Source organism: Triticum aestivum, chromosome 6B, assembly GCF_018294505.1.
Source record: "Triticum aestivum cultivar Chinese Spring chromosome 6B, IWGSC CS RefSeq v2.1, whole genome shotgun sequence".
NCBI lineage: Eukaryota > Viridiplantae > Streptophyta > Magnoliopsida > Poales > Poaceae > Triticum > Triticum aestivum.
In genome coordinates, this window is record NC_057810.1 from 191,163,612 (window position 1) to 191,235,700 (window position 72,089).

At 44.3% G+C, this 72,089-nt stretch overlaps 2 protein-coding genes and 1 long non-coding RNA gene across 5 annotated transcripts; 2 read left to right on the forward strand and 1 right to left on the reverse strand.

Annotated features, from left to right (window-relative positions):
- Positions 1-25,752: 25,752 nt before the first annotated feature.
- Positions 25,753-27,609, forward strand: LOC123133940 (uncharacterized). The gene is made up of 2 exons (XR_006465438.1): positions 25,753-26,151; positions 27,345-27,609. It is a non-coding gene; the product is annotated as an uncharacterized lncRNA (long non-coding RNA).
- Positions 27,610-31,589: 3,980 nt separating this feature from the next.
- Positions 31,590-36,450, forward strand: LOC123136519 (pentatricopeptide repeat-containing protein At4g14850). Of its 3 annotated transcripts, none has more exons than XM_044555913.1 (3): positions 31,591-33,365; positions 34,206-34,704; positions 35,447-36,450. In XM_044555913.1, the coding sequence occupies exons 1-2, from the start codon at positions 31,759-31,761 to the stop codon at positions 34,669-34,671; spliced, it is 2,073 nt and encodes a 690-aa protein (XP_044411848.1). In that variant the 5' UTR covers positions 31,591-31,758; the 3' UTR covers positions 34,672-34,704; positions 35,447-36,450. The 3 variants fall into 3 exon arrangements, with proteins under 3 accessions (XP_044411851.1, XP_044411848.1, XP_044411849.1); XM_044555914.1 differs by having other exon boundaries at positions 35,450-36,450; XM_044555916.1 differs by lacking the exon at positions 35,447-36,450 and having other exon boundaries at positions 31,590-33,365; positions 34,206-34,705.
- LOC123136520 (protein SINE1) lies at positions 36,445-39,272 on the reverse strand. The gene is made up of 3 exons (XM_044555917.1): positions 39,082-39,272; positions 37,281-38,715; positions 36,445-37,172 (listed from the first exon to the last, which is right to left on the reverse strand). Exons 2-3 carry the CDS (start codon positions 38,646-38,648, stop codon positions 36,612-36,614), a joined length of 1,929 nt encoding a protein of 642 aa, XP_044411852.1. The 5' UTR covers positions 38,649-38,715; positions 39,082-39,272; the 3' UTR covers positions 36,445-36,611.
- Positions 39,273-72,089: the final 32,817 nt, after the last annotated feature.

Sequence of the window (72,089 nt, forward strand, 5' to 3'; positions counted from 1 at the left end):
GAGGGAGAAGGAGAGAAATACCAGGCAGCTAATTTGAAATAAATAAAAAAGGGACAGAGGAAGGAGACGAACACAGAGTCCGGCACTATGCGTAGAATCTTCGTAGGCATGTTGCGTTCCATGGGTTCGGCTCGAGTCGGTTGTCCGATGCATTTCGTAGACGGTACGCTCCACCAGTCAGGACTTGGTCGATTATGAAGGGACCCTCCCATTCGGGCTTTAGTTTGTCCTTTTTCTTGTCCGGCAGGCATAGAACTAGTTCGCCAACGTTATAAGTTTTGGCCCGTACTTCTCTGCTTTGATATCTTCGAGCCCGCTGTTGATAGAATGCGGAATGGGCTTTTGCCATGTCGCGCTCCTCCTCCAATGCGTCCAAGCTGTCCTACCGATCGAGCTCGGCTTCTCTTTCTTCGTACATGCGCACGCGAGGTGAGTCATGAATTATGTCGCAGGGCAGGACTGCCTCTGCGCCGTATACCATAAAAAATGGTGTGAATCCGGTAGTGCGATTTGGCGTGGTCCGCAGCCCCCAGAGTACGGAGTCAAGCTCCTCTACCCAGTGCGTGTTAGATTCCTTGAGGGATCGCACTAGTCTGGGTTTGATGCCGCTCATGATGAGACCGTTGGCTCGCTCGACTTGACCGTTAGTTTGTGGGTGATAGACTGAAGCGTAGTCGAGCTTGATGCCCATGTTTTTGCACCAGAGTTTAACTTCGTCGGCCGTGAAGTTTGTGCCATTGTTAGTTATGATGTTGTGGGGGACGCCGTAACGGTGTACAACCCCGTATATGAAGTCTATCACTGGTCCGGATTCGGCTGTCTTTACAGGCTTGGCCTCTATCCATTTGGTGAATTTGTCCACCATGACCAGTAGATATTTTTGCTTGTGGGTTCCTCCTTTAAGGGGTCCAACCATGTCAAGCCCCCAGACCGCAAAAGGCCAGGTAATGGGTATGGTTTGTAGGGCGGTAGGCGGCATGTGTCTTTGATTAGCGAATAATTGGCAACCGACGCATCGCTGCGCTAAGTCCTGAGCGTCTGCCTGGGCCATCGACCAATAAAATCCGGTACAGAAGGCCTTGCTTACAAGTGCGCGGGCTGCGGCGTGGTGTCCGCCGAGTCCGGTGTGAATTTCTGCCAGAAGGTTCCTCCCTTCTTCTTTGGAGATACACCTTTGAAGGACTCCGGTGGTGCTTTTCTTATAAAGCTCTCCTTCATAAACTTTATAGGCTTTAGATCGCTGCACTATGCAGCGTGACTCATTTTGGTCTTCGGGGAGTTCCTGCCTAGTTAAGTAGGCTAAGAATGGTTCTGTCCACGAGGCAATTACTGCCATTATTACGTGGGCTGAGGGTGTGACTTCATTGACGGAGTCTTCCGTTGTGTCATGGTGTTCGGGGTCAGGTAATGCAGCCTGGTCCGGTTTGTTCATTCCGGATTCCCCTTCCCACTGTACGGATGGCTTGAATAACCTTTCCAGGAAAATGTGGGGGGGGGGGGGACTGCATCGCGCTTTGCGCCGATGCGTGCCAGGACGTCTGCTTCCTGATTATTTTCCCGGGCTATATGGTGGAATTCCAGCCCTTCGAACCGAGCAAACATATTTAGGACGGCGTTGCGGTAAGCTGCCATTTTCGGATCTTTGGTGTCAAAGTCTCCGTTTATTTGGGATATCACGAGGTTCGAATCCCCACGCACCTCTAGGCGTTGAATGCCCATGGAGACTGCCATCCGGAGGCCATGTAGGAGGGCCTCGTATTCGGCTGCATTGTTGGAGTCTGTATACATTATCTGGAGTACATATTGGACTGTATCTCCTGTTGGGGATGTCAGGACGACGCCAGCCCCCAGACCTGCCAGCATTTTGGAGCCGTCGAAGTGCATGGTCCAGTTGGAATATGTGCCGTACTCTTTAGGGAGTTCGGCTTCAGTCCATTCCGTGACAAAGTCGGCCAAGGCTTGCGACTTGATAGCTCGCCGTGGCTTATATGTTATGTCGAACAGGAGGAGCTCAATGGCCCATTTGGCAATCCGGCAAGTTGCGTCGCGGTTGTTTATGATATCGTTAAGAGGTACTTCGGAGGTTACTATTGGTGTACTGTTTCCCCGGGCTCTTGCCGTATTTGGGATAGATCCCTTATATTTGGGTGGGCAGGTGGATTTAAATCCGGAACCTCGCCCGATCTAAGACTCAAGGGCCAAGAAATTTCCGAATTCGGAAGCTTGTTTTCTTGGACGTTATTCAATGAATCAGGCCTGCTGCCTGACTTTAGGTTTAGGGCTTGGGCGACGTCCTCCCCTTCACGGATGTCCGGCTTGCAAGGGTCGGGAATCCAGACACATCTGGTCCTTAGGATGGGCGAAGATTCGCTGCATTGTTCTTCCACCACTTCAACATGGTGGGTGACCTGGGGAGAGTCGATCTCTCTCTGATCGGGTTTAAGCCCAATCTGGCCGTAATCTATAGCGACTCCCAGGGCGGCGATGTGATCCAAGAGCTCGTTTAGGGAAGAGAGCTCCATCAAATCTAACTGCTCGGCAAGTTCCGAGCTGATCTGGAGGTTGCTTTCGATGACCCGGGAGGTCATCGCCGGCGCGGCGGCCGAACAAGCGGTCATCAAAAAACTACCTAGCCGGATTGTTTGGCCGACAGCCAAAGCTCCTTTAGCAACAGCGCCGTCTTTAAAGACGGGGTGCGGCATCCTTCCTGTCGGTGACGACATAGAGGAACTCTCAATGAAAGAACCAATGTCGGTGTCAAAACCGGCGGATCTCGGGTAGGGGGTCCCGAACTGTGCGTCTAGGCGGATGGTAACAGGAGACAAGGGACACGATGTTTTTACCCAGGTTCGGGCCCTCTTGATGGAGGTAAAACCCTACTCTTGCTTGATTAATATTGATGATATGGGTAATACAAGAGTTGATCTACCACGAGATCAGAGAGGCTAAACCCTAGAAGCTAGCCTATGGTATGATTGTTGTTCATCCTACGGACTAAAACTCTCCGGCTTATATAGACACCGGAGAGGGCAAGAGTTACATAGAGTCGGTTACAATGGGAGGAGATCTTCATATCATATCGCCAAGCTTGCCTTCCACGCCAAGGAAAGTCCCACCCGGACACGGGACGAAGTCTTCAATCTTGTATCTTCATAGTCCGGGAGTCCGGCCAAAGGTCATAGTCCGGCCATCCGGACACCCCCTAATCCAGGACTCCCTCAGGGGGGACTTGCCCCCCAAGTCAAGTGGGGCGCCCCCCCACCCCTAGGGTTTCCAACCCTAGGCACAGGGGAGGCCCAAGGGGGGCGCACCAGCCCACCAGGGGCTCGTTCCCTTCCCCACTTCAGCCCATGGGGCCCTCCGGGATAGGTGGCCCCACCCGGTGGACCCCCGGGACCCTTCCGGTGGTCCCGGTACAATACCGGTGACCCCCGAAACTTTCCCGACGACCGAAATTGGACTTCCTATATATAATTCTTCACCTGCGGACCATTCCGGAACTTCTCGTGACGTCCGGGATCTCATCCGGGACTCCGAACAACTTTCTGGTTACCGCATACTAGTATCTCTACAACCCTAGCGTCACCGAACCTTAAGTGTGTAGACCCTACGGGTTCGGGAGACACGCAGACATGACCGGGACGACTCTCCGGCCAATAACCAACAGCAGGATCTGGATACCCATGTTGGCTCCCACATGCTCCTCGATGATCTCATCGGATGAACCACGATGTCGAGGATTCAAGTAATCCCGTATACAATTCCCTTTGTCAATCGGTACGTTACTTGCCCAAGATTCGATCGTCGGTATCCCAATACCTCGTTCAATCTCATTAACGGCAAGTCACTTTACTCGTACCATAATGCATGATCCCATGACCAAACACTTGGTCACATTGAGCTCATTACGATGATGCATTACCGAGTGGGCCCAGAGATACCTCTCCGTCATACGGAGTGACAAATCCCAGTCTCGATCCGTGTCAACCCAACAGACACTTTCGGAGATACCTGTAGTATACCTTTATAGCTACCCAGTTAGTTGTGACGTTTGGTACACCCAAAGCACTCCTACAGCATCCGGGAGTTACATGATCTCATGGTATAAGGAAATGATACTTGACATTGGAAAAGCTCTAGCAAACGAACTACACGATCTTGTGTTATGCTTAGGATTGGGTCTCGTCCATCACATCATTCTCCCAATGATGTGATCCCGTTATCAATGACATCCAATGTCCATGGTCAGGAAACCGTGACCATCTATTGATAAACGAGCTAGTCAACTAGAGGCTCACTAGGGACATGTTGTGGTCTATGTATTCACACATGCATTACGATTTCCGGATAACACAATTATAGCATGAATAAAAGACAATTACCATGAACAAGGAAATATAGTAATAACCATTTAGTTATTGCCTCTAGGGCATATTTCCAACATTAGGGTCCAAAACAAGAGGAAAAGCGTTAGGAAAAGTAGATACGTTGGAGACATATCATCGTGTCAGGGCGACGACACCTCGGAGTGGCACCCTTCGAGGTACCACGTCACCTGGGGCCCGAGAAGCTCCTCCCACGTCATCTTTTTCTTTCTCATCATGATGGGACGACAACCTAACGCGGTGGGGTGGGCGATGGCTACGGTTTTTGGAGGGGAGTTGTGGAGTGAGTGATAGTGAGGGATTGATACGTCTATTTTGCATCACTATTTCTTATCATAACTTCCTTTTAATTATCGATATTTTGCACATTTTAGTTCAATGCTAATGTATTTTTCCTCTAAAATTACGTGATTTAATGGAGGAGAGGAATTACCGAAAATCTGCAGTACAAGAGCAAAATAAGGGGGTGCTGAGGGCACCTGTGGGGGACGGGGGCGCGTGCAACTGGCTCGAACCGAGGAGAAGAGAGACCGCCACCACCTGACGGCGCCCACAACCAGCACTGCACCAACCCAAAGGCACCACAGGCCCGCACACCCTACCGCCGCGCGAAAGTGCTCCTAATCTCTTTGGTGGTTTTGGAAATTCATTCCAACATACATGGCTTTGAACTAATATTTTCTTTGAGTATATTTCAGGAATTGCTCATTTTAAGTACAACATGGGAAGTGAGGGTGAACCCCTCCAGAACTAAAGACAAGTGTTGGATCAAGCCTCAAGACTCTTCGTTTTGTATTTAAGTGATCAAAGATCACATTAAGTCCATAGATATGCTAATAATATCAAAAAGGGGTGAGGTTGAGAAGATGAGTTCATTGCTCAAAGTGCTTAGAGATCAAACTCCAAAGACCTTAGCTACTTCACAAGTTCCCACTATATCGAACTGTAAATGCAACTCCGACACACCGAACTGATTTCTATCAGAGTCACCGAATCACACGGATATAGCCATTTTCTTAAACCCTAGTTGCATCGGTCGCACCAAGAAACCCATCCCGACTCATTGAAGCACATGTGCAAACATTCTATAACCGTCTACGTTCGTAATTTCGAACGGTTTCACTCTGTGACACTGAAGCATGTAAAATGCTTAGGTCAACCACTTCTTAGAGCCACTAATTAGTTTCCCACAGTGTGACCAAGCAATCCAATTGTTGCCTTTTGTACATATCGATCTGACTGGGCCATTCCACTCGGTCTCACTTATGTGTTCAAAAGTGTGTGTAACTGTTAGATTTTTTGTCCACCCTATATATACCCCCACCCACTCCATCAGTGTCTCTCGAAGCAAACACAAGTCCTATCCATTTTTCTGGGAGAGAGCTCCCACTCCTTGTGCTGATTTCAAAGGATTCCATTTCAACTATTGATCCTCTAATCTCTAGTAACCTTATTGCTTTCTATCCAAACTACTCCAACCAAAAGCCCAAAAATATGTGAGCCGACCATTGCGAGGGCCGCGACTGTGGTCCTCGTCATGCACCGTCTGGAGGATGAGTGTGATAACCCACAAGTATAGGGGATCGCAACAGTTTTCGAGGGTAGAGTATTCAACCCAAATTTGTTGATTCGACACAAGGGGAGCCAAAGAATATTCTCAAGTATTAGCAGCTGAGTTGTCAATTCAACCACACCTGGAAACTTAGTATCTGCAGCAAAGTGTTTAGTAGCAAAGTAATATGATAGTGATGGTAACGGTAACAATAGTAAAGACAGCAAAAGTAATGTTTTTGGTATTTTGTAGTGATTGTAACAGTAGCAACGGAAAAGTAAATAAGCGAGAACCAGCATATGGAAAACTCGTAGGCACCGGATTAGCGATGGATAATTATGCCGGATGCGGTTCGTCATGTAACGGTCATAACATAGGGTGACACAGAACTAGCTCCAGTTCATCAATGTAATGTAGGCATGTATTTCGTATATAGTCATATGTGCTTATGGAAAAGAACTTGCATGACATCTTTTGTCCTGCCCTCCCGTGGCAGCGGGGTCCTATTGGAAACTAAGGGATATTAAGGCCTCCTTTTAATAGAGAACCGGAATAAAGCATTAGCACATAGTGAATACATGAAATCCTCAAACTATGGTCATCATCGGGAGTGGTCCCGATTATTTTCACTTCGGGGTTGCCGGATCATAGAACATAGTAGGTGACTATAGACTTGCAAGATAGGATCTAAAACTCACATATATTCATGAAAACATAATAGGTTCAGATCTGAAATCATGGCACTTGGGCCCTAGTGACAAGCATTAAGCATAGCAAAGTCATAGCAACATCAATCTCAGAACATAATGGATACTAGGGATCAAACTCTAACAAAACTAACTTGATTACATGATAAATCTCATCCAATCCATCACCATCCAGCAAGCCTACGATGCAATTACTCACGCACGATGGTGAGCATCATGAAATTGGTGATGGAGGATGGTTGATGATGACGACGGCGACGAATCCCCCTCTCCGGAGCCCCGAACGGACTCCAGACCAACCCTCCCGAGAGAGATTAGGGCTTGGCGGCGGCTCCGTATCGTAAAACGCGATGATTTCTTCTCTTTGATTTTTTCTCCCCGAAAGCCAATATATGGAGTTGGAGTTGGCGTTGGAGGGCCACCAGGGGGCCCACGAGGTAGGGGGGCATGCCCAGGGGTTTTTCTTTTTACACGGGAAAGCTCCCAACAAGCAAAAGAAGAACGGGAAATATTTTTGGGTTTTTCTTTTTAATTCTACTACAAGCATGGAAAGTAAACTAACTAATTTTTTTTCTTAAAGTTTATCAAACACACAAGAAGAAAGCAGAAAAAGAAATTTAAACTAGCATGGATATTACAGTGAAAAAGTATGAGCACCGACATCTAGCAGTGAGTGTGTGTGTGAACATGAATGTATTGTCAGTGGGAAATACGTACTCCCCCAAGCTTAGGATTTTGGCCTAAGTTGGTCTAGTGCCAGGGGTAGCCTGGCGGATATCCGTAGGTGAAGCTGGGGTCATACTGTGACGAAGAAGGCTCTGAATGCCACTGGCTGGCAGCCTCCTCCGAATCCCAAGAATAAACAGATAGTCGTGGAGGCTCATCTTGTGGCTCCGACTCCGGGGCTGGTGCAGGGTTCCGATTGGCTTGAACAGCCGACCACGGAACGATGTGAGGTTCTGCAGACAAGTTAAACAAATAAGGAGCAGGCAAAGTAATAGTCTCAGGGTGATGTTTGTCAAAGTATAATTTATATTTGAGCTCCCCATCGCGACTCTTAACAAGAAAATCATGCGCTATCATACTCTTATAATCTAAATAAGCACGGGGCAGCGTTGTTTCTTCTTTCTCCTCGTTCCTAATAGGTATTTCAAAATGTTCAGCAAGGCGTGAAGCATAAATGCCTCCAAAGATGGGGCCCTTAGTACGGTTCAGACTTAACCGTCTAGCAACAATTCCACCCATACTAACAGAGTTATTGTGGTATAAACCATGGAGCAAAATAATAATATCAGGAATACTAAGGTTCCCATAGTTTCCGCGAGCAATCAAGCAATGACTAGCAAATAAGGCAAAGTAGCATAAAACAGGAAAATGTATGCTAGTGATCCTTGCATCAGAAACCTTCCTGGTTTCTCCCACAGTGATAGTGTTAATAAAAGCTTCTACTTCATTATGGTGGGGTTCATCTAAGGTGCCCTCAAAGGGTATTCTGCAAACCTTGCAGAATTCAGCTAATGTCATCTCTTTAACAACGTCATATAAATGAAACTCTACTGTTGGAGGTGATTTCTTAGGGAAAAAGTAGAAGTTTTGCACAAAAGTATTTGTGAGTAAGAGATACTGATGACGTTGGTCGTGGAGGAAGTCGGTGAGGCCAGCATTCTCAATCAATAGATAGAAATCTTCATAAATCCCAGCTCTCCTCAAGAAGTCATCGGAAGGCCATTCACACGGCCGGACCTCCGCCGTGCGAGGCAAATTAAATTTGGGCTTCTCCTCTTCTTCCTTTTCTTTTTCCTTAGAGCTTCGACTCGACGAGCCCCTCAAAAGTCTCTTCATTATTTCTGAAACAATCTGAAATTTTTAGTAACTTCAAATAAAAGTGAACCAACTTCAATAAAATTGATAGTAACAACTCCCACAAGTGCCTAGAGCCTATATAAAGCATTGGAACTACTTGGAACCATATAAATTTGACATGCAAGCTCAAGAACATGGTCACCTATGCAGCACAAATTTGCAATGAATAAAGCACTAGAACAAAAACTAATTGGACCAATGGAGGAGTCACATACCAAGGAACAATCTCCCCAAGCAGTTTTGCGAGGGGTGCTTTGAGCAAGGAGATCGAAAATCACAGCAACGGGGGCTGGAACTCGTGCTTGAGTTGGTTTTTCGTGTTTGTGTGAGGCAGAGGAAGAAGATGGGTGCAGGAATAAGTGGAGGAGGGCCACCGTGGGCCCACGAGGCAGGGGGGCGCGCCCAGGGGGGTAGGGCGCGCCCTCCACCCTCGTGGCCAGGTGGCAGCTCCCCCCGTGGTAATTTTTGCACAGTAAATTCTCAAATATTCCCGAAAAAATCATATTAAATTGGCATGGCATTCTGAGGACTTTTATTTTCGGGGTATTTTTATATTGCATGGATAAGTCAGGAAACATACAGAAAAATACTATTTTACTTTATTTCTACTAAATAACAGAAAATATAAAGAGGGTACAGAAGGTTGTGCTTCTAGTTTCATCCATCTCGCGATCATCAAAATGAACCCACTAACAAGGTTGATCAAGTCTTGTTAACAAACTCATTCCGAATAATCACGAAATCGGAGAAATTTCGAATAACACTAAGTTACCTCAACGGGGATATGAAAATCTCCAACAATAAGAATATCATACTTTTTCGTGATAGTAGGGAGAGGAAATTCAAAACCTCCAAATATAATCGATGGAATTTTTTCAATAGAGTTGATACTATAAACTTGAGGTTGTTTCCTCGGAAAATGTACCGTGTGCTCATTGCCATTAACATGAAAAGTGACATTGCCTTTGGTGCAATCAATAACAGCCCCTGCAGAATTAAGGAAAGGTCTTCCAAGAATAATAGACATACTATCATCCTCGGGAATATCAAGAATAACAAAGTCCGTTAAAATAGTAACGTTTGCAACCACAACAGGCACATCCTCACAAATACCGACAGGTATAGCAGTTGATTTATCAGCCATTTGCAAAGATATTTCAGTAGGTGTCAACTTATTCAAGTCAAGTCTACGATATAAAGAGAGAGGCATAACACTGACATCAGCTCCAAGATCACATAAAGCAGTTTTAACATAATTTCTCTTAATGGAGCATGGTATAGTAGGTACTCTGGGATCTCCAAGTTTCTTTGGTATTCCACCCTTAAAAGTATAATTAGCAAGCATGGTGGAAATTTCAGCTTCAGGTATTTTTCTTTTATTAGTAATGATATCTTTCATATACTTAGCATAAGGATTTGTTTTGAGCACATCGGTTAATCGCATACGCAAAAAGATGGGTCTAATCATTTTAGCAAAGCGCTCAAAATCCTCATCATCCTTTTTCTTGGATGGTTTCGGAGGAAAAGGCATGGGTTTCTGAACCCATGGTTCCCTTTCTTTACCATGTTTCCTAGCAACGAAGTCTCTTTTATCATAACGTTGATTCTTTGATTGTGGGTTATCAAGATCAACAGCAGGTTCAACTTCTACATCATTATCATTACTAGGTTGAGCATCAACATGAACATTATCATTAACATTATCACTAGGTTCATGTTCATCACCTGATTGTGTTTCAGCATCAGAAACAGAGATATCATTTGGATTCTCAGGTGGTTCAGCAATAGGTTCACTAGAAGTTTGCAAAGTCCTATCATTTTTCTTTTTCTTCCTCTTAGAAGAACTAGGTACATCTATATTATTTCTTTGAGAATCTTGCTCAATTCTCTTAGGGTGGCCTTCAGGATTCAAAGGTTGAAGGAAATATTCCCTAGAGGCAATAATAAAGTTATTATTTATTTCCTCATATCATGATAAATGTTTATTATTCATGCTAGAATTGTATTAACCGGAAACATAATACATGTGTGAATACATAGACAAACATATAGTCACTAGTATGCCTCTACTTGACTAGCTCATTAATCAAAGATGGTTATGTTTCCTAACCATAGACATGTGTTGTCATTTGATTAATGGGATCACATCATTGAAGAATGATGTGATTGACATGACCCATTCCGTTAGCCTAGCACTTGATCGTTTAGTATACTGCTATTGCTTTCTTCATGACTTATACATGTTCCTGTAACTATGAGAAATATGCAACTCCCGTTTACCGGAGGAACACTTTGGGTACTACCAAACGTCACAACGTAACTGGGTGATTATAAAGGAGTACTACAAGTGTCTCCGAAGGTACATGTTGAGTTGGCGTATTTCGAGATTAGGTTTTGTCACTCCGATTGTCGGAGAGGTATCTCTGGCCCTCTCGGTAATGCACATCATTATAAGCCTTGCAAGCAATGTGACCAAATGAGTTGGTTACGGGATGATGCATTACGGAACGAGTAAAGAGACTTGCCAGTAACGAGATTGAACTAGGTATTGGATACCAACGATCAAATCTCGGGCAAGTAACATACCGATGACAAAGGGAACAACGTATGTTGTTATGCGGTTTGACCGATAAAGATCTTCGTAGAATATGTAGGAACCAATATGGGCATCCAGGTCCCGCTATTGGTTATTGACCAAGAATGGTTTTAGGTCATGTCTACATAGTTCTCGAACCCGTAGGGTCCGCACGCTTAACGTTACGATGACAGTTTTATTATGAGTTTATAAGTTTTGATGTACCGAAGTTTGTTCGGAGTCCCGGATGTGATCACGGACATGAAGAGGAGTCTTGAAATGGTCGATACATAAAGATTGATATATTGGAAGCCTATGTTTGGACATCGGAAAGGTTCCGGGTGAAATCGGGATTTTACCGGAACACCGGGGGGTTACCGGAACCCTCCCGGGGGTTAATGGGCCTTAGTGGGCCATGAGGGAGAAGAGGAGGGCCGGCCAGGGCAGGCCGCGCGCCCCCTCCCCCTAGTCCGAATAGGACAAGGAAGGGGGGGGCGGCGCCCCCCTTTCCTCTTTCCCCTCCCCCCTTTCCTTCTCCACCAAGGCAAGAGGGGGGAGTCCTACTCCCGGTGGGAGTAGGACTCCTCTAGGCGCACCCCAAGGGGGCCGGCCGCACCTCCCCCTCCCTCCTTTATATACGGGGGCAGGGGGCACCCCATAACACACAAGTTGATCTACGGATCGTTCCTTAGCCGTGTGCGGTGCCACCCTCCACCATATTCCACCTCGGTCATATCGTCGCAGAGTTTAGGCGAAGCCCTGTGCCGGTAGAGCATCATCATCGTCACCACGCCATCGTGCTGGCGGAAGTCATCCCCGAAGCTTTGCTGGATCGGAGCCCGAGGATCATCATCGAGCTGAACGTGTGCTGAACTCGGAGGTGCCGTACGTTCGGTGCTTGGATCGGTCGGATCGTGAAGACGTACGACTACATCAACCGCGTTGTCATAACGCTTCCGCTTACGGTCTACGAGGGTATGTAGCCGGACACTCTCCCCTCTCGTTGCTATGCCATCACTATGATCCTGCGTGTACGTAGGAATTTTTTTGAAATTACTACGTTCCCCAACAGTGGCATCCGAGCCTAGGTTTTATGCGTTGATGTTATATGCACGAGTAGAACACAAGTGAGTTGTGGGCGATATAAGTCATACTCCTTACCAGCATGTCATACTTTGGTTCAGCGGCATTGTGAGATGAAGCGGCCCGGACCGACATTACGCGTATGCTTACGTGAGACTGGTTTCACCGCTACGAGCACTTGTTGCTTAAAGGTGACCGGCGGGTGTCTGTCTCTTTCACTTTAGTTGAACCGAGTGTGGCTACGCCCGGTCCTTGTGAAGGTTAAAACAGCACCAACTTGACAAACTATCGTTGTGGTTTTGATGCGTAGGTAAGAACGGTTCTTGCTAAGCCCGTAGCAGCCACGTAAAAATTGCAACAACAAAGTAGAGGACGTCTAACTTGTTTTTGCAGGGCATGTTGTGATGTGATATGGTCAAGACGTGATGCTATATTTTATTGTATGAGATGATCATGTTTTGTAACCGAAGTTATCGGCAACTGGCAGGAGCCATATGGTTGTCGCTTTATTGTATGAAATGCAAACGCCCTGTAATTGCTTTACTTTATCACTAAGCGGTAGCAATAGTCGTAGAAGCAATAGATGGTGTAACGACAACGATGCTACGACGGAGATCAAGGTGTCGCGCCGGTGACGATGGTGATCACGACGGTGCTTCGAAGATGGAGATCACAAGCACAAGATGATGATGGCCATATCATATCACTTATATTGATTGCATGTGATGTTTATCCTTTATGCATCTTATCTTGCTTTGATTGACGGTAGCATTTTAAGATGATCTCTCACTTAATAATCAAGAAGTGTTCTCCCTGAGTATGCACCATTGTGAAAGTTCTTCGTGCTGAGACACCACGTGATGATCGGGTGTGATAGGCTCTATGTTCAAATACAACGGGTGCAAAACAGTTGCACACGCGGAATACGCAGGTCATACTTGACGAGCCTAGCATATACAGATATGGCCTCGGAACACGGAGACCGAAAGGTCGAACATGAATCATATAGTAGATATGATCAACATAGTGATGTTCACCATTGAAACTACTCCATCTCACGTGATGATCGGACATGGTTTAGTTGATTTGGATCACGTGATCACTTAGATGACTAGAGAGATGTCTGTCTAAGTGGGATTCTTAAGTAATATGATTAATTGAACTTAAATTTATCATGAACTTAGTACCTGATAGTATTTTGCTTGTCTATGTTTGTTTGTAGATAGATGGCTCGTGCTGTTGTTCCGTTAAATTTTAATGCGTTCCTTGAGAAAGCAAAGTTGAAAGATGATGGTAGCAATTACACAGACTGGGTCCGTAACCTGAGGATTATCCTCATTGCTGCACAGAAAAGTTACGTCCTAGAAGCACCACTGGGTGCCAGGCCTGCTGTTGATGCAACTGACGACGTTAAGAACGTCTGGCAGAGCAAAGCTGATGACTACTCGATAGTTCAGTGTGCCATGCTTTACGGCTTAGAACCGGGTCTTCAACGACGTTTTGAACATCATGGAGCATATGAGATGTTTCAGGAGTTGAAGTTAATATTTCAAGCAAATGCCCGGATTGAGAGATATGAAGTCTCCAATAAGTTCTATAGCTGCAAGATGGAGGAGAATAGTTCTGTCAGTGAACACATACTCAAAATGTCTGGGTATAATAATCACTTGATTCAACTGGGAGTTAATCTTCCTGATGATAGTTTCATTGACAGAATTCTCCAATCACTGCCACCAAGCTACAAGAGCTTCGTGATGAACTATAATATGCAAGGGATGAACAAAACTATTCCCGAGCTCTTCGCAATGCTAAAAGCTGCGGAGGTAGAAATCAAAAAGGAGCATCAAGTGTTGATGGTTAACAAGACCACCAGTTTCAAGAAAAAGGTCAAAGGGAAGAAGAAGGGGAACTTTAAAAAGAACAGTAAGCAAGTTGCTGCTCAACAGAAGAAACCCAAGTCTGGACCTAAGCCTGAAACTGAGTGCTTCTACTGCAAGCAGACTGGACACTGGAAGCGGAACTGCCCCAAGTATTTGGCGGATAAGAAGGATGGCAAAGTGAACAAAGGTATATGTGATATACATGTTATTGATGTGTACCTTACTAATGCTCGCAGTAGCACCTGGGTATTTGATACTGGTTCTGTTGCTAATATTTGCAACTCGAAACAAGGACTACGAATTAAGCGAAGATTGGCTAAGGACGAGGTGACGATGCGTGTGGGAAATGGTTCCAAAGTCGATGTGATCGCGGTCGGCACGCTACCTCTACATCTACCATCGGGATTAGTTTTAGACCTAAATAATTGTTATTTGGTGCCAGCATTGAGCATGAACATTATATCTGGATCTTGTTTGATGCGAGACGGTTATTCATTTAATCAGAGAATAATGGTTGTTCTATTTATATGAGTAATATCTTTTATGGTCATGCACCCTTGAAGAGTGGTCTATTTTTATTGAATCTCGATAGTAGTGATACACATATTCATAGTGTTGAAACCAAAAGATGCAGAGTTGATAACGACAGTGCAACTTATTTGTGGCACTGCCGTTTAGGTCATATCGGTGTAAAGCGCATGAAGAAACTCCATACTGATGGGCTTTTGGAATCACTTGATTATGAATCACTTGGTACTTGCGAACCGTGCCTCATGGGCAAGATGACTAAAACGCCGTTCTCCGGAACTATGGAGCGAGCAACTGATTTGTTGGAGATCATACATACTGATGTTTGTGGTCCAATGAATGTTGAGGCTCGCGGCGGGTATCGTTATTTTCTCACCTTCACAGATGATTTGAGCAGATATGGGTATATCTACTTAATGAAACACAAGTCTGAAAATTTGAAAAGTTCAAAGAATTTCAGAGTGAAGTGGAAAATCATGATAACAAGAAAATAAAGTTTCTATGATCTGATCGTGGAGGAGAATATTTGAGTTACGAGTTTGGTCTACACTTGAAACAATACAGAATAGTTTCGCAACTCACGCCACCCGGAACACCACAACGAAATGGTGTGTCCAAATGTCGTAATCGTACTTTACTAGATATGGTGCGATCTATGATGTCTCTTACTGATTTACCGCTATTGTTTTGGGGTTATGCTTTAGAGACAGCCGCATTCACGTTAAATAGGGCACCATCAAAATCCGTTGAGACAACACCTTATGAATTGTGGTTTGGCAAGAAACCAAAGTTGTCGTTTCTTAAAGTTTGGGGTTGTGATGCTTATGTGAAGAAACTTCAACCAGATAAGCTCAAACCCAAATCGGAGAAATGTGTCTTCATAGGATACCCAAAAGAGACTATTGGGTACACCTTCTATCACAGATCTGAGGGCAAGATTTTCGTTGCTAAAATCGGATCCTTTCTAGAGAAGGAGTTTCTCTCGAAAGAAGTGAGTGGGAGGAAAGTAGAACTTGATGAGATAACTGTATCTACTCCCTTGTTGGAAAGTAGTTCATCACAAGAACCGGTTCCTGTGACAACTACACCAACTAGTGAGGAAGCTGATGATATTGATCATGAAACTTCAGATCAAGTTTCTACTGAACCTCGTAGGTCTACCAGAGTAAGATCCGCACCAGAGTGGTACGGTAATCCTATTCTGGAAGTCATGTTACTTGACCATGATGAACCTACGAACTATGAGGAAGCGATGATGAGCCCAGATTCCGCAAAATGGCTAGAGGCCATGAAATCTGAGATGGGATCCATGTACGAAAACAAAGTATGGACTTTGGTTGACTTGCCCGATGATCGGCAAGCCATTGAGAATAAATGGATCTTTAAGAAGAAGACTGACACTGATGGTAATATAACTGTCTATAAAGCTCGACTTGTTGTGAAAGGTTTTCGACAAGTTCAAGGGGTTGACTACGATGAGACTTTCTCACCCGTAGTGATGCTTAAGTCTGTCCGAATCATGTTAGCTATTGCTGCATTTCATGATTATGAAATTTGGCAAATGGATGTCAAAACTGCATTCTTGAATGGATTTCTGGAAGAAGAGTTGTATATGATGCAACCAGAAGGTTTTGTTGATCCAAAAGGTGCTAACAAAGTGTGCAAGCTCCGACGATCCATTTATGGACTGGTGCAAGCATCTCGGAGTTGGAATAAACGTTTTGATAGTGTGATCAAAGCATATGGTTTTATACAGACTTTTGGAGAAGCCTATATTTACAAGAAAGTGAGTGGGAGCTCTGTTGCATTTCTGATTTTATATGTAGATGACATATTATTAATTGGAAATGATATAGAATTTCTGGATAGCATAAAGGGATACTTGAATAAAAGTTTTTCAATGAAAGACCTCGGTGAAGCTGCTTACATATTGGGCATCAAGATCTATAGAGATAGATCAAGACGCTTAATAGGACTTTCACAAAGCACATACCTTGATAAAATTTTGAAAAAGTTCAAAATGGATCAGGCAAAGAAAGGTTTCTTGCCTGTGCTACAAGGTGTGAAGTTGAGTCAAACTCAATGCCCGACCACAGCAGAAGATAGAGAGAAAATGAAAGATGTTCCCTATGCTTCAGCCATAGGCTCAATCATGTATGCAATGCTGTGTACTAGACCTGATGTATGCTTAGCAATAAGCTTGGCAGGAAGGTACCAAAGTAATCCAGGAGTGGATCACTGGACAGCGGTCAAGAACATCCTGAAATACCTGAAAAGGACTAAGGATATGTTTCTCGTGTATGGAGGTGACAAAGAGCTAGTCGTAAATGGTTACGTTGATGCAAGCTTTGACACTGATCCGGACGATTCTAAATCGCAAACCGGATATGTGGTTTTATTAAACGGTGGAGCTGTAAGTTGGTGCAGTTCTAAACAAAGCGTCGTGGCGGGATCTACATGTGAAGCGGAGTACATAGCTGCTTCTGAAACAGCAAATGAAGGAGTCTGGATGAAGGGGTTCATTACCGATCTAGGTGTCATACCTAGTGCATCGGGACCAATGAAGATCTTCTGTGACAATACTGGTGCAATTGCTTTGGCAAAGGAATCCAGATTTCACAAGAGGACCAAGCACATCAAGAGACGCTTCAATTCCATTCGGGACCAAGTCCAAGTGGGAGACATAGAGATTTGCAAAATACATACGGATCTGAATGTTGCAGACCCGTTGACTAAGCCTCTCTCACGAGCAAAACATGATCAACACCAAGACTCCATGAGTGTTAGAATCATTACTATGTAATCTAGATTATTGACTCTAGTGCAAGTGGGAGACTGAAGGAAATATGCCCTAGAGGCAATAATAAAGTTATTATTTATTTCCTCATATCATGATAAATGTTTATTATTCATGCTAGAATTGTATTAACCGGAAACATGATACATGTGTGAATACATAGACAAACATATAGTCACTAGTATGCCTCTACTTGACTAGCTCATTAATCAAGATGGTTATGTTTCCTAACCATAGAGATGTGTTGTCATTTGATTAATGGGATCACATCATTAGAAGAATGATGTGATTGACATGACCCATTCCGTTAGCCTAGCACTTGATCGTTTAGTATACTGCTATTGCTTTCTTCATGACTTATACATGTTCCTGTAACTATGAGAAATATGCAACTCCCGTTTACCGGAGGAACACTTTGGGTACTACCAAACGTCACAATGTAACTGGGTGATTATAAAGGAGTACAACAGGTGTCTCCGAAGGTACATGTTGAGTTGGCGTATTTCGAGATTAGGTTTTGTCACTCCGATTGTCGGAGAGGTATCTCTGGGCCCTCTCGGTAATGCACATCATTATAAGCCTTGCAAGCAATGTGACCAAATGAGTTGGTTACGGGATGATGCATTACGGAATGAGTAAAGAGACTTGCCGGTAACGAGATTGAACTAGGTATTGGATACCGACGATCAAATCTCGGGCAAGTAACATACCGATGACAAAGGGAACAACGTATGTTGTTATGCGGTTTGACTGATAAAGATCTTTGTAGAATATGTAGGAACCAATATGGGCATCCAGGTCCCGCTATTGGTTATTGACCGAGAATGGTTTTAGGTCATGTCTACATAGTTCTCGAACCCGTAGGGTCCGCACGCTTAACGTTACGATGACAGTTTTATTATGAGTTTATAAGTTTTGATGTACCGAAGTTTGTTCGGAGTCCCGGATGTGATCACGTACATGACGAGGAGTCTCGAAATGGTCGAGACATAAAGATTGATATATTGGAAGCCTATGTTTGGACATCGGAAAGGTTCCGGGTGAAATCGGGATTTTACCGGAACACTGGGGGGTTACCGAAACCCTCCCGGGGGTTAATGGGCCTTAGTGGGCCATGAGGGAGAAGAGGAGGGCCGGCCAGGGCAGGCCGCACGCCCCCTCCCCCCCTAGTCCGAATAGGACAAGGAAGGGGGGGGGCACCCCCCGTGTGCGGTGCCCCCCTCCACCATATTCCACCTCGGTCATATCGTCGCGGAGTTTAGGCGAAGCCCTGCACCGGTAGAGCATCATCATCATCACCACGCCATCGTGCTGATGGAATTCATCCCCGAAGCTTTGCTGGATCGGAGCCCGGGGATCGTCATCGAGCTGAACGTGTGCTGAACTCGGAGGTGTCGTACGTTTGGTGCTTGGATCGGTCGGATCGTGAAGACGTACAACTACATCAACCGCATTGTCATAACGCTTCCGCTTACGGTCTACGAGGGTACGTAGACGGACACTCTCCCCTCTCGTTGCTATGCCATCACTATGATCCTGCGTGTACGTAGGAATTTTTTTGAAATTACTACGTTCCCCAACAAAGGTTCCCAAGTCATTCTACCAGTTCTTGTAGCCACTCTAACAGCATAATCATTTTTCTTACTATTCATTTCATCAAGCGCTTCTTTCTGAGCTTTAAGTACTTGTTCTACTTGAGTTGTAATCATAGAAGCATGTTTGCTAACAAGTTTAAGTTCACCTCTAATATCAGCCATATAATCACCCAAGCGTTTAATCATAAAGGTATTCTGTTTTAGTTGTCTACCAAAATAAGAATTAAAGTCATCTTGCTTAAACATAAAGTCATCAAACTCATCCAAGCACTGACTAGCAATTTTAGTAGGAGGGACTTCAGCTTTATCATATCTATAGAGAGAATTTACCTTTACTACCCGTGTCGGGATATCGGGAGGTTCTTCATTAAATAAGTAGTTGAGATCATATACTTCTTCAACAGGCGGTAAATTAAGACCATGTATTTCTTCAATAGGAGGTAAATTCTTAACATCTTCAGCTTTAATACCTTTTTCTTTCATAGATTTCTTTGCCTCTTGCATATCTTCGAGACTGAGAAATAGAACACCTCTCTTCTTTGGAGTTGGTTTAGGAATAGGCTCAGTAATTGGCTCAGGAACTGGCTCAGGAGGTAGCTCGGGAGGTGCCCAATTATTTTCATTTGCCAACATATTATTCAATAGAATTTCAGCGTCATCCGGTGTTCTTTCCCTGAAAAGAGAACCAACACAACTATCCAGGTAATCTCTGGAAGCATCAGTTAGTCCATTATAAAAGATATCAAATATTTCGGGTTTCTTAAGAGGATGATCAGGCAAAGCATTAAGTAACTTGAGAAGCCCCCCCCCCAAGCTTGTGGGAGACTCTCTTCTTCAATTTGCACAAAATTGTATATTTCCCTCAAGGCAGCTTGTTTCTTATGAGCAGGGAAATATTTAGCAGAGAAGTAATAAATCATATCCTGGGGACTTTGCACACAACCAGGATCAAGAGAATTATACCATATCTTAGCATCACCCTTTAATGAGAACAGAAATATTTTGAGTAAATAAAGGTAGCATGATCTCTCATTATTAGTAAACAGGGCAGCTATATCATTTAACTTAGTAAGATGTGCCACAACAGTTTCAGATTCATAGCCATAAAAAGGATCAGATTCAACCAAAGTAATTATGTCTGGATCAACAGAAAAATCATAATAATCCTGATCAGGAACACAGATAGGTGAAGTAGCAAAAGCAGGGTCGGGTTTCATTCTATCTCTAAAAAATTCTTTACTCCATTTAACTAGCAACCTCTTAAGTTCACGTCTATCCTGGCAAGAAAGAATAGCTACAGAAGATTCAGCATCAAAAAGATAACCCTCAGGAATAGCAGGCATAGGTTCATCATCACTAACATCATCTTGTTCAGGTTCAATAATTTCTCTTTCTCTAGACCTAGCAATTTGCTCATCAAGAGATTCACCAAGTGGCACAGTAGTACCAAGCATAGAAGTAGTTTCATCATAAGTATCGTGCATAGCAGAAGTGACATCATCAATAACATGCGACATATCAGAATTCATAGCAGTAGTAGGTTTAGGTGTCGCAAACTTATCATAACAGAAGGAGAATCTAGTGCAAGGCTAGATGGCAGTCCCTTACCTCCCCTCGTAGTTGAGGGCAAAATAGTAGTTTGATCATCTTTCAAGTTCTTCATAGTGTCCAGCAGATATAAATCCCAAGTGACTCAAAGAATAGAGCTATGCTCCCCGGCAACGGCGCCAGAAAAAGGTCTTGATAACCCACAAGTATAGGGGATCGCAACAGTTTTCGAGGGTAGAGTATTCAACCCAAATTTGTTGATTCGACACAATGGGAGCCAAAGAATATTCTCAAGTATTAGCAGCTGAGTTGTCAATTCAACCACACCTGGAAACTTAGTATCTACAGCAAAGTGTTTAGTAGCAAAGTAATATGATAGTGATGGTAACGGTAACAAAAGTAAAGACATCAAAAGTAATGTTTTTGGTATTTTGTAGTGATTGTAACAGTAGCAATGGAAAAGTAAATAAGCGAGAATCAGTATATGAAAAACTCGTAGGCACCGGATTAGCGATGGATAATTATGCCGGATGCGGTTCATCATGTAACAGTCACAACATAGGGTGACACAGAACTAGCTCCAGTTCATCAATGTAATGTAGGCATGTATTCCATATATAGTCATACGTGCTTATGGAAAAGAACTTGCATGACATCTTTTGTCCTACCCTGGCAGCGGGGTCCTATTGGAAACTAAGGGATATTAAGGCCTCCTTTTAATAGAGAACTGGAACAAAGCATTAGCACATAGTGAATACATGAACTCCTCAAACTATGGTCATCACCGGGAGTGGTCCCGATTATTGTCACTTCGGGGTTGCCGGATCATAACACATAGTAGGTGACTATAGACTTGCAAGATAGGATCTAAAACTCACATATTTAAAACAAAAAAGAGGCTAGCCAACTCACCTCCGGGAGGCTCCCCCGATTGGCCCTTCGTTGGCCGTCGGATCTGTCTTTCTGGCTTGTCTGGCCCGTTGGATCTTCACCTCGCGGTTAAACTATTTTCACCTCGCAGTCGTTTTTACTGGCCAATGACGAGTGGGCTCGTCTCGCACGCTCGTTGGCTGGGTTGGCCGCGCCCGCGTGCAGGAGGTTTTCCCCAATCCGCACCCCACGTTCCCCATCCAATCCATCCTCGCCTCGTCCCACTCCCACACCAGCCACCACCCAAACCCTAGCCCCCTTTCCCCTCGATCCCCACAGCCTCTCCCGCCTCCTCCATCCCTCCTCCTTGCCTCGCCATGGCCTCTGCCCTGGAGCCTCGCCGCCGCCTAATATTCCTCGCCGCCCCTGCGAGCTCAGTGGCGGGATGAACAGACAGGGGAGGTGGGCGATGAGGGCTACTCCATCCACCAGATCTACGCCGCTCCTGCCCAAATCCTCTCCGCGTTCACCGTACCCAATCCCGTCCTCGCTCATCTCGTCCCATGGCCAGCTCCCCATCCTCCCGCGGTTCCCCTCCCTTTCTTCCTTCTCCTCCCTCACGACACGCCGCCTGTGTCCATCCCACGTCCTCGCTGCCGCCACAGCTTCTCTAGGAGGCTCGCCCTCCGTGCTGCAAAGCAGCAGGCCCAGACCTGGATGAGGAAGAGGAGATCCCGGGGTCCAGGCGGTGGCTCGGTCGATGCGAGGTGACGGCGAGCCAATGAGCGTGGGTGTGTCCATCCCGCGTCCTCGCTGCCGCCACAGCTTCTCCAGGAGGCTCGCCCTCCGTGCTGCAAAGCAGCAGGCCCGGACCTGGAGGAGGAAGAGGAGATCCCGGGGTCCAGGCAGTGGCTCGGTCGATGCAAGGTGACGACGAGCCGATGAGCGTGGGCGGTCAAGACTACAGTTGTAGCTTTGGTGGTTGCGCACATGTCAGCGAGCGCATTTGATGTCACACACCGAGGTGAGCTTCTCTCTCTCTCTCTCTCTCTCTCTCTCTCTCTATCTGAACTTGTACTACACTACATAAAATAGCTTCTCTTTGGCCATGTGTTATTTGGAGATTGTTGCTCCATGTTGTTTCGCTTGATTAGGTTCAGAAGATGATTGTAGCAGTTAGTCCAATTAGTATTTTTTTTCATATGCTTTGAACAAAACTGTGTATAGAGATCATGTTGTATACGCTTAGGATGCATACAATCATTTTTGCAGGTTCAAACAGGAGAAGAAGAACTATCTTGCCTGCCTGAAATTGATAGGAGCTCAGCCTGAATGTCGGATGTTCTTGAAGAAATACCTGGAATGTAGGATGGAGAGGTTAGCATGCTTACTCCATGTGTAATAATTTCAGAACTACTGTGTTGTAGTAATGTGTTTAGCTAAACCTCTTATTTGGCACATCCATAATTCAAACCAGTTTATGCGTGATGATTTAGGGTGTGTTTTGCTTTTTTGCTACTTTAAATTTAAATGCTCAAGAAATTTGATAAGCGTAGATTGCAGTTGCAGAGAGTATGGGCATAAAAGTTTTGAAGAAATTTGTGAAGGTTGTCATTAAGATCTTTGAAGAGAGATATCTCACCAGGTAATTTGCCTCATGATATTGTCACTAAAATTTGTATTTGACAATAGCCTTAACAGTTAGAATGAGTAAACATTCTGATTGGGGAAGTCTTCTCTGGTTTATGAGAGCCTATGAGAAACTACAAAAGCAAAAAAAGGGCATGCTTTGATATTTCTTTATGTGATTGCCACATTCAAACAGGAGAAGAAGTACTATCTTGCCTGCCTGAAATTGATAGGAGCTCAGCATGAATGTCGGATGTTCTTGAAGAAATACCTGGAATGTAGGGGGGAGAGGTTAGCATGCTTACTCCATGTGTAATAATTTCAGAACTGCCGTGTTGTAGTAATGTGTTTAGCTAAACCTCTTATTTTCTACATCCATAATTCAAACCAGTTTATGCGTGATGATTTAGGGTGTGTTTTGCTTTTTTTCTACTTTAAATTTAAATGCTCAAGAAATTTGATAAGTGTAGATTGCAGTTGCAAAGAGTATGGGCATAAAAGTTTTAAAGAAATTTGTGAAGGTTGTCATTAAGATCTTTGAAGAGAGATATCTCCTTGTACCAAATGAAGCGGACGCTACAAGGCTTCTGCAGATGGGTGCATCAAATGGCTTCCCTGGTATTTGCGGAAGCATAAAATGTATGCATTGGAGGTGGTAGTGTTGCTAAAGATCTACATATTGTAGCAGTAGTTTTTACTGTGAAACATAAGCACTTTTTACAGTGCAATTATTAAATTGTAGTAGTTTTTTTTCTTGCAGCTTGTAGTAGTAGTTTTTCTTGTCAAAATCAGTCCTTTCTCTGTACTTGTTGATCTTTTTAGTCTGAATTTTCCAGCCAATTCAGGATTTTTGTTTTGCAACATTATGGACGATGCATGTCTTTTATATTGGGCTCGGATTGCAAGCTCTTCTTTACATTGGTGACACATATGACCTACAGCATTGAATCAGTTGTATTTTGGTTGAATTTCAAATCAAATTTCTTGAATTACAGTTTTAATTCTTTCTACTTAGCTTGGCAATTAGTTAACTATCCAAGTACAGCTCACTGAATGACATGTGTTGTCATGAATGAAAGCTGGTCTAGTCCAACCTGTCTTTTTTATTGGGTCTAAAATTTGACTGAACCTGAACTGAAGTTTAGCTCAGCCTCATTTGACAAATAGATACCTTGGTGGGTTTGTATTCAGAAAATTAATTTGCCTATTTTTGCTTTTTAATCTGTGTTGGGAGAAAGATGTTCCTCTTTGTTGAGAAAATGTTTATTGTATGGAAATACTCACCATACAAAGTTCTTTCTCCAGATGCAACTATGATCTGTTTTCCTTGTGCAGAGGCTGCGACGAGGCAGACAGGTGGCGGGCGGCAACAATAGGGGCTGGCAGATGCTCCGAGACCAATAGCCTACTTAGTGGTATGCCTCCCTGTTCGTTTTTTGGTGTTTCCTCCAGATTGGTGTCGTGCAGTTCTGAGTTGTTTTGTATGCGTGTGTTGTGTGATGCAGATGGGAAGGAGGATCCGACAAGTTAGCCCCCACAATTGTGTTGTTGGAGAACTTCTGCGAGCTTAGTAAAATAATGAATCTTCATCTCCCATGTTTTCTCTCGAAAATGGAGCGCGGATCGCAGGAGCAAGGAGCTGGTACCTCCTCTCTCTCCGGCTTCTCTCTTGTTTTGGTTGTTTCTTGACCTGCTGTTTCCATTGGTGATCCTTCTTGTTCATATAAACACGCCCACACTTCGAATGATTAGAAATGTTTCTTTTATTGTAGTAGTTTTTTCATTGTCAAGGTTTCTTCAATTAGTCTCCTCTGTGGTTATTTTTCTTTTACAGTGTGCTACGGGCTTCTTGCCAATGGACATCCTATTGCTTATATCCTATCAGTAGCACCATGCCTCCTTGTCGCCCTATTTGTCAAAAGCCTGGTACAACGAGTAGCAAGGTGCCTCCCTATCATGTTGTTCATCGAAAGCTCTCTTAATAGGAAGGCATATAATGCTCACAACGAGTAGCAAGGTGCCTCCCTGTCATGTTGTTCATCGAAAGCTCTCTTAATAGGAAGGCATATAATGCTCAGTAAATACAATCTTAAGTTGATGACAACTTGATATGTAGTTCTCCTGTTACACTGCTTCGATTAGTTAATACTCCCTCTGCTATGAAGGTTATGTGCAGTGTGTCTGTGCCATTAAAGAATTTAATATTTCTTTGAACTTCTAGCGCAAAGATTTATTTCATTTGGTCCAACTGGTTCTGGTCATAGCAAGCTACTACATAAAAGGTACGACATATTTTTGTTGACAGAGCTTGCTGGAAATATCGGTTCTCATGTAATCTAACCGTTACACCTCTTGAGTCCAATTAGGAACTCTTCATTATTGGTTCTAAAGTGTTTGCTTTGCTCAGTTAATACTCCCTTTGTTCATAAATACAAAACATTTTAGAGACAAGCTGCATGTTTAATGAAGCATCCACTTGCTGTAGAAAGCATGTTTTATGGTTCTGTACCAGGTAAGGTCTTCAGATGGCATAAATATAACATCGTGTCTAGGTTATTATCATTTTAAATATTTATCCATTTGTTCCCCAGTTTGAGTAAAATATTGTATTTGCGAAGCACAAGTTTTGTTCTGGCTACTATTTTTATTGCCAGCCAACCTATATCTTCAACCTTCTCTTGCATAGGGCAGGCAGTGGTTCTTGGTTGCCTTCAAAATACTCGAGACCTCTTTAGGCCTTGTTTGGTAGAAGTGGATTGGGGAGGGTTTGAGTGGATTTTCCACGCGTGGCCCAGAACCCCCTGCGATCATCTTCGGTCCATTTGGTGCACGAGGTTTCGCTGGCCCAGTCCACCCGATTCCCCTCCAATTCACCCCGACCCACGTGGCTCAGAAGGCACGCCTAGGCCCTCGTGGAACTGGATCCACGCCGAAGACCGCAACCTCCTCCTTGCGTGGCCGCCTCCTCGATGCGCCGGCGCCGGCCACAGCCCCTCCTCGCGCTGCCGCCCGTAGCCTCCTCGCGACGCCGTCTGCAGCCTCCTCGCGATGCCGTCTGCAGCCTCCTCGACGTGCTGCCACCGGCCGCAGCCTCTTGACGCGTAGCCGCCGCCTGAAAAGCTGGATTTAACCCCGGCAGGTACCTCTGTGTTGCGCTACCCGTTCCCCTCCGCGTCGCCCCCTCACGTTCCCATCCGCGCGTCGATTCTAGGATCTCGGCCATGGAGTGCTCCTCCTCCATGGATGGATGTAGTGGATGATGTTTTGCTCTTGATAATATTTTGTTGTTCTAGAACTTTAAATATATCGTATCTTGAATTCCTTTTTGAAATAATAAGTTTGATTGCCATGGTCTGCTCAGGATCGACTAATTTCAATGTTTGATGTGCACTTGTTGGCAAGAGCAGATGATTCTGTGCTTTTGGGTGCATTTGTGTATATTAGTATGTGTTAATTCATTGAGAGAACTGGAGTACTATAACATAGGTTGGCCTATGTAGGTTTATTAGTCACATGAAAATAATCTGACTCCAAAGCTCCACGATCCTACAGCATACTGAACTTTTCAGTATGTAAGCATGGCTTTATAATCCTGGACGATTGTTACATATTTAACAGTCAAAGAAACTATTGGTATGAAATTCGACAGAGACTTCTGATGAGTTCTATAGTAGCAATCATGAGCTCAGTGTTTTTCGTTTATCAATTTTTGAAATTGGAGTTCTGTAGCAAGCAAACTGATTGTATGCGATGATAGATAGGTTACGTAGTATGTGGACACGGTCACACGGAAGTGTCGAGACCTAGCCGACCCAGTCAAGATAGACTTTTACCTAGATCTTCAGTGTATGGATAATCAATCTAAATTGCAATACCATATTTCAGTAAATCTCATGATTTATGTCTGTATATAACAGGTGATTCTTTAGTAAATATGCATACCATACTGAATCTTATTTTTGTGAATTGCCACAGCAGTATTATCTGTAGTTTTGGGATGGCAGTACCAAACTGAAACTGTGTACCTAAACCATCATCACTTCAGAAGTACTAGCACTCATGTTAACTGTGGCAAAAAAAATTGAACATGTTTTTCTTATGATAATTGTGCTAAAATATCACATTCCATGATCTCTTTTTAGTATGGGTAGCAAGAATTTACACTTAACGCCGAGCAGTTCATCTATGCTTCAATGATGTTTGTGTGCCGGGCCATATCTATCACCTCTCTAAGGTTCAAAAGCAACTCCTTTGCAAATTCATGGAACTTCTATTGTTATATCACCTTGTTTTCTTCAGTATCATCATCTTTTTTTGGTCTCACTGAATCAGGTTAAGAAGTGGAACGAGCAGAGGGAGAATGGGAGATTTGCAGGGCCCCTCTAAATCATCCATTTGAGATTCTCCTCAGTTGCTTTTGTGTCAGTGTTATTGCTGTCTTATGTTTGAATTTGTGCTCCTGTAATGTACTCTTTTCCAGCAATCGTTGGAGAACATATGTGATGTTTTTCTGTTGCACAAATAACTCGGCATGCTTATGTATTTTGTTATCCAGTATACTTAAATGTACGCTTTCCCGGGACTTGCGAATGCACAATTATGTTGTTGTGATGTGACTGCACAATCATGTGATGATATATTGATTCCAAGTCAAGGAAATTATGTTGTTGATGTGAAGAATTGTTGGAAGATTCGATTTTTAACTGTTCTATATACCATTTTAATGCAATATGACAATCCCTCCTTATCAAACAATGCTCTGCATGGAGGGGGTGTGTGGCTAGAGGGGGATTTGAGATTTCAAAGGGATTGGGTGGAAGAGGGGGATTCACCAAATCCCCTGAAATCCCCTCCTTCCAAAACCTCCATAATCCCTTCCTATCAAACGAGGCCTTAGGAGTCCGGACAATATTGCCAATGCATACAGTCTGTGCTTTTATCTTTAGGAATTTGCATCAGTATCTTGTTTAAACATCTACTCACTCCGTCCCATAATGTAAGACGCTTTTTGACACTAATGTAGTGTGAAAAAGCGTCTTACATTATGGGACGAAGGGAGTAGAATATATATCTTCAGTAACCTATTTAACAATGCTTTTCAACTTTTTTCCATATTGTAACATACTTCCTGTGTTGTGTAATAATCTACTGATAGCCAGTTACAACACCATTTTACTATGGACATAGCATATGATGTTCTTTATTCTCAGCAAAGCAAACATCTCATTTGTTTCACATACTATTCTCTACAAAAAACTAAGCGTTGCTGAAGTTGGAGTTATAATGGCGTTAGTAACCTTTGTGATGCTTCTTACACGGCAAACCAACTTGTTCTTGATTATCTATGGGTTATTTATCCAGATGTTGCACATAGGAGTATTGTGGAGCTAATAATATTTGAATCTGAGCTAGCCTACTATTTCAATTTGAGGTCAAAAATTACAAATCTCGGTGTTTGTTTTCAGTTGTCAATCTTCTTCCCTTCTCCTTTTTTGGGTCACTTTTGATAGCTTCTTTCATTCTGTACATATTAGTTGCCGCCTCAAGCCTTGGCTCTCAATTTACTGGAAAATGCAATCTTCATTTACTGAGTTATATTTTTGTCTTGCTTTCTTCCAGGTCCCTCATACAGTGGTTCAGAAAAAAAAAACCTATCCAATGGAGATGATGCACGAGGAGCAACAAAGACATGATCCATGAAGCCTATGTTGTTCTTTTTCTCGTTCGTTAGTTTACTTATTTATGGTTGGATGCCAAGTAGCCAATTAGACGCTTTTTTGTAGATTAGTTGCTTAGTTTCATATGTTAAACTGCGTTGTCGAGTGTAGTGAACAAGCAATCAACGCGGCACATGTGGAAGTTGTGAGAGCTGTGAATGGCACCGGTCTTGTCATACTTATGAGCAGGAGCACCGACCACATTACTCTTCATGCCACTCTGAGCAGTCGGCTGCTGCTTGAGATTGATTTTCATGTTGAAGGAAAGGGAGACCTAATTGAGTTCCTATATATGCAAGGATAAAGAAGAAGGGGCATTGTCGTGGTTGTTGTTGAAGGTGTTGGTCAGGAGCTGATTACTCGGACTGATGATAAGAACGGAGAGTAGGATGAGTATGTCAACATGTTGTTCCTTGACGTTGGCCTTCTTCTATAAAGTTCACATGCAACTCTCCTCCATGGTTAGAAAAAACTAATTTAAACGTTTTGTTTCTTTGGTGGTTACTCGTTTCTCTTACCGTTGTTATATCAAAACAATTGCATTTTCGTTGATGGCCGCTTGGGCTCATTTTCAAGGAGAATGAGATGTGGAATAAACTACTTTGAAATGGTTGGTTCCCTTCAAACAATTTATTAGCTAACTAATTTTGGCTGCTGTTACACATGATACAATTGTGCTCTGTTGTTGCCATCTTGCATTTTATGTGAGCTTCAGACAATCAATTAAATTTTTACTAAGTTCTTACCGTATGTATTTTCTCAAATAGTTACTGAAAAAATACAAATATTTTTAGCAAGTACATGGTTTTAAATGGGACTCGGTGCCGTTTAGGGCAATGAGCAGTGTTATATAAATATAATTTTTTGGTGCAATGGTTATACATTTTTTTCTCAAACTTGGATTTCATAATGTGATAGACATTTTCAAAAGAGTATGGTTTAATATATGGGCTTTCTACAACGAGTATTGAAGTCCTTGCAAAATGAAACTATTTTCATCGACAACATGACTTTAGTGGGCCTCTGCGCCATTTGGCGCAACGGATAAGAAATTGCACCGGTCGGTGGCTGAGGAAACGCCTCTGTCACCCAGCTAAGGAACCGCTGGATCCTCCCCCCGCCGCTTCATATTCAGCTCCTCACGGGCCACAGGCATCGCTCTACGTGGGCTGGGCTAAATAACATGTGGGCTATCCTAATACCTCTTTATCCCTATGTCTCTGTATATGCACAATAAAGACATGTTCTTTTTCTTAGGTTTCTTATATTTTCCCTCTTTTTTGCAGGAAAAAGATGCACAGCCAGGTTTCTCATCATGATAATCATGTTTTTAAACTTGCTAAAAAAATACAACCATCCATCTTTACTCTCTCATCATAGTGGCCGTATTTTCAAACTGAACATATTTATATTATGCAAAGTTTCCCTTTTCCCGGACTATTATTTAACAATGTAATAAACATGTTTAAAAAATTGCATGATTTAGTTGAAGGTTCTTGTAGCATGAAACTATTTTCATCGACATCATGTCTTCAGCAGGTCTCTGCGCCATTTGGCGCAACAGGTCAACTAGTATTCATGAAAACATAATAGGTTCAGATCTGAAATCATGGCACTCGGACCCTAGTGACAAGCATTAAGCATAACAAAGTCATAGCAACATCAATCTCAGAACATAATGGATACTAGGGATCAAATTCCAACAAAACTAACTCGATTACATGATAAATCTCATCCAACCCATCACCGTCCAGCAGGCCTACGATGCAATTACTCACGCACGACGGTGAGCATCATGAAATTGATGATGGAGGATGGTTGATGATGACGACGACGACGAATCCCCCTCTCCGGAGCCCCGAACGGACTCCAAATCAGCCCTCACGAGAGAGATTAGGGTTTGGCGGCGGCTCCGTATCGTAAAACGCGATGATTTCTTCTATCTGGTTTTTTTCTCCCCGAAAGCCAATATATGGAGTTGGAATTGGCGTCGGAGGGCCACCAGGGGGCCCACGAGGTAGGGGGGCGCGCCCAGGGGGAGCGTCCCCCACCCTTGTGAGCAGAATGTGGCCCCCCTGATCTTCATCTTTTGCGAGGATTTTTTATTGTTTTTTCTAAGGTGTTCCGTGGAGTTTCAGGACATTCCGAGAACTTTTATTTTCTGCACAAAAAACAACACCATGACAATTCTGCTGAAAACAACGTCAGTCCGGGTTAGTTCCATTCAAATCATACAAGTTAGAGTCCAAAACAAGGGCAAAAGTGTTTGGAAAAGTAGATACGACGGAGACGTATTAGAGTGCGCCGTCCTCAAGCTCCCTCCTTGCACCGGACACAGGGGAGAAAACTCTCGAATGGGGGTAAAATACCCCTATAAGTCGAGCCTACCAAAGTCGCATGCGGTGGGGTTTGTAACCCCGCCATCGTTGAGCCAAGATGAGGAGGCCCGACACCGGTGACGGAGCCGGAGTGCACGGCGGCGGTGTTGCATTGGCCCGTGGCAGCGACATGGTGCAGAAACGGGACGACGTCCGAAGAACCGCAACGAGATCCTGGCCGGGAGAGGGGAGGCCGACAATCCACCTCTGCCGGATGGGGTTGCTGCCGGCGATGATGGAAGTAGGGGGAGGGGGGTGTGGCTCTGCCATCGGAGACATCGAAGGGACGGTAAGGGAAGAGGGAGCGAGTGTGTGTGAACTGACGTGAAAGGTGATTGAAGAGAGGGTGGGGAGTTATGAGACGTCACATCGTCTTTGGTGCTTCCCCACGCGTGGCTCGAGCGAGCCTGGCTCGGAAAAAAGACCGATGCGGCCGTTTCACTGAATGCAGCTGCTTCGAGTTTCATGCGTGAACAGATATAGCCCACGCAACCAAATAGGCAGATTTTATTTCGCGCGGGCCTGTGTGAGCGTAATGCAGCGTACCAAGCCCGACCGCTCGTTCGGGGCTGGTACGGGTCCGTTTGTAGATGTTCTTACAGTTCTCCCCGCGCGCGCGCGCGAAAAGAAGCCCAATTCATCAACAAGCAAATGCGCGCGGGCGCGGCCATGTCGGCGGACCCCCAGCTCCTTGCGGCGGCGGTGGAGGCCGCGATCGCGTCGCGCTCCCCGCGGCTCGGCCGTGCCGCGCACGCGCGCGCCCTCAGGCTGCTGTCGCCGGGCATCCCGCCCTTCATCTGCGCGCACCTTGTCAACCTCTATTCCAAGCTCGACCTCCCCGCGGCCGCCGCCTCCGCCCTCGTCTCCGACCCCAGCCCCACCGTCGTGTCATTCACGGCCTTCATCTCCGGCGCCGCGCAGCACGCGCGCCCGCTCCCCGCCCTCTCTGCCTTCGCCGCCATGCTCCGCCTCGGCCTCCGCCCCAACGACTTCACCTTCCCCTCCGCGTTCAAGGCCGCCGCCTCCGCGCCAACTCGCTCCGCCGCCGGCCCGCAGATACACGCGCTCGCCATTAGGTTCGGCTACCTCCCCGCCGACGCCTTCGTCTCATGCGCCGCGCTGGACATGTACTTCAAGACCGGCCGCCTCGGCCTGGCTCGCCGCCTGTTCGAGGAAATGCCTAACAGAAACGTGGTAGCGTGGAACGCAGTGATGACCAACGCCGTGCTCGACGGCCGGCCCCTCGAGACGGTCCAGGCTTACTTTGGGCTCCGGGAGGCTGGCGGTATGCCGAATGTCGTCTCGGTCTGTGCGTTCTTCAACGCGTGTGCCGGGGCGATGCTCCTGTTGCCTGGGGCCCAGTTCCATGGGTTCGTGGTGAAGTGTGGTTTTGACATGGATGTCTCAGTGTCGAATGCGATGGTTGATTTCTATGGGAAGTGCCGATGCGCGGAGAAGGCAAAGATGGTGTTTGATGTGATGAGAGTCAGGAACAGTGTATCATGGTGTTCCATGGTTGTTGCATATGCACAGAACGGGGCAGAGGAGGATGCTTTTGCTGTGTACCTGGGTGCGAGGAGGGCGGGGGAAGAGCCGACTGACTTCATGGTCTCCAGCGTGCTCACTACATGCGCAGGCCTGCTAGGCCTTGACCTTGGGCGTGCTCTGCATGCAGTTGCTGTACGCTCTTGCATCGAGGCAAACATCTTTGTTGCAAGTGCATTGGTTGACATGTACGGGAAGTGTGGGGGTGTTGAAGATGCTCAACATGTCTTTTTTGATATGCCACGACGGAATCTTGTCACATGGAATGCGATGATTGGAGGGCATGCCAACATCGGTGATGCTATAAACGCACTTGCGGTGTTCAGTGATATGATAGCGAGTGGAGAGACAGCACCTAACTACATCACACTTGTAAATGTGATCACAGCCTGCAGTAGAGGAGGTTTGACCAAGGAAGGCTATGAGCTGTTTGAGACAATGAAGGAGAGGTTTGGGATACAACCACGAACTGAGCACTATGCTTGTGTGGTTGACTTGCTTGGGCGAGCAGGAATGGAAGAGCGAGCTTACGAGATTATACAGAGGATGCCAATGAGACCTTCCATTTCTCTCTGGGGAGCACTACTTGGGGCATGCAAGATGCATGGGAAGACAGAGCTGGGAAGGATTGCAGCTGAGAAGTTGTTTGAACTTGACCCTCAGGACTCTGGCAATCACGTGCTGCTCTCGAACATGCTCGCATCAGCTGGCAGGTAAAAGTAACTTCCTTTCTCATTCTGAATTTCTCTTAGGGGATCATCGTGATATTGACGCTGTGAGAAATACTCCCATATATGATATATCAATGCCTAAAGGAGTTCACCTCAAAACTAACAATCCCACATATCAGTGTGGGGTGTCGTAACTTGGCAGTAGATCGCTTATATTCTTCATGGCATACTCTATTACATGCTTCCTCCCTCCGACCGTCCCACAATATAAGGCGTATTTGCAAGCTATGTTAGCTTGCGATTGTGTGAAGTAAAGATCTTTTTATTTAAAGCGGATTTCTCCCTAAAAAAAGTATCATCCATCTAATTTGTTGAAGTATGGAATTCTCACCCAAGCCATCCGTTGAGGGTGGAAATTTAAGAATAAATAAGTTTTAAGCACAAAAACGTCTTATATTATGGGACAGAGGGAGTATTAAACTATCTCCTCTTATCTCTTGGCCTATTCATGCATCCACAATGTATGCATGCCGCTGAGCTCTCTCTTTCTCTATCTCCTCTTGGTGGCAGCCTCTATACACTGCAGACTGCTGCCTCTAACCAAAAAACGCTAGCATCGCCTCCTAGCTTGCAGGCTGCCTTCATCAACTAAAATAATAGAGCCCTGTTCGGTTGCTGGGAGAGCACATCTGCAGCATTCTCATGTTAACCGAAGCACTATGTTGCGGAAATAACAAAACAATATTTTAATACCTTTTTAAACATTTGATGAGATATCTGCCAGATTATGCCATTCTTTGGAACTTAATATAGCCTTACACAATCAATGCATTAGCACACAATTCATACTGTTGGTTTAATGTGTCTTCTGAACTTGTCCAGGTGGGCAGAAGCAACTTATGTAAGGAAGGAGATGAAAGATGTCGGAATCAAGAAAGACCCAGGGTGTAGCTGGATCACTTGGAAAAATGGTGTGCATGTTTTCCATGCCAAGGACACCAAACATGAGATGAATAGCGAGATCCGGGCATTACTGGCCAAGCTTAAAAAACAAATGCAAGCTTCTGGGTACATGCCAGACACACAATATTCACTTTATGATCTTGAGGAAGAAGAGAAAGAATCAGAGGTGTTTCAACATAGTGAGAAGCTTGCCCTGGCCTATGGACTCATTCACATTCCGCCTGGTGTACCTATAAGGATCACAAAGAACTTGCGAATATGTGTGGATTGTCACCGAGCTTTCAAGTTTATATCTGGTATTGTTGACAGGGAGATAATTGTGAGGGACAATAATAGGTTTCATCACTTCAAACAATATGAGTGTTCATGCAAGGATTACTGGTGAAAACTCTGTCCATGTGAAATGTGATACAGAAAGGTATGCAACAACAGTTCCTGTAGGATAGTTACATCAGATTATAAATTATCTCTCCAGAAGGATGATGTTTCAGCTCACTTCTTTATGTATTGGTATATTACTCCCTTTGTTTGAACTTTCAAAGAAGTAGAAGTATAGAGGTTAATTGAGCAATAGATCTCAGTGTTACTACAAATATCCAGCATAACTACAGTAGAAAACTATCAAGTTACCAATGCATGTTTTTGTATTACTACTGAAGTTGCAGCATCGAGAGAACAACAACAACAACAACAACAAAGCCTTTAGTCCCAAACAAGTTGGGGTAGGCTAGAGGTGAAACCCATAAGATCTCGCGACCAACTCGTGGCTCCGGCACATGGATAGCAAGCTTCCACGCACCCATGTCCATAGCTAGTTCTTTGGTGATAGTCCAATCCTTCAGGTCTCATCGAGAGAAGTACTTGGAAAAATTATTCAAATAGCAGGTAGTTATTAATTTTCCTATTCAAAAACAAGGACAAGCGCTACTTGTTTATCTCCTTTCTCGATTTGAAAACTAATATTCACCTATATTGGTGGTTCATTAAAAGTGGCACCTGCAGTATTAAAGGATGACTATCTCTAGACGCCAACTTTTATTGTGATTCATTTTGTTGTCTGAATATGGTTGTGAAGTACCGCTCTCCCTTGCTTTATCTGACAAAAATGGCCTATAAATAAGTTTTTCTCTGATTTGGTTTACTTTAACTAATTTATGAAGCAGGAAGAAACAGCGGAGAAGATCAAGAGCTGGGTGAGGATGGCCACGAACAACCTCATCGGCTCCATCATCTCTGCCGACACCAACATCGACCTCGTGCTTGCCCATGCGGTCTACTTCAAGGCCAAGTGGTGTGGTGCAGTACGTTTGAGACACACTGGATGAGGCTGGGCACGTTCACTGGCTGGATGCCTTGATGGCGGTCGCGTTTGATGCACAGGTCATTGTACGACGCGCATCCATGAACGGGTTCAAGTTCCTGAAGCTCCCTTACAGGCATGGCTGAGACGACGAACCCATATTCCCATACCAGCACAACCAAGGCGCTGCGGCCAGCGAGGCTCCATCTGACACGGACAACACACATTACTCAGTGTACCGCAAGGCTGGAGTACTTGTACAGCATCACACCCAAGACGACAGCCGTCAACTGTTGGGCTGCCCAAATTCGAGGTAAACTTGAAATGGGACCTCCATCTGCTTGGGCTCACCCTACCGTTCTCGCCAGAGTCAGATGACCTGCCAAGCATCATGTGCCAATGTGCAAGGACCACGACAGGTGGCCGACATTCCTGAGAAAGAGTGTGCACCAAGCAGTCATCAATGTGGACGAAGAAGGAACTGAGGCGGCCATGATCATAATTGGGGTCATACAATGTACTGGGAAGACACCAAGCAACGAGTTCGTCTCCGACCGTCCCTTCACTTTCTTCATGATGGAGTAGAGGGTGCTTGTGTTTGCTGGCAGGATCAAGATTTTAGAAACTTCAGGCATTGGCTATCTGCTTCTTTTACTTTTGCGTCTAGCTGTCTCGATGTTTTCAGAACAATCGAGCAAAACCAGAATGCAAACATTCCAGTTCCATGTATTTATGCAATCAACTTCAGAATTTTGATGAAAAGATCAGCGGTGTATATCTGTAAAATAATGCACTATGTAGTAGCAGACTCCAGAAATATAAACTGACAAACCAAATTAATTTCAGAAAGTCAAGTAATTACTTTAGCACAGGAACACAACACTTTATAAGCACAATCACAGGCGCAAAATCAAGGGTTTGCTGTCATACAAAGATTAATGACTGCAAAATAATTAGGCCAGGTTACCAATACTACTGTGGTAGAAACAAAGCAATAACCTAAACAGTAGGAAAACCAACAGACATCAAGTGGGGACTAGACCAACATAATCCTCAGCACTGTCTATCCTAATTAACACAGCGATGATTGCAACAATGAAAATGATTATGCCCAAAAGACAACTGAATGCTGTCTTATACTTGCTGGTCTTCCCTCTGCTTCTTTTCACACAAACACCCAGCTCCTTGAATTCAACCTCGGAGGATTCTTCACAGGTTGTATTCTCAACTTCAGTACTAGACAGACCTGATTTATCTTCATTGCAGATAATCTCCATAGTACCCTTAGCGCTAGGCCTATCAGCAGCGGTTTCAGTCTCTTTGTTCCCCTCTTCAGTCTTACTCTCAGAATGCTCAGATTGCATATCCTCAGATGACTCGGTTAGTTCCTTATGTTCCTGATCTGATGGTGGTGATGATGATGATGATGATGACGACGACGACAATGATGTGCAGTTCAGCTTCATGATTGATTTTTCCTTGTGGCGATCAGAGTCGAAGTCGTACGAACTCTGGAGAGATCGGAGAAGCTTTCTCGGCGTCGTGTATAGCTTCACATCATCAATGCTGATGGGCCTTTCAGAAGCCTAGAACAACAGTAAATAACAAAGTCAGTTAACAGGTCAATTGATGTACACACATTATTTTTCGAATCAAAACTAAAGCAGTATATGCGTTTCATTATGTGTACGTACCTGCGGACTGGGGGTCTCATCTGTTGGTAAGGTGTTGTTGGGGCTGGCTGAAACAAACCCTGTGAATGTGCCAGTGCACTCAAAATCAGCATCGGTTACTTCGCTGTCACAAACCTCCCCCAGGTCATCTTCAAGGCACTTGCCGTTTGAGCAGAACCTAATGAACAAGCCATCCTTGAGAGAAACATCCACACCATCGTTGCTCCATAACCTCCTGTTTGCGCGCCGGCTCTGATTGAAATTGCAAGAAGACTGCCCGATCGAGATGGGCGATTCGGTGAGCGTACTACTGCCATACATGATGGTTGAGTCTACCACCTGCGATTCAGGGGACTGGAACTGAACCGGTGAAGCAGACATGGTGGAGCTTGCAGGGCTGCTGCCCTTGGCACTCCAGAGGCTCCTGCATGGGCTTTTCTCTCTTCTCTTCTGGAAGTTGGAGCCTACCATCGGGCTCGTGGTGACCTCGTGCCTCGACCCCTTCTGCGCAGCAATGTTCTTGGCGGTCTGCGACGTCTCAAACGCGGCGCCTCGGACGAACGGCATGCGGTCGTTCTGGCATTGCTCCATGACAACCACCACCTTGCCAAGCTCCGAGGATATGCTCCTGGGGTCGACAAACTTCATGAAGAAATTGATCATCTGGATCGCCGAGAGCCGCTTCTGGGAGCTGCTCTCCGCGGCGTCGCCGTCAAGAACCTGCAGGGCAGACCGCACAAGGGACCTCGCATACGCCTCTGCGATCAGGCCGTTGTGCTTGACAAGCGCCATTGCCAGGCCCATGTGAGCATTGGACCGGGTCGACCTGTCGTGCATCGCCCCGGCGACCTTCAGGCAGACCTCGTTGACGGCCTCACCGGACGCAAACCTCCAGTTGCTCGATTCCACGAGCGCCTTGAGGCAGAGCGCGGCGCCCGACGCCGCGCCGTCCTGGTCGCTCATGAGCGCGCCGCAGAGGGGCTTGCAGAGGGAGGCGATGATGCGCGCCTTCTCCTCCTCGGGCGCCGAGGGGTCGATGCCGTACCGCGCTATGGCTGGCACCACCTTGGAGCACGCCTGGTGCAGCGGGAAGGAGCCGCCGCTCGAGGACAGCGTGCGCGTGATGGTGGACATGATGTTGCCGATCTGCGGCACGATGTTCCGGCCGTGGACCCTGGCGAGCACCTCGTAGAGCGAGATGGTGAACTCGCCGGAGGGCAGGCCGGGGGCTTTGTTGTCGGAGACCTCGGCGAGGAAGTGCGGGATGGACTTGGAGTCCAGCTGCTTGGCGTAGGACTTGAGCGTCTTCATGGCGTTCCGACGGCTGTCGGCGTCTTTGTCCAGGTTCTCCAGCTCCTGCCGGAGCAGCGGGCTCAGGCTCCGGCCCATTGGTTTGGTGGTCCTCGCCTTCTCGGGACAGGAGAATGCAGCAGCTTCCGCTTCCGGCACGCTGGTCCTGTGATTCAAACCCAAGATTCAGGCGAAAAATTTGGCATCTTTCCCTCATATATCCAGCATAATTAAACAGATGTAATGGCAAATTGGCCCTAGCATCCATCAAAACATATACTCCTACAAGATTACGGTATATCAAAATTTAGTACTCCATAAAGTAGTGCCATAAATACCAAATCATGAAACGAATGCCAGATTTTCGCATGGCCGCATCAGAAAGAAGCAATCCAATCGCAACTACACTACACAGCGCGCACTTTTCTTCCCCCCGAACCCCCTCCCTTTCCAATCGAGAAACTACTACAAGGAATCGATGCAGAGCAAGACCGGCAAAGAGGGGAGAAGTATGCTCCAGCATTCAACTGACCTGGATCGAAGAGCTTGCAAGGCCTCGCAATGAATCAGCAGAGAGCCAGAGACCCAAACCTTTCTCTCTCTCTCTCTCTCTCTCTCTCTCTCTCTCTCTCTCTCTCTCTCTCCCTCACTCACTCTCTCTCTCTCTCTCGATTTGAAATTTGAACTGGGAGCGTGTGTCGCAGGAAGATGACAAATGTTATGAGTGGGTCTCGACAGATGCGGAGGCTAAAATGGGGAGGGGTGTTAAGATTGGGATTCCCCGGGCGGGGGTGAGCCTCCTACTTTTCTCACGCTTGGCCTGTCAGACCCAGTGGAGGAGAAATCAGGAGTACACCATCCGGTCCCATTTTTCAGTGACCGGTTCGGGCGCAGGCGCTGGTGCGTCAACACCGGGCGTTTCGAACGGACGACGCGCAGCACGCGCGGAAGGTGCGTGAATTTTGAAATCTGGGGGCGTGGAAATTACAGTCCTAGCCATGGCGGAGCCTATTGACTGACTGTACGTGGACCGGGCTCACGGGCTCCAGCGTCGGCATGACCAACCGGCAAACGTCTTCTATTCTACGCTCATGGTTGACAAAATTTAGCAAATAGCATACATATTCTCGAAAGTGTCCCTCTCAGCTCGAGCTCATAAGAAGCTCTTAAGTAAACAGTAAAGTTCGAAATTTTTGCAGGAAAAATATAAAAAAAACTGATTTTTTGGTAACAAACTTTGACCAATGTTTTCAATTTTTCATCATGAAATGGCATTTGTGGGGTGCTGATTTTGCTTTTTTGTCACATCTTCCACAAATGTCGTTCTATGGTAAAACTTTGCAAGCATTTAAATTATCTGGCAAATTTTGCCACAGAAAAATTCAGAATATTTATAACATTTTTTCAGTTTTATCGGATTTTATTGTTCAACCGAGCTCATATAAGCTCGACTTCAGTTAATCTGTGTACATATATTCTTTACTAGTTACCGAAGGACTAGTAATCGTGTTCGTGCAATGCGTCTATTCCCCATTGGATAATTTTTTTAATTGCAAATTAAAGTAACAAGAATTTTTTTAATTACCTTACTGTATTATCTCAATAGTAAGTCTTTTATTAATTCGAGACTGATCTTGGGCTCATCTACGCCAGATGAATAGTAAATTCTAAAAAGAATTGTAAAAAATGTGTTTTTATATTGCATGGAAGATGATCGAGCGTGCAAGCTTCATGATGTTTGACACGACCTCCTCGAATGTCCAAACGTCATGAATTTTTGCACGCACATCACTCAATCAACCATCTTACATGAGAAAAAAGAAGTTTTTTTTGTACTATTTTAAATGATTTTACTGTTCACTCCTAAGTGCAGCCCCGAATCGCTGATTCTATAGCCTTGCCGATGAAAGCCCAAACGCCTCCCTACGTACTCCCAGGTTCAACAACCAAGGATACTTGTAGGGGCGGAGCGTCAATCATAATCAAGTGGGGGCCAAACAGGATCACAGACTAGATATAGCTACCGAGATTAGAGGAAGAGATTAGCACCTTGGCTTGCTTGTGTTTCTCTCTCAGTTGTGTGCTATAACACCTTGTGGGCTACTTGTTTCTCGCACTCACATATGTAGGATTCCATGACAGATCGAGCCAGGGATTCAATTTCTAGGTTGAGGATTTCACCCAAACCTCCCTCACCTCTATCCAGATACATTCCAATCCAGCCTCGACCTCAGCCATTCAAATCCTAGCCAAGAGAGAAGAGTCGTCGCCTACAGTTATTTAAACGGTACACCCACTTAGCGGGCCTAGTTTGGGCTAGCAAGCCACTGGGAAAGTCTTCTGGGCCGCATGGGCCTGGGCCTTTGTTCCTCCATTGCTTTAGTCTTGCTCTTGTTGACAACGCCGTTGCCAGGAACAGTACTCCGTCTTGCATCTTCAGAAGCAATGGTTGCATCTCCAAAGATGGTGGCTTCAGGGTCGCTGGCATCCACCCTGCCCCGATGAAAAACCGCTTGCCCCCAAGCCATAGAACACGAGAACTGTTGTTTGAGAAACTCCAAGTCTTCCCAAGTAGCTTCCTCTAGGGACGAGTCGCTCCACCGAATCAAGCCCTGGGAAACGGTGCTCTTGTCGTGCTGACGCACACATTGCTAGAGGACGCGCATGGGTACCTGAAGAGAAGCATGGGAAGATGCAAGCTTACTGTGAACAGGACCATCAGGAAGCACCACCTTCTTAAGATGGGACACATGAAAAACAGGATGAATTCTGCTCCCAGGTAGTAGTTCCAATTTGTAAGCAACATCTTCATTTTTGCCCATGATAGTGTAAGGTCCAAAGTACTTTAATGTCAATTTATGATTGGCTCTGTGCACCGCCGATGACTGCACATAAGGTTGCAGTTTCAGGAAAATGTGCTCTCCCACTTCAAATGATCTCTCACTTCTGTTTTTGTCTACCATCTATTTCATTCTTTGAGATCGAAGTAGAGGCCTGACAGAGGCCACTACAACTTCCCTGTCCTGCAACCGCTACTGGATATCCACAGGAGCAACAATATCAGAAGCAACAATACCAAATGCCTCGGAGAATGCCCATAGAGTACTTCAAAAGGTGATTTACCCACCGCTGAATGCCAATTGGTGTTGTACCAGAATTCACACATAGACAAGCACTTACTCCACTTGGAAGGATGAGAACTGATAAAGCTTCTGAGATAACATTCTGTCTGTTGGTTAACCCTCTTAGTTTGCCCATCTCTAGCAGGGTGATAAGCTAAACTCGTGTTTAACTGAGTCTCGGCCCTCTGAATAAGTGTCTGCCAAAAGGTGCTAGTAAAAACAGGGTCTATGTAAGACACAATATATTCAGGCATACCATGCAGTTTATAAACATTGTCCAAGAAAACTTCAGCAACCTTTTGTACAGAGAAAGGATGTTTGATGGACATGAAATGGCCATATTTTTTAAACTTGTCAATGACCACAAAAATGCAATCAAACTGACTGGAAGGTGGCAACCCAGTAATGAAATCCATAGTCACAGTCTCCCCAGCCTTGCTGGGTATTGGTAGAGGAGATAAAAGACATGGATGCTTTACTCTCTCAGGCTTAGCTTGCTGAAACACAATACAAGCTTGTACCTTGTTTCTAATAAAACCCTTCATGCATGTCCACTTGAACAAGGAGTGGATTCTGTGGTATGTGACTGGAAATCCAGAGTGGCCACCAATAGGACTATCATCGAAAGCAGAGAAAACTTTATTTTGAAGCTCTAAATCATTTCCAATCCAAATACATCCTTTGTGTTGGGGAACATAGTGATTTCAAAAAAATTCCTATGCACACTCAAGATCATGGTGATGCATAGAAACGAGAGGGGAGAGTGTTGTCCACGTACCCTCGTAGACCGATAGCGGAAGCGTTATAACAACGCAGTTGATGTAGTCGTACGTCTTCACGGCCCGACCGATCAAGCACCGAAACTACGGCACCTCCGAGTTCTAGCACACGTTCAGCTCGATGACGATCCCCGGACTCCGATCTAGCAAAGTGTCGGGGAAGAGTTATGTCAGCACGACGGCGTGGTGACGATCTTGATGTTCTACCGTCGCAGGGCTTCGCCTAAGCACCGCTACAGTATTATCGAGGTGGACTATGGTGGAGGGGGGCACCGCACACGGCTAAGAGATCCAAGGGATCAATTGTTGTGTCTATGGGGTGCCCCCCTCCTCCGTATATAAAGGAGTGGAGGAGGGGGCCGGCCAAGGGGGGTGGCGCGCCCAAGGGGGGGAGTCCAACTCCCACCGGGAGTAGGACTCCCCCTTTTCCTATTAGGAGTAGGAGAGGGAAGGAAGAGGAAGGAGGGAGGAAGGAAAGGGGGGGCCCTCCCAATTCGGATTGGGCTTGGGGGGGGGTGCCCCCTCCCTTGCTCCTTTCCACTAAGGCCCAATAAGGCCCATATACCTCCCGGGGGGTTCCGATAACCTCCCGGTGATCCGGTATTGTCCCAATCTCACCCGGAACCTTTCCGGTGTCCAAATATAGTCGTCCAATATATCAATCTTTATGTCTCGACCATTTCGAGACTCCTCGTCAAGTCCCTGATCATATCCGGGACTCCGAACAACCTTCGGTACATCAAAATATATAAAGTCATAATGAAACGGTCATCGTAACGTTAAGCGTGCGGACCCTACGGGTTCGAGAACAATGTAGACATGACCGAGACATGTCTCCGGTCAATAACCAATAGCGGAACCTGGATGCTCATATTGGCTCCCACATATTCTACGAAGATCTTTATCGGTCAGACCGCATAACAACATACGTTGTTCCCTTTGTCATCGGTATGTTACTTGCCCGAGATTCGATCGTCGGTATCTCAATACCTAGTTCAATCTCGTTACCGGCAAGTCTCTTTACTCGTTCCGTAATACATCATCTCACAACTAGCTCATTAGTTGCAATGCTTGCAAGGCTTAAGTGATGTGCATTACCGAGAGGGCCCAGAGATACCTCTCCGACAATCGGAGTGATAAATCCTAATATTAAAATACGCCAACCCAACATGTACCTTTGGAGACACCTGTAGAGCTCCTTTATAATCACCCAGTTACGTTGTGACGTGTGGTAGCACACAAAGTGTTCCTCCGGTAAACGGGAGTTGCATAATCTCATAGTCATAGGAACATGTATAAGTCATGAAGAAAGCAATAGCAATATACTAAACGATCTTGTGCTAAGCTAACGGAATGGGTCATGTCAATCACATCATTCTCCTAATGATGTGATCCCGTTTAATCAAATGACAACACATGTCTATGGTTAGGAAACATAACCATCTTTGATCAACAAGCTAGTCAAGTAGAGGCATACTAGTGACACTCTGTTTGTCTATGTAATCACACATGTATTATGTTTCCGGTTAATACAATTCTAGCATGAATAATAAACATTTATCGTGAAATAAGGAAATAAATAATAACTTTATTATTGCCTCTAGGGCATATTTCCTTTAGTCTCCCACTTGCACTAGAGTCAATAATCTAGTTCACATCGTCATGTGATTTAACACCAATATTCACATATGTATGTGATTAATACCCATAGTTCACATCGTCATGTGATCAACACCCAAAGGGTTTACTAGAGTCAATAATCTAGTTCACATCGCTATGTGATTAACACCCAAAGAGTACTAAGGTATGATCATGTTTTGCTCGTGAGAGAAGTTTAGTCAACGGGTCTGTCACATTCAGAGCCGTATGTATTTTGCAAATATTCTATGTCTACAATGCTCTGCATGGAGCTACTCTAGCTAATTGCTCCCACTTTCAATATGTATCCGGATAGAGACTTAGAGTCATCTGGATCGGTGTAAAAGCTTGCATCGATGTAACTCTTTACGACGAACTCTTTTATCACCTCCATAATCGAAAAACAACTCCTTAGTCCTCACTAAGGATATTCTTGACCGTTGTCCAGTGATCTACTCTTAGATCAAAATTGTATTCCTTTGCCAAACTCAGAGCAAGGTATACAATAGGTCTGGTACACAACATAGCATATTTTATAGAACCTATGACTGAGGCATAGGGAATGACTTCTCATTCTCTTTCTATTTTCTGCCATGGTCGGATTTTGAGTCTTACTCAACTTCACACCTTTGCATCACAGGCAGGAACTCTTTCTTTGACTATTCCATTTTGAACTACTTCAAAATCTTGTCAAGGTATGTACTCATTGAAACTCTTATCAAGCGTCTTGATCTATCTCAATAGATCTTGATGCTCAATATGTAAGCAGCTTCACCGAGGTCTTTCACTGAAAAACTTTTATCCTTTTATGCTATCCAGAAATTCTATATCATTTCCGATCAGCAATATGTCATCTACATATAGTATCAGAAATGCTACAGAGCTCCCACTCACTTTCTTGTAAATACATGCTTCTCCAAAAGTTTGTATAAAACCAAATGCTTTGATCACACTATCAAAGCATTTATTCCAACTCCGAGAGGCTTGCACCAGTCCATAAATGGATCGCTGGAGCTTGCACACTTTGTTAGCTCCCTTTGGATCGACAAAACCTTTCGGTTGCATCATATACAATTCTTCTTCCAGAAATCCATTCAGGAATGCATTTTTGACATCCATCTGCCATATTTCATAATCATAAAATGCGGCAATTGCTAACATGATTCGGACAGACTTAAGCATCGCTATGGGTGAGAAGGTCTCATCGTAGTCAACCCCTTGAACTTGTCGAAAACCTTTCGCGACAAGTCGAGCTTTGTAGATAGTAACACTACTATCAGTGTCCATCTTCCTCTTGAAGATCCATTTATTTTCTATGGCTTGCCGATCATTGGGCAAGTCAACCAAAGTCCACACTTTGTTCTCATACATGGATCCCATCTCAGATTTCATGGCCTGAAGCCATTTCGCAGAATCTGGGCTCATCATCGCTTCCTCATAGTTCGTAGGTTCATCATGGTCTAGTAACATGACTTCCAGAACATGATTACCGTACCACTCTGGTGCAGATCTTACTCTGGAAGACCTATAGGTTTGGTAGCAACTTGATCTGAAGTTTCATGATCATCATCATTAACTTCCTCACTAATTGGTGTAGGAATCACTGGAACTGATTTCTGTGATGAACTACTTTCCAATAAGGGAGAAGGTACAATTACCTCATCAAGTTCTACTTTCCTCCCACTCACTTCTTTCGAGAGAAACTCCTTCTCTAGAAAGGATCCATCTTAGCAACGAATAACTTGCCTTCGGATCTGTGATAGAAGGTGTACCCAATAGTTACCTTTGGGTATTCTATGAAGAGGCACTTCTCCGATTTGGGTTCGAGCTTATCAGGTGAAAACTTTTTCACATAAGCATCGCAGCCCCAAACTTTAAGAAACAACAACTTTGGTTTCTCGCCAAACCACAGTTCATAAGGCGTCGTCTCAACAGATTTTGATGGTGCCCTATTTAAAGTGAATGCAGCTGTCTCTAATGCATAACTCCAAAACGATAGTGGTAACTCGGTAAGAGACATCATAGATTGCACTATATCCAATAAAGTACGGTTATGACGTTCGGACACACCATAACACTGTGGTGTTCCATGTGGCGTGAGCTGTGAAACTATTCCACATTGTTTTATATGAAGGCCAAACTCATAACTCAAATATTCTTCTCCATGATCAGATCGTAGAAACTTTATTTTGTTGTTATGATGATTCTCCACTTCACTCTGAAATTCTTTGAACTTTTCAAATGTTTCAGACTTGTGTTTCATTAAGTAGATATACTCATATTTGCTCAAATCATCTTGTGAAGGTCAGAAAAATAACGATACCTGCCACGAGCATCAACACTCATTGGACCGCATACATCGGTATGTATTATTTCCAATAAGTCACTAGCTCGTTTCATTGTTCCGGAGAACGGAGTTTTAGTCATCTTGCCCAAAAGGCATGGTTCGCAAGCATCAAATGATTCATAATCAAGTGATTCCAAAAGTGCATTTTTATGGAGTTTCTTCATGCGCTTTACACCGATAACGGCAGTGCCACAAATATGTTGCACTATCATTATCAAGTTTGCATCTTTTGGCATCAATATTATGAATATGTGTATCACTACGATCGAGATCCAACAAACTATTTTCATTGGGTGTATGACCATTGAAGGTTTTATTCATGTAAACAGAATAACAATTATTCTCTGACTTTAAATGAATAACCGTATTGCAATAAACATGATCAAATCATATTCATGCTTAACGCAAACGCCAAATAACATTTATTTAGGTTTAACACTAATCCCGAAAGTATAGGGAGTGTGCGATGATGATCATATCAATCTTGGAACCACTTCCAACACACATCGTCACTTCACCCTCAACTAGTCTTTGTTTATTCTGTAACTCCTGTTTCGAGTTACTAATTTTTAGCAACCGAACAAGTATCAAATACTCAGGGGCTACTATAAACACTAGTAAGGTACACATCAATAACCTGTATATCAAATATACCCTTGTTCACTTTGCCATCCTTCTTATCCACCAAATATTCAGGGCATTTCCGCTTCTAGTGACCATTTCCTTTGCAGTATAATCACTCAGTTTCAAGCTTTGTTCCAGCTTTGGGCTTCTTTGCGGGAGTGACAACTTGCTTGCCATTCTACTTGAAGTTCCCCTTTTCTTTACCTTTTCCCTTTTCTTGAAACTAGTGATCTTGTTAATCATCAACACTTGATGCTCTTTTCTTGATTTCTACCTTTGTTGATTTCAGCATCACGAAGAGCTCGGGAATCATTTTCGTCATCCCTTGCATTATAGTTCATCACGAAGTTCCAGTAACTTGGTGATGGTGACTAGAGAACTCTGCCAATCACTATCTTATCTGGAAGATTGACTCCCACTTGATTCAACGATTGTTAGTACTCAGACAGTCTAAGCACTTGCTCACTAGTTGAGCAATTTTCCTCCATCTTTTAGCTATAGAACTTGTTGGAGACTTCATATCTCTCAACTCGGGTATTTGCTTGAAATATTAACTTCAACTCCTAGAACATCTCATAAGGTCCATGACGTTCAAAACTTCTTTGAAGTCCCGATTCTAAGCCGTTAAGCATGGTGCACTAAACTATCAAGTAGTCATCATATTGAGCTAGCCAAACGTTCATAACGTCTGCATCTGCTCCTGCAATAGGTCTGACCTAGCGGTGCATTAAGGACATAATTCTTTTGTGCAACAATGAGGATAAACCTCAGATCACGGATCCAATCCGCATCATTGCTACTAACATCTTTCAACACAATTTTCTCTAGGGACATATCAAAATACATATGAAAGCAACAATGCAAGCTATTGATTTACAACATAATTTTGCAAAATACTAGCAGGACTAAGTTCATGATAAATTTAAGTTCAATTAATCATATTACTAAAGAACTCCCACTTAGATAGACATCCCTCTAATTCTCTAAGTGATTACGTGATCCATATCAACTACACCATGTCTGATCATCACGTGAGATGGAGTAGTTTCAATGGTGAACATAAATATGTTGATCATATCTACTATATGATTCACGCTCGACCTTTCGGTCTCCGTGTTCCGAGACCATATCTGTTATATGCTAGGCTCGTCAAGTTTAACCTGAGTATTCCGCGTGTGCAACTATTTTGCACCCGTTGTATTTGAACGTAGAGCCTATGACACCCGATCATCACGTGGTGTCTCAGCACGAAGAACTTTCGCAACGGTGCATACTCAGGGAGAACACTTCTTGATAATTAGTGAGAGATCATCTTAAAAAGCTACCATCGAACTAAGCAAAATAAGATGTATAAAAGATAAACATCATATGCAATCAAAATATGTGTCATGATATGGCCATGATCATCTTGCGCCTTTGATCTCCATCTCCAAAGTACTGTCATGATCTCTATCGTCACCGACACGACACCATGATCTTCATCATCTTGATCTATATCAATGTGTCGTCACATGGTCGTCTCGCCAACTATTGCTCTTGCAACTATTGCTATCGCATAGCGATAAAGTAAAGCAATTATTTGGCACTTGCATCTTATGCAACAAAGAGACAACCATAGGGCTTCTGCCAGTCGCCGATAACCTCAACAAAACATGATCATCTCATACAACAACTTATATCTCATCATGTCTTGACCATATCACATCACAACATGCCCTGCAAAAACAAGTTAGACGTCCTCTACTTTGTTGTTGCAAGTTTTACGTGGCTGCTACGGGCTGAGTAAGAACCGTTCTTACCTACGCATCAAAACCACAACGATAGTTCGTCAAGTTAGTGCTGTTTTAACCTTCTCAAGGACCGGGCGTAGATACACTTGGTTCAACTAAAGTTGGAGAAACTGACACCCGCCAGCCACCTGTGTGCAAAGCACGTCGGTAGAACCAGTGTTGCATAAGCGTACGCGTAATGTCGGTCTGGGCCGCTTCATCCAACAATACTGCCGAACCAAAGTATGACATGCTGGTAAGCAGTATGACTTGTATCGCCCACAACTCACTTGTGTTCTACTCGTGCATATAACATCAACACATAAAACCAGGCTTGGATGCCACTGTTGGGGAACGTAGTAATTTCAAAAAAATTCCTACGCACACTCAAGATCATGGTGATGCATAGCAACGAGAGGGGAGAGTGTTGTCCACGTACCCTCGTAGACCGATAGCGGAAGCGTTATAACAACGCGGTTGATGTAGTCGTATGTCTTCACGGCCCGACCGATCAAGCACCAAAACTACGGCACCTCCGAATTCTAGCACACGTTCAGCTCGATGACGATCCCCGGACTCCAATCCAACAAAGTGTCGGGGAAGAGTTCTGTCAGCATGATGGCATGGTGATGATCTTGATGTTCTACCATCACAGGGCTTCGCCTAAGCACCGCTACATTATTATCGAGGTGGACTATGGTGGAGGGGGGCACCACACACGGCTAAGAGATCCAAGGGATCAATTGTTGTGTCTATGGGGTGCCCCCCTCCTCCGTATATAAAGGAGTGGAGGAGGGGGGCGGCCAAGGGGGGTGGCGCACCCAAGGGGGGGAGTCCAACTCCCACCGGGAGTAGGACTCCCCCTTTTCCTATTAGGAGTAGGAGAGGGAAGGAAGAGGAAGGAGGGAGGAAGGAAAGAGGGGGCCGGCCCCCCTCCCAATTCGGATTGGGCTTGGGGGGGGGCGCCCCCTCCCTTGCTCCTTTCCCCTCCTTTCCACTAAGGCCCAATAAGGCCCATATACCTCCCGGGGGGTTCCGATAACCTCCCGGTGATCCGGTATTGTCCCAATCTCTCCCGGAACCTTTCCGGTGTCAAAATATAGTCGTCCAATATATCGATCTTTATGTCTCGACCATTTCGAGACTCCTCGTCAAGTCCGTGATCATATCCGGGACTCCGAACAACCTTAGGTACATCAAAATATATAAACTCATAATGAAACTGTCATCGTAGCGTTAAGCGTGCGGACCCTACGGGTTCGAGAACAATGTAGACATGACCGAGACACGTCTCCGGTCAATAACCAATAGCGGAACCTGGATGCTCATATTGGCTCCCACATATTCTACGAAGATCTTTATCGGTCAGACCGCATAACAACATCGTTGTTCCCTTTGTCATCGGTATGTTACTTGCCCGAGATTCGATCGTCGGTATCTCAATACCTAGTTCAATCTCGTTACCGGCAAGTCTCTTTACTCGTTGTGTAATACATCATCTCACAACTAACTCATTAGTTGCAATGCTTGCAAGGTTTAAGTGATGTGCATTACCGAGAGGGCCCAGAGATACCTCTCCGACAATCGGAGTGACAAATCCTAATCTCGAAATACGCCAACCCAACATGTACCTTTGGAGACACCTGTAGAGCTCCTTTATAATCACCTAGTTATGTTGTGACGTTTGGTAGCACACAAAGTGTTCCTCCGATAAACTGGAGTTGCATAATCTCATAGTCATAGGAACATGTATAAGTCATGAAGAAAGCAATAGCAATATACTAAACGATCGTGTGCTAAGCTAACGGAATGGGTCATGTCAATCACATCATTCTCCTAATGATGTGATCCCGTTTAATCAAATGACAACACATGTCTATGGTTAGGAAACATAACCATCTTTGATCAACAAGCTAGTCAAGTAGAGGCATACTAGTGACACTCTGTTTGTCTATGTATTCACACATGTATTATGTTTCCGATTAATACAATTCTAGCATGAATAATAAATATTTATCATGAAATAAGGAAATAAATAATAACTTTATTATTGCCTCTAGGGCATATTTCCTTCACTTTGTACCTAAGCACTCCTGGTGCCAACTAAAAATTAGGCCTAGCAGATGGGTCTACAACAAGCTGCTGGAGTAGTTCAATAGCCTTGTCATATTCAGAATAATTGGCTATAATATCTTCCAACCACACATGGTGTGTTTCCAGATATGTGGAAACTTGGGAATTGCAAGGTCTTCTAGAGAGAGCATCTGCAACAGAATTTCCCACCCTTTTTTGTAGTCAATATTATAGTTTAATCCCATGAGCTTGGTAAGAGCTTTCTTTTGCCAGACTGCGTGTAACTTTTGATTTTGCAAGTGCACCCAACTTTTCTGGTCAGTTCTAATGGTGAATTGCTGAAATTGCAAATAAGATCCCCATTGATCAACTGCTAGCAGGATAGGCGTATACTCCTTCTCATAGATTGACAAAGCTCTGTTTTTGGGGCCTAGTGCCTTACTGACATAAGCTAGGGGATGCCCTTCCAGCATGAGCACAACTCCAATGCCCACTTCACAAGCATCAGTCTCTATAATAAAAGTTTGTCAAACTGGGGAAGAGCTAAAACCGGTGCCTCCACTAGTGCTTTCTTCAGTGTTTTACATGTTGTATCAGTTAACGTAGTCCACACAAAGGAAACTCCCTTTTGAGCAACTCAATCAAGGGTTTACTGATAACACCATAATGCTGAGTGAATTTCCTATAATACCCACTCAAACCAAGAAACCCCCTTACTTCCTTAACATTAGTAGGGGTTGGTCATTGCTCAACTGCTTGAATCTTGCTAGGATATGTGGAAACACCTGCAACACTGATAGTGTGCCCCAAATACCCAATTTGTTGTTGTGCAAAAGCACACTTGGACATCTTCACCTTCCATTGATCTGTTGGGAATCATTGCATGCAAAACAAAAAAAATTCTACGCATATGCAATGATATATCCATGGAGATGCATAGCTACGAGGGGGAGAGTGTGTCTACGTACCCTCGTAGACCGTAAGTGGAAGCGTTTCACAACACGGTTGATGTAGTTGAAATTCTTCGCACTTCAACCGATCAAGTACCAAACGCACGACACCTCCGTGTTCTGCACACATTCAGCTCGGTGACGTCCCTCGCCTTCTTGATCCAACAAGATGTCGAGGTAGTAGATGAGTTTCGTCAGCACGACGGCATGGTGACGGTGATGGTGAAATGATCTCCGTAGGGCTTCACCTAAGCACTACGAAAATATGACCGGGGGTGTAAATGATGGAGGGGGGCACCGCACACGGCTAGGCATTTATCTAGGGTGTGCTAGGCCCCCCCACATTAAATGATGGAGGGGAGGGAGAGGGGAGGCTGCCAGGAGGCGCCCCAAGTAGGACGAATCCTACTTGGTGTCCTCCCCTTGGTCGCGCCCCCTGCCATGTTTGTCAGAGGGGGAGGGAAAGAGGAGGGAGAGGGAAGGAAGTGGGAATCCTATTCCACTCTTTCCTTTCCCTTCCCCTCTTTCCTTCTCCTCCTAGGCCGACCCATATGGGGGGCGCACCAGCCCCTTGTGGCTGGTGTGTTTCCCCTCTTGGCCCAATAAGGCCCATATCTTTTGCCGGGGGGTGCCCGGAACCCCTTCGGTGACCCGATAAGTACCTGGTACCCGTCGAAACACTTCCGGTGTCCGAATACCATCATCCTATATATCAATCTTTACCTCTCAACCATTTAGAGACTCCTTGTCATGTACATGATCTCATCCAGGACTCTGAACAACATCCAGTCACCAAATCACATAACCCATATAATACTATATCGTCATCGAACGTTAAGAGTGCGGACCCTACGGGTTCGAGAAATATGTAGACATGACTGAAACACCTCTCCAGTCAATAACCAATAGCGGAACCTAGATGCCCATATTGGCTCCTACATATTGTACGAAGATCTTTATCGGTCGAACCGTTATGACAACATATGTAATCCTGTTTGTCCATCGGTATGTTACTTGCCCGAGATTTGATCGTTGGTATCTTCATACCTAGTTCAATCTCGTTACCGACAAGTCTCTTTACTCATTCTGCAATACATCACCTCGTGACTAACTCCTTAGTTGTTTGCTTGCAAGCTTATGCTGTGTATTGCCGAGAGGGCCCAGAGATACCTCTCTGATACTCGGAGTGACAAATCCTAATCTCGATCTATGCCAACTCAACAAACACCTTCGAGCATACCTGTAGAGCATCTTTATAAACCCAGTTACGTTGTGACGTTTGATAACACACAAGGCATTCCTCCGGTATCTAGGAGTTGCATAATCTCATAGTCGAAGCAATATGTGTAAGTGCATCTAGTGCCCCTTAGTGATTTTGGTGTATTGAAGACTTATAGGTTAAGGGACTAATATGTTTGTGAGTGTACACAGGCTCTATAAGTCTATGAGGAGTTTGATATCTACAATGAATGTCGCCCCTAAAAATGAATGTCTTCAGCTGAAGACTTTGGTTCTCCTGAAGACTCTGAAAGTGATGAAATTGGTGTGACCTTGAAGACTTGGATATTCATGCGAGGATTATGGAGCGTGAAGACTTTTGTTTTCATAATTTCATTTTCTCCTTCTTGAGTCATAGGAAACACCGTACTGTTAAAGGAGGTCGAGGTAATATGAAAGAAACTGATTTCCAAGTGATGCTCATCTCAAAATCCTACACCTACCTAATCCTTTCGAGTGAAGCCATTGGAAATCTCATATCAGTTCAGTCAATTTCTTCAGTGACAGAGACGAAGTTCTTCTAGTCTCTGAGGAATTTGTTCTGACTGAGGAGTTAGGAATTCGCTAGTGCGGATTGCCTACACAGTGAGGAACATGATAGCCCTGAGGACTTTGAACCTCAAATCCGACCGTTGTTGTGCTACACGCTAGCTGTCCAAAATATCCTACCACCTAACGGTCATATCATTGAAGGGCATTTATGTCTTATCATGTCGGGCTACTCCCTAGGCTATAAATAGCCGCCCCCTACAACCACTAGCTGGTTGGCTGCTCCGAGAGAAACTGACACTTGTCAATTGAGAGCATCCCATCCTCCGAGGACTTTGAGTGAAAATCATCAAGTGAGGAAAACCCAAATCCCAAACCCAAACACCTACAAACCCAAGTGATTGAGCATCACTGAAGAGATTCTTCCAGTGTGGAACCGACACTTGTTACCTTTGAGGACTGTGTATCCTCCAGACGGTTAGGTGTCATGGTTTGAGCATCCAAGAGGAATTGTGGATTGCCGAGTGACCAAGTCTGTGAAGGTTTGGAAGTCACCTATGAAGACTTACCACGAGTGTTGGGCGAGGTCTGTGTGATCTTAGCTCAAGGAGAATATGGTGAGGACTGTGTGTCCTTGAGTTTAAATACTCAATCGCTCCAACCAGACGTACAACTGTCACAGTAGTTGGAACTGGTCTACCAAATCATTGTCTTCACCAAGCCTACTGGTTTTATTTCCTCAACCCTTTCATTTTATCATTCATGTGTTGATGAACCTGATCATTACTGTTTGAAGACTTTGACTGAAGACTTTCTCTATTTCCTCAATCTAATTTCTTCAGTCACATTATCTTCAGCCTGCTTATCCTGTGTTTATGCTTTCTGTACTCTGTGTTTGTATTTCATTTCATCATGATGACTATGCTATTGCTCTGCTATGCTTATACCCGAGTACTTATTTCGCTGCTAGTTGTTCGTGACTTAGGAATTTCCTCACCCTGAAATTCGCCAGTGATGAATTTGTAAAACTTGCCTATTCACCCCCCTCTAGTTGACTTAACGCACTTTCAATTGGTATTAGAGCAAGGTACTCCCTTGTTCTGTGTGATTTTTGTTTAACTGCCTGGAGTTTTAGTTATGTCGACTGCAGGAATGAAGAAAGTGACTTGCCCCATCTTTGATGGTCATGAGTATCCCAAGTGGAAGGCCATGATGAAGAAGCGACTCATGGCAATGAACAGCGAATTGTGGACCGTCACTGAGATTGGTCTTACTGATCTTTGCAAGATGGCGGAGGCTGATGATATTCGCAAGTACACTCTACTCAACCTCATGGCAAAGGACGTCATCTGCTCCTGTTTGCCCCTAAATCAGTTCAGGAACATCATGCATCTCAACCATGCGAAGCTTATCTGGGACCGACTCTCTGAGGTCTATGAAGGCCATCGAGCTCGTCATAATACTTAGTTTGAGGATTTCAAGGAATCTCTCAAGGAGATGAGTTTCACCCCAGAATCATCATCCACTGCACCATGCCTTATGGCAAAGGGTGCCAAGGTAACTGAATGCTACCTTTCCGAATCTAGTGATGATGAATCTGGTGATGAATTTGGACCCAGCTACGTTAAACTTGCTTCGCTTGCCACTAAACAACAAAGAGCTCTTGAAAAAGTTCAGAACATGCTTGATGAAAGCGATGATATGTTGGGTGAGGAATTGAATCAAACTAAGGCTTTGACTGATAGTCTTCAGAAACTTCAGTCCAAGTTTGACAACCTTCAAAATCATCATAACAATCTCTTAACTGATCATGAGAAGCTTTCTTATGAATTTCTTTAGAGAAAGCAAGATCTTGAGAAGTTAAAAGTGAGTTATGAAGATCTTCAGAAGGAAAATGATTCATTGCTTGCTCAACAGATCAGTTCCGCTCAGGAAGAATTTATTCCACCATGTCTAAAAGGCATTGAGCGTGAATCTGCTAATTCTTCTCCTGAATGTTCAAATGCTTCTGTTGCTGCAAATTCTTCAACTGTCTCTGTGGTCACAAATTCCTCACCTGAGGATACCACAAGTATAACTGATGATAATGCAGGGCTGAAGGAATTGTATGCGACAGGCATTTACAAAAGCCTCAAAGGGCATCAGACTCTTTGTGATGTGCTCAAAAAGTAGATCTTGAACAGGAACCCTAGGAAAGAGGGTATTTCCTTTGAGAGGAAACTCAATGCTGACGGGACCTACTGGAAACCTGAGCAGTATCCCAAAACCTCATGGGTTGCTGTGAAAGGACCTCCTGTAGATCCATGCACTCTATCTGGCTTTACTTGTGATTCTTCATATTCCTCTGATGAGTCATTTGACTCTAACTATAAATTGTTCAAGAATCAGAATGGTGAAGTATTTGCTCGATATGTTGGAATTAACTGCAGAAACAACCCCCCTATGAAGAAAATCTGGGTTCCCAAAAGGTGCCTTGAAAATCTTTAGGTGAATGTCATCATGACACCACCTATGAAGAAAAGGAACCCTAGATCAAATTCTTCATATGGACCAAATTCTTCATCTGGATCAAAATCCTCATATGAACATCATCGTGCTAACACTTCTGTTTCGCAGGGAAAGTCTAAAGGCTATGAATATGTGCATTATTCTTCAAACCATTATGTTCATAAGTCCTCGAAGAATTTCTCTGCTTATTCATATGCTTATCCTAACCACTCTTCTGTGAAACAAAGTGCACTGGCTTCAATGCCATCTTTTTCTTATGGAGCTTGCAGAATGATGAACTCTTTGCCACCCCTCCAAATGTGGGTGGTGAAGAAAAAGAACTAATCTCTTATGCAGGGTCAGGTCTCCAGATGAACTCAATCATCTGAAGAATTTGCTGGAGACCTGAATGTGCTTGAATGGACGCAAGCTAATCATGAATAAATGAATCACTCATTTCTCTCGTCCTCATATTTCTTATCTGTTACTGTTGATGAAATTGATATCATATTCTTCACTGATGAAGTATATGGGTTCGTAAGTTGCACTAATTCATCTGTAGGATGAACAACCTAAGGCTACTGAGTGGGTCCTCAACAATGGATGTACAAATCACATGACCGGTGATAGGAACTTGTTGATGGACACTGATTTGTCACCATCTCATCTGAAGCATATCACCTACGCTGACAAAGGCAAAAGCAAGGTATTGGGTCTAGGTAAGGTTGCGATCTCAAAGGATACACACATGGACAAAGTCATGCTTGTCGAGTCCTTAGGATTCAACCTCATGTCTGTCTCAATGCTTTGTGATCTTGATATGGTTGTCATCTTTGGGAAATATCATTGCATTGTGCTAATGGAATCTAACAATTCCAAAGTCTTCGAAGGCTTTAGGAAAGGAGACTTGTATATTGTTGATTTCTCTGCAGGACCACAACCTGCCACATGTCTACTTGCAAAAGCTTCAGAATGCTGGCTATGGCATTGCCGACTTGGTCATGCTGGGATGAGGAACTTACACACATTCGCAAAGAAGAAGCATGTCATTGGCATCGAGGGTGTCAAATTCCTCAAAGATCATCTTTGTGGGGCTTGTGAGGCTGGAAAGATCACCAGAGCCAAGCATCCCTCGAAGACTATCATGGATCTCTTTGGCCCTACTCATTATGCCACGTTCTCTAGTTCTGCATCATTATATGGCTTTGTCATAGTTGATGATTATTCTTGTTACACATGGGTGCATATCATCACTTACAAAAATGAAGTGTAGGAAGTCTTCAGACAATTTTCCTCAAGAGCCTCTACTAACTTCGGTGTGAAGATCAAGCATATCAGGAGTGATAATGGAAATGAGTTCAAGAACACTAGTCTCGATGAATATTTTGATATACTTGGTATTACTCACGAGTTATCTACTCCCTATACTCCTCAGCAGAATGGCGTTGTGGAGTGCAAGAACAGAACCCTTATTGAGATGGATTGCACCATGCTTGATGAATACAAAACACCACAACGCTTTTGGCCTGAAGCTATTGATACTGCGTGCCACATCATCAACAGGGTATGTCTTCACAAATTCTTCAAAAAGACCTCATATGAACTCCTCACTGATAAGAAACCCAGTGTAAGTTATTTCAAATTCTTCGGTGCTAAATGCTAGATTAGAGATCCTCACCATCACTCTAAATTTGCACCGAAAGCACATGAGGGATTTATGCTTGGTTACGGAAAGGACTCGCACACCTACAGAGTCTTCAACATCAATCATCACAAGATTGTTGAAACTGTGGATGTGCGGTTCGATGAAACTAATGGCTCGCGAAGATAGCACCTACCTCCTGTGCTCGATGAAATGTCACCTGAGGATTCCATCAAGTTCAAAGCTACTGAGGATATCATCCCTACCGAAGAATCTGCTGAAGAAGTCATTCCGGATCGTGAAGAAAATCACACTGGTGCTGCTGAAGAAAATGGTCCTGAAGAAATTGCTGGGCCTAAGCAAAGTCGTCAACCTGCACATCCTCGCGTTGCAAACGAAGTGCAGATCGAGAAAATCATCGACGACATCAATGCACCAGGTCCTCTCACGCGCTCAAAATCTTCACACTTATCTAACTTTTGTGGGCATTTTGCGTTTGTCTCTATCACAGAGCCCACTAAAGTTGATGAAGCATTCATGGAATCTGAGTGGATTCAAGCCATGCAAGATGAATTGCATCAATTTGAGCTCAACAATGTGTGGGAGCTTGTCAAGCGACCAGACCCATGCAAGCACAACATCATCGGTACCAAATGGATCTACCGCAACAAACAAGATGAAAATGGCCTTCTGGTGAGGAACAAGACTTGAGGCTATTCGCATATTGATTGCTTATGCTAACCATCATAATATCATCTTACATCAAATGGATGTGAAAAGTGCATTCCTCAATGGTAAGCTTGAGGAAGAAGTATATGTTGCTCAACCACCAGGTTTTGAGGATCCAAAATTTCCATATCACGTCTACAGACTCAACAAGACCCTCTATGGCCTCAAGCAAGCACCTCGGGCGTGGTATGACACACTGAAGGAATTCCTCATGAAGAAAGGCTTCAAACCCGGTTCACTTGACCCAACTCTTTTCACCAAAGCATATGATGATGAATTATTCATGTGCCAAATATATGTTGATGATATTGTCTTTGGCTGTACTAACCAACGTTACAGTGACGAATTTGCCTATATGATGAGTGAGGAATATCAAATGTCTATGATGGGAGAGTTGAAATTCTTCTTAGGTCTTCAAATTCGTCAACAATACAATGGCATATTCATATCTCAGGAGAAATACCTCAAGGATGTGTTGAGGAAATTCAGCATGCAAGATTGCAAAGGCGTCAAAATCCCTATGCCCACAAATGGCCATCTATGCATCGATGAAAATGGTAAAGACTTCTATCAAAAGATATATCGCTCCATGATTGGCTCTTTATTGTACCTATGTGCATCTAGGCCGGATATTATGCTTAGTGTTTGCATGTGTGCCCGATTTCAAGCTACACCGAAGGAATCACACCATAAGGCTGTGAAGCATATTCTTCGATATCTAGCTCTCACTCCAACACATGGATTATGGTATCCCAAGGGCTCTTCCTTTGATCTCATTGAATATTATGACTCTGACTATGCTGGTGATCGGGTGGACCGCAAGTCAACATCAGGCACATGTCATTTCCTCGGACAATCCTTGGTATGTTGGTCCTCGAAGAAGCAAAACTGTGTATCACCCTTTATTGCTGAAGCTGAGTACATTGCTGATGGATCCTGCTGTGCTCAATTTCTATGGATGAAGCAAACCCTCAAGGACTATGGCATCAATGTGAAGAATGTTCCACTCTACTACGACAATGAGAGTGCTATCAAGATTGCTCACAACCCAGTTCAACACTCGAATACAAAGCACATCCAGATTCGTCATCATTTTCTTCGTGACCATGTGTTGAAGGGCGACATCTCCATCGACCATGCAAATACTGAAGACCAGCTGGCCGATATCTTCACAAAGCCCTTGGATGAGAAGAGATTTAGCAAGTTGCAGTGTGGGATAAATATCATAGACTTTTCGAATGTTCTTTGAAAAGGACACACATCCTAACACTTACGCAAACTTGATGACTTAGATGTGCAACACACGAAGTAATGTTTTTCTTCAATAAATGAAGACTAACCCTCTAAGTGTGAAGAAATTAATGAAGAATTTGATTCTCAAAACCCTATAACAATTGTACGCAGTGTCTGAAATCATCATTCTTATACGGTGGGTTACGCCACCAACCAAAGTTGAAAATCTTCAATTTGAGTTTTTATTCATTTTTGAAATTCCTCAGTTGTTCAATTTATTCAACTTTGCATTTTGTTCACTTTTTCCGTCGTTGTTCTTCATTGACTATATATATATACTTGAGTTTTTATGTCCTCTACAACATTCACTTATTGCTAATTCTTCAAGTTGCTATTTCTGCTAAGTGAATGTGACCGGACCCTTTCCTCCTCTATGCTAAACTCAACCTAGTCTGTTCACAAATTCTTCATGTGCGTTCTATTTGAAACCTGTTCAAAATCTTCACTGTGTCCTTGTAAGCTGAAGAATTTGCGAACGAAACATTAAAATATTCTCATCTGAATTTTCGGCTTTTGCCGCTCAAACCGTTCCACATCCCATGATAAGATTTAACTATTCACCCACAATCTCCACCACACTATACATGGGTGACACATGTCGCTAGGATGAGAAGGGTCAGGGGCACATTCGTCCATTTTCCTTGGGCGAGCGGTTTTTTACCTCGGCTATAAATACCCCTCACCCTCCTCAGACTGCATTTACCCCGCTCGATCTCACTCCCCTCGCTCGAGCTCTCAAGCCCTAGCGCCGCCGCTACCTTTATCGTCGCCGGTGAGGAAGAGCTCCACTGCCTCGACCTCGTCGCCGTCGTACTTGCGCCGGCCGCGGAGGTCTTCACTCCGATGCCGCCGTAGCTGTCTTCGTTTGCCAAGTTAGGCCGTGGAAGATCTGGACTGACGAACTTCCAAATCTACACTCTCAGTTCGTCATGTTCTTTGTTAAGGGTAATTAAAACTTATTTTTACTGCCTTTGTTGATTCTGACGATTTTCATAAAATCTTCAAAAGGTGTTTATTCTTCAACTTCCACACTCTAAACACCTCACACAATCATCAGTTCTTGATCTGTTTCTCTAAGTGACGTCTTTCCTCAAGATTCCTCAATTGTGTGAATTTCACAATCCAAACAACTCTGGAACCTAAGACAAAGAACGCTTAGTGAAATTCTTCAAGACATATCTGGTCAATTTCCTCAAACTTGTTCCATTTTGCAAAAAAAATTGAGAACGCATATGACCTCTCCAAATTCTTCGCACCTATACTCTGTTCACAGGTACACATGTCTGCTGCTGAATCACTAGGTTCTCATCAACTTAACTCATTTGCAGCGTTCCTCGAAGAAAATCTGCATACTTCTTCAGAGAACTCAATAGTTCAAAATCCTCAGCTGAAGAAAATGGCAGATGGCAAGAAACCTCAAAAGGGAGGGAAGAAACTGGAAGTCAACACTGCTTTTGAGATCCCTGCTGACATCTATGTAGGGTATTGCACACCACATGAGACAACTCATGATAAGGAAATGAAGAATGAGCGCAAGGTGCGCATTCAGAAAATCGAACGAAAATGGGCACGCGAATGGAGGGAGTACATATATGTTACTCCAAAGTACATGAAGAAATTCGCTCTAAACCCTCCTTGCCCAAGACCTCCGTTGGCACCTGGCAAAATTGCTGATCCCACTAGCATCAAGCGCGGTGAGCACTATGCTGATGAATGGGCCAAGCGGCAATCCAAGTTGGCCAAACAGGCCAAAGAAGCAATGAGGAAATTCAATGAAGACTCATTTGCTGCCGCTGCTGAGGACTCCACAAGCAAGAAGGCTATGCCTAAGAAGCCTGCACGCAAACCAACTTCCTAAGCAATGCCCTCATGACCAAGCTCATCTATGCCCTCACGACATATTCCTCAAGCTGCTCCAGTTCCTTGTTGGAAATATGCCCTAGAGGCAATAATAAAAGTATTATTATTATATTTCCTTGTTCATGATAATTGTCTTTTATTCATGCTATAACTGTATTATCCGGAAATCGTAATACACGTGTGAATACATAGACCACAATATGTCCCTAGTGAGCCTCTAGTTGACTAGCTCGTTGTGATCAACAGATAGTCATGGTTTCCTGGCTATGGGCATTGGATGTCGTTGATAACGGGATCACATCATTAGGAGAATGATGTGATGGACAAGACCCAATCCTAAGACTAGCACAAAAGATCGTGTAGTTCATTTGCTAGAGCTTTGCCAATGTCAAGTATCTCTTCCTTCGACCATGAGAGCGTGTAACTCCTGGATACCGTAGGAGTGCTTTGGGTGTATCAAACGTCACAACGTAACTGGGTGACTATAAAGGTGCACTATAGGTATCTCCGAAAGTATCTATTGTTTTATGCGGATCAAGACTGGGATTTGTCACTCCGTGTAAACGGAGAGGTATCTCTGGGCCCACTCGGTAGGACATCATCATATGCGCAATGTGACCAAGGAGTTGATCACGGGATGATGTGTTATGGAACGAGTAAAGTGACTTACTGGTAACGAGATTGAACAAGGTATTGGATACCGACGATCGAATCTCGGGCAAGTAACATACCGATAGACAAAGGGAATTGAATACGGGATTGATTAAGTCCTTGACATCGTGGTTCATCCGATGAGATCATCGTGGAACATGTGGGAGCCATCATGGGTATCCAGATCCCGCTGTTGGTTATTGACCGGAGAACGTCTCGGTCATGTCTACATGTCTCCCGAACCCGTAGGGTCTACACACTTAAGGTTCGATGACGCTAGGGTTATAAAGGAAGTTTGTATGTGGTTACCGAATGTTGTTCGGAGTCCCGGATGAGATCCCGGACGTCACGAGGAGTTCCGGAATGGTCCGGAGGTAAAGATTTATATATGGGAAGTCCTATTTTGGCCACCGGAAAATGTTCGGGATTTTTCGGTATTGTACCGGGAAGGTTCTAGAAGGTTCCGGAGTGGGGCCCACCTGCATGGGGGGACCCACATGGACGTGGGTAGTGGGGGCAAGGCCCCACACCCCTGGTCAAGGCGCACCAAGATCCCCCCTTAGAAGGAATAAGATCATATCCCGAAGGGATAAGATCAAGATCCCTAAAAAGGGGGGATAACAATCGGTGGGGAAGGAAATAATGAGATTTCTTTCCTCCCACCTTGGCCAACGCCCCAATGGACTTGGAGGACAAGAAACCAGCCTCTCCACCCCTATATATAGTGGGGAGGCGCATGGGAGCTATAGACGAAGTTCTGGTGCAGCCCTCCCCCTCTCACAAGTACTCCTCCTCTCCCGCGGTGCTTGGCGAAGCCCTGCAGGATTGCCACGCTCCTTCACCACCACCACGCCGTTGTGCTGCTGCTGGATGGAGTCTTCCTCAACCTCTCCCTCTCTCCTTGCTGGATCAAGGCTTGGGAGACGTCACCGGGCTGTATGTGTGTTGAACGCGGAGGTGCCGTGCGTTCGGCACTTGATCATCGGTGATTTGAATCACGACGAGTACGACTCCATCAACCCCGTTCACTTGAATGCTTCCGCTTAGCGATCTACAAGGGTATGTAGATGCACTCTCTCTCTACTCGTTGCTGGTCTCTCCATAGATAGATCTTGGTGACACGTAGGAAAATTTTGAATTTCTGCTACGTTCCCCAACAGTGGCATCATGAGCTAGGTCTATTGCATAGATTCTTTGCACGAGTAGAACACAAAGTAGTTGTGGGCGTTGATGTTGTTCAATATGCTTACCGTTACTAGTCCAATCTTGTTTCGACGGTATTGTGGGATGAAGCGGCCCGGACCGACCTTACACGTACTCTTACGTGAGACAGGTTCCACCGATTGACATGCACTTGGTGCATAAGGTGGCTAGCGGGTGCCAGTCTCTCCCACTTTAGTCGGAATGGATTCGATGAAAAGGGTCCTTATGAAGGGTAAATAGCAATTGGCATATCACATTGTGGTCTTGGGTAGGTAAGAAACGTTCTTGCTAGAAACCCATAGCAGCCACGTAAAACATGCAACAACAATTAGAGGACGTCTAACTTGTTTTTGCAGGGTATGCTATGTGATGTGATATGGCCAAGAAGAATGTGATGAATGATATGTGATGTATGAGATTGATCATGTTCTTGTAATAGGATTCACGACTTGCATGTCGATGAGTATGACAACCGGCAGGAGCCATAGGAGTTGTCTTTATTTATTGTATGACCTGCGTGTCATTGAAGAACGCCATGTAAACTACTTTACTTTATTGCTAAACGCGTTAGTCATAGAAGTAGAAGTAGTCGTTGGCGTGACAACTTCATGAAGACACGATGATGGAGATCATGATGATGGAGATCATGGTGTCGTGCCGGTGACGATGATGATCATGGAGCCCCGAAGATGAAGATCAAAAGGAGCAAAATGATATTGGCCATATCATGTCACTATTTGATTGCATGTGATGTTTATCATGTTTATGCATCTTGTTTGCTTAGGACGACGGTAGTAAATAAGATGATCCCTTACAAAATTTCAAGAAGTGTTCTCCCCTAACTGTGCACCGTTGCTACAGTTCGTCGCTTCTAAGCACCACGTGATGATCGGGTGTGATGGATTCTTACGTTCACATACAACGGGTGTAAGACAATTTTACACAGCGAAAACACTTAGGGTTAACTTGACGAGCCTAGCATGTGTAGACATGGCCTCGGAACACGGAGACCGAAAGGTCGAGCATGAGTCGTATGGTAGATACGATCAACATGAAGATGTTCACCGATGATGACTAGTCCGTCTCACGTGATGATCGGACACGGCCTAGTTGACTCGGATCATGTGATCACTTAGATGACCAGAGGGATGTCTATCTAAGTGGGAGTTCATAAGATGAACTTAATTATCCTGAAAATAGTCAAAAGACCTTTTGCAAATTATGTCGTAAACTCGCGCTTTAGTTCCACTGTTTAGATATGTTCCTAGAGAAAATATAGTTGAAAGTTGATAGTAGCGATTATGCGATCAGTAGAAAGCTTATGTCCTTAATGCACCGCTCAGTGTGCTGAACCCCAACGTCGTTTGTCGATGTTGCGAACATCGGACATACACGTTTTGATAACTACGTAATAGTTCAATTAAATGGTTTAAGTAGAGGCACCAAAGACGTTTTCGAAACGTCGCGGAACATATGAGATGTTTCGAGGGCTGAAATTGGGATTTCAGGCTCGTGCCCACGTCAAGAGGTATAAGACCTCCGACGATTTTCTTAGCCTGCAAACTAAGGGAGAAAAGCTCAATCGTTGAGCTTTTGCTCAGATTGTCTGAGCACAACAATCACTTGAATCGAGTGGGAGTTGATCCTCCAGATGAGATAGTGATGTTTCCCCAAAGTCATTGCCACCAAGCTGCTAGAGCTTCGTGATTAACTATAACATATCAGGGATAGATATGATGATCCTTGAAATATTCATGATGTTTGACACCGCGAAAGTAGAAATCAAGAAGGAGCATCAATTGTTGATGGTTGGTGAAACCACTAGTTTCAAGAAGGGCAAGGGAACAAAGGGATACTTCATGAAACGGCAATTCAGCTGCTGCTCTAGTGAAGAAACCCAAGGTTGAACCCAAACCCGAGACTAAGTGCTTCTGTAATAAGGGGAACAACCACTGGAGCAGCATTACCCTAGATACTTGGTAGATGAGAAGGCTGGCAAGGTCGATAGAAGTATATTGGATATACATTATGTTAATGTGTACTTTACTAGTACTCCTAGTAGCACCAGGGTATTGGATACCGGTTCGGTTGCTAAGTGTTAGTAACTCGAAATAAAAGCTACGGAATAAACGGAGACTAGCTAAAGGTGAGCTGACGATATATGTTGGAAGTGTTTCCAAGGTTGATATGATCAAGCATCGCACGCTCCCTCTACCACCGAGATTGGTGTTTGCGTTGAGCATAGACATGATTGGATTATGTCTATCGCAATACGGTTATTCATTTAAGGAGAATAATGGTTACTCTATTTTTGAATAATACCTTCAATGGTCTTGCACCTAAAGGAATGGTTTATTGAATCTCGGTCGTAGTGATACACATTTTCATGCCAAAAGATATAAGATAGTAATGATAGTACCACTTACTTGTGGCACTGCCATGTAAGTCATAATGGTATAAAACGCATGAAGAAGCTCCATGTTGATGGATCTTTGGACTCACTCGTTTTTGAAAAGTTTGAGACATGCGAACCATGTCTATTGGTGTATATGCATGAAGAAACTCCATGCAAATGGATCGTTCGGACTCACTTGATTTTGAATCACTTGAGATATGCAAATCATACCACATGGGCAAGATGACTGAAAAGCCTCATTTTCAGTAAGATGGAACAAGATAGCAACTTGTTGGAAGTAACACATTTTGATGTGTGCAGTCGAATGAGTGCTGAGGCATGCAGTGAATATCATTATGTTCTTACTTCACAGATGATTCGAGTAAATGTTGAGTATATTTACTTGATGAAATACAAGTCTGAATTATTGAATGGTTCAAGTAATTTCAGAGTGAAGTAGCAGATCATTGTGACAAGAGGATAAAATGTCTATGATATGATCATAGAGATGAATATCTGAGTTACGAGTTTTGGCACACAATTAAGACATTGTGGAAATTGTTTCGCAATTAATACCGCCTGGAACACCATAATGTGATGGTGTGTCCGAACATCATAGTTGCACCCTATTGGATATGGTGCGTACCATGATGTCTCTTATCGAATTACCACTATCGTTCATGGGTTAGGCATTAGAGACAACCACATTCACTTTAAATAGGGCACCACGTAATTCCGATGAGATGACACCGTATGAATTATGGTTTAGAGAAACCTAAGTTGTCGTTTCTTAAAAGTTTGGGGCTGCGACGCTTATATGAAAAAGTTTCAGGTTGATAAGCTCGAACCCAAAGCGGATAAAATGCATCTTCATAGGAAACCCAAAACAGTTGGGTATACCTCCTAATTCAGATCCGAAAGCAATATGGATTGTTTCTAGAATCGGGTCCTTTCTCGAGGAAAAGTTTCTCTCGAAAGAATTGAGTGGGAGGATGGTGGAGACTTGATGAGGTTATTGAACCGTCTCTTCAACTAGTGTGTGACAGGGCATAGGGAGTTGTTCCTGTGGCACCTACACCAATTGAAGTGGAAGCTTATGATATTGATCATGAAACTTCGGATCAAGTCACTCCCAAACCTCGTAGGATGACAAGGATGCGTACTAATTCAGAGTGGTACGTAATCCTGTCTTGAAGGTCATGTTGCTAGACAACTATGAACCTACGAGCTATGGAGAAGCGATGGTGGGCTCGGATTCCGATAAATGGCTTGAGGCCATAAAATCCGAGAGAGGATCCATGTATGAAAACAAAGTGTAGACTTTGGCAGAACGGCTCGATGGTCGTAAGGCTAATGAGTACAGATGGATTTCAAAAGGAAGACGAACAATGATGGTAAATGTCACCATTAAGAAAGCTCGACTTGTCATTAAGATGTTTTCCGACAAGTTCAAGGAGTTGACTACGATGAGATTTTCTCACTCGTAGCGATGCTAAGAGTCTGTTGGAATTATATTAGCGATTACTGCATTATTTATGAAATCTTGCAGATAGGATGTCAAAACATTGTTTCCTCGACGATTTTAATGAGGAAAGGTTGTATGTGATACAACCGGAAGGTTTTGTCAATCCCGAAAGATGCTAATAAGTATGCAAAGCTCCAGCAATCCTTCTAAGGACTGGAGTGAGCATCTCGGAGTTGGAATGTATGCTTTGATGATGATCAAAAATTTTGGGTTTGTACAAAGTTTATGAGAAACTTGTATTTCCAAAGAAGTGAGTGGGAGCACTATAGAATTTCTGATGAGTATATGTTGTTGACATATTGTTGATCAAAAATGACATAGAATTTTTGGAAAGCATATAGGGTTATTTTGAAAGTGTTTTTCAATGGAAAGCCTGGATTAATCTACTTGAACATTGAGCATCAAGATCTATAAGGATAGATCAAAATGCTTAATAATACTTTCAAATGAGCACATACCTTGACATGATCTTGAAGGTGTTCAAGATGGACCAGTCAAAGAAGGAGTTCTTGCCTGAGTTGTAAGGTACGAAGTTAAGACTTAAAGCTCGACCACGGCAGAATAGAGAGAAAGGACGAAGGTCGTCCCCTATGCTTAAGACGTAGGCTCTTCAGTATGCTATGATGTGTACCGCACCTGAAGTGTGCCTTGCCATGAGTCAGTCAAGGGGTAGAAGAGTGATCCAAGAATGGCTCACAGGACAGCGGTCAAAGTTATCCTTAGTAACTAGTGGACTAAGGAATTTTCTCGATTATGGAGGTGGTAAAAGAGTTCGTCGTAAAGGTTACGACGATGCAAGCTTGACACCTATCCGGATAGCTCTGAGTAGAGAGACCGGATACATATAATGGAGCAATAATTTAGAATAGCTCCAAGTAGAACAGTTGTTTGGAATAGCTCCAAATAGAGCGTGGTAGCTGTATCTAGGAGATGACATAGAGATTTGTAAAGCACACACGGATCTGAAAGGTTCAGACCCGTTGACTAAAACCTCTCTCACGAGCAACATGATCAAACATAAAACTCATTGAGTGTTAATCACATAGTGATGTGAACTAGACTACTGACTCTAGTAAACTCTTGGGTATTAGTCACATGGCGATGTGACCTGTGAGTGTTAATCACATGGCGATGTGAACTAGATTATTGACTCTAGTGCAAGTGGGAGACTGTTGGAAATATGCCCTAGAGGCAATAATAAAAGTATTATTATTATATTTCCTTGTTCATGATAATTGTCTTTTATTCATGCTATAACTGTATTATCCGGAAATCGTAATACACATGTGAATACATAGACCACAATATGTCCCTAGTGAGCCTCTAGTTGACTAGCTCATTGTGATCAACAGATAGTCATGGTTTCCTGGCTATGGGCATTGGATGTCGTTGATAACAGGATCACATCATTAGGAGAATGATGTGATGGACAAGACCCAATCCTAAGACTAGCACAAAAGATCGTGTAGTTCATTTGCTAGAGCTTTGCCAATGTCAAGTATCTCTTCCTTTGACCATGAGAGCGTGTAACTCCTGGATACCGTAGGAGTGCTTTGGGTGTATCAAACGTCACAACGTAACTGGGTGACTATAAAGGTGCACTACAGGTATCTCCGAAAGTATCTATTGTTTTATGCGGATCGAGACTGGGATTTGTCACTCCGTGTAAACGGAGAGGTATCTCTGGGCCCACTCAGTAGGACATCATCATATGCGCAATGTGACGAAGGAGTTGATCATGGGATGATGTGTTACGGAACGAGTAAAGTGACTTACCGGTAACGAGATTGAACAAGGTATTGGATACCGACGATCGAATCTCGGGCAAGTAACATACCGATAGACAAAGGGAATTGAATACGGGATTGATTAAGTCCTTGACATCGTGGTTCATCCGATGAGATCATCGTGGAACATGTGGGAGCCATCATGGGTATCCAGATCCCGCTGTTGGTTATTGACCGGAGAACGTCTCGGTCATGTCTACATGTCTCCTGAACCCGTAGGGTCTACACACTTAAGGTTCGATGACGCTAGGGTTATAAAGGAAGTTTGTATGTGGTTACCGAATGTTGTTCGGAGTCCCGGATGAGATCCCGGACGTCACGAGGAGTTCCGGAATGGTCCGGAGGTAAAGATTTATATATGGGAAGTCCTATTTTGGCCACCGGAAAATGTTCGGGATTTTTCGGTATTGTACCGGGAAGGTTCTAGAAGGTTCCGGAGTGGGGCCCACCTGCATGGGGGGACCCACATGGACGTGTGTAGTGGGGGCAAGGCCCCACACCCCTGGTCAAGGCGCACCAAGATCCCCCCTTAGAAGGAATAAGATCATATCCCGAAGGGATAAGATCAAGATCCCTAAAAAGGGGGGATAACAATCGGTGGGGAAGGAAATAATGAGATTTCTTTCCTCCCACCTTGGCCAACACCCCAATGGACTTGGAGGACAAGAAACCAGCCTCTCCACCCCTATATATAGTGGGGAGGCGCATGGGAGCTATAGACGAAGTTCTGGTGCAGCCCTCCCCCTCTCACAAGTACTCCTCCTCTCCCGCGGTGCTTGGCGAAGCCCTGCAGGATTGCCACGCTCCTTCACCACCACCACGCCGTTGTGCTGCTGCTGGATGGAGTCTTCCTCAACCTCTCCCTCTCTCCTTGCTGGATCAAGGCTTGGGAGACGTCACCGGGCTGTATGTGTGTTGAACGCGGAGGTGCCGTGCGTTCGGCACTTGATCATCGGTGATTTGAATCACGACGAGTACGACTCCATCAACCCCGTTCACTTGAACGCTTCCGCTTAGCGATCTACAAGGGTATGTAGATGCACTCTCCTTCCCCTCGTTGCTAGTCTCTCCATAGATAGATCTTGGTGACACGTAGGAAAATTTTGAATTTCTGCTACGTTCCCCAACATTCCTCAGGTTGCAAAACCCTCAGCTCCTCCGGCAAAGTCCTCGGCACCTGTGCATCTCGCATCTTGCCAAAAGACCACATGCATCTCAATTTCCTCAGGAGCTTCTGCAAGTTCTTCAGCTCCTCCTCAGTCTTCCAAAGGCCCCACTTTGCTGAAGACCAAGGCCACTACTGGACGAGGCACTAGACCAAGTCCTCACAAGAAGCAAGTTGCCTTCCAAGTACCGTCAGATGATGACGAAGCTGAGGATGAAGAATTGGCCGAAATCATCAAGGACAGACAACAAAGTGCCGCTAGAGCCAATGGCAGTGCTGTGCCCCTCCTGTTGGATCCAAAGAAGACCTTGGACTTCATTGACCTCCAGTACAATGACCCAAAGAAGAAGTCGAACAAGTCAGGACAACTGCATCATTTGTGCGTGAAGAAATTGCACCAATCTCCTCTGCTCCTCCTGCACCAACGCCAACACCAAGTCCAATTCTTCCTTCTGCATTATAAGTGAAGAAAACCAAGGCTGTGGAGCGAGCTGCTCTGAAGAAAAGGAAAGCATCTGCTTCCTCAGAATCTTCTGCTCCCAAGAAGGCAAAGATTTTGACCAGCTCACTTGAAAATCCAATTGATGTTGTTCCTCTTTCAAGCATGCCATCAAAGGAAATCATTCATTTTGGTGAAGATTATGTGATTCCAAGTGAATCAGATGAAGAAAATCCTTCTGCTGCTTCGACAGAGCATATGGATGAAGAAATTGAAGTGGACACTATCACTTCAACCCATCTGGTATCATCGCTCATGCCTCAGTTCACGGCTGAAGAGGCAGGCGTTGAAGAAATGGATGAAGAAGAGGAAGACGTGAACATTGGGAGCACCACGCCTGTGATGAATGATGACTTTTGGGAAAGTCAGCACCCCAACTCTCCCTTGTTCACGCCACTGCAACAAATTCCTCAGTCCCTCGTACCTACTGAAGTTCAAATGGGCTCTGATGAAACTCGCACTACCCCTTCCATTCCTGTAGAATTTCCAGCCACTTGTGCTGATGATAAAGCTGCTAAAGAAATGGAGACCCAGGCTGCTACTGAAGCAGAAACTAAAATTCCTCAGCCTGCGGTTCCTGAGACTGTGATTTCTGAAGTTGTGCTGCAATTGACTGATACTCCTCAACCAAAGCCAAAGAATCCATTCTCGAAGTCTCCAAAGTTCAAAGCTGATGACTTCTTCCATGAGCATGTGTTCTTCACAGACTACAACCCTTATGACTCTACTCGTCTTAGAAGGAAGCGCTTCTGGACTGCCAGCCAAGCAAACTTCTATTCTTCACTGCTTTTTGATAAGGACAAAATCTTCGATCATGAGCATATTCCTCATGTGGACATGGAATCATTGTCGTGCTTCACACCAGTCCTCAGTGTTCTTCATGATGCTAGACCGCTCAACTTCTGCACCGACATATGTGATTGGAATGAAGAACTAATTCTTCAGTTCTATGCGACGCTGCACATCACCGAAAATGTTGAAGATGTGAATTCTTGGGTGTTGGACTGGATGACAGAGAACACTCACTTCAAAGCACTGGCCTTTGAATTGCTTCATGCCCTGCCTATCAGTCCTCTCCTTTAAGCTGCTCGTCGTATATATCATGAACCTGAACTGTCTGATCACTACATGCAAGTGTTGATGAAGCCACTGAAGTCCGGTCAAGCCCCAAGGACCAAATTCTTCGTGAAGGAATTGCTATATGTGCCACGGACTGTCTATCGCATTCTGACCAT

Coding starts and splice junctions, on each gene's coding strand:
- LOC123136519 (XM_044555916.1), top strand. CDS start 31,759: ATGCGCGCGGGCGCGGCCATGTCGGCGGACCCCCAGCTCCTTGCGGCG. Junction 33,366..34,205: donor ATGCTCGCATCAGCTGGCAG/GTAAAAGTAACT, acceptor GAACTTGTCCAG/GTGGGCAGAAGCAACTTATG.
- LOC123136520 (XM_044555917.1), bottom strand. CDS start 38,648: ATGGGCCGGAGCCTGAGCCCGCTGCTCCGGCAGGAGCTGGAGAACCTG. Junction 37,173..37,280: donor ATGAGACCCCCAGTCCGCAG/GTACGTACACAT, acceptor CTGTTGTTCTAG/GCTTCTGAAAGGCCCATCAG.